The sequence below is a fragment of the Perna viridis genome, chromosome 14, assembly GCF_037379345.1.
Source record: "Perna viridis isolate PV_CMFRI_1.1 ecotype Kerala chromosome 14, ASM3737934v1, whole genome shotgun sequence".
Classification (NCBI taxonomy): Eukaryota; Metazoa; Mollusca; class Bivalvia; order Mytilida; family Mytilidae; genus Perna; species Perna viridis.
In genome coordinates this window covers 26,402,367-26,474,455 of record NC_142458.1, presented here as the reverse complement: position 1 = coordinate 26,474,455, position 72,089 = coordinate 26,402,367, and the positions used below count along the sequence as shown (strand labels likewise).

Sequence of the window (72,089 nt, the reverse complement as noted above, 5' to 3'; positions counted from 1 at the left end):
CTTTATACATAAGACACGAGGGGATTCATGCATGTCAAAAACCCACCTGATTTTGTTGTATTTCTTTTTTAGAACCGTTAAGGATCATATAACAAGTTTTCCATTTGAGGTTTGTGCTTATGAGATAAAATTCATATAGATTGTACATGCAATTAGCACTTCGCAAGACTTACCGTTCTTGATTTTGTTTGATTTGATTTGGTTGATTTAGTTTGAGGTAGACATATGATTTTCTCAAAAGTGCAGACCTGAATACAGAAATAATCATTGTTATGTGAAAATATAGCATATGTAGACTGAAAAAAGCATCGTTTGTTTGGTGAGTTTTTCTACAGAATGAATCACTTAACCGTTGGCAGTGTCTGAATTTAATGTGGACTGGTTCTAAAATCAATGTATCGTACATGTTTCATGAAGGAAGACGCTATACCAACCATCCGACATTCTTTAATTAAACAGCTGTGATTATTGGTGCGTATTTGCCTCGGGTTTACCTTAATTGTGAAATGTTCGTATTTAACATAAACATTATCGTTTGGGAGACATTCGGTATTCTCAGATGTTTTCACATCTCCAATTGTAACGGATGTCGTAAATATGACATTCGGTAAACTCGGTGTGTTATCATCTCAGTCAAACATAAACATAGCAATAGACATTTGTTTCGAAAGAATTTCGACAACGTGCACTTTTTATCAGGGAATTTAAAACTTGGGTACTATTTTCCTATAAATGGGACATACATGTACATGTATAAATTATTTACATTATTTTGTCTGAATTTGCAGAATAATGAAATACGTATCCGCGAAAACAAATGCCTTTTCAAAATTGTTGTTTTTAATCGCCTGTTATGGGGTTTAACTGTACCCATGTTTACCGGAAATACAGAAAATATCGTCTCTTTGTTTTATTTCATAGACCCACCAATTGACTTCAAATACTCAATGAAATGTATTTTTCTGGTAACCAAGAAAATTAAAACCCACGAAATGAAATTAAACCACAGCAGTTAATTTGCCATTTGAATTTGATTCGGACTAAATACCGCGTTACAAGTTCATGTAAACCAAAACACAACAAATTATATATAGCAACTTAAGTTGCAGTAGAGGAAATATCGCCTGTACGGTTGTAACGTTTTGTTACATTTTCTTGTACTTTTTTCTCATAATGCTTTGTTGTAATGCTAGGCCATCATTATTCCGATTTTATCGTATTTTTCCGGTTCATGTCATTTTTTTTCTTTTAGATGAAAGTCTAAATGCATTTCCAATGATGTTACTATGTAACATGTAAAATCACAATGGTATCTTATATCAGATAAATACAAAAAGTAATCCTAGTAACCAAGATTCTTGCAGAAATCAATAGCACGCCATCCAGGGACAGAGACCAGGCAAGGGAATATAGATACACATCATCAAAGAACATAAAAAACGGAAATAATGCATACATGTACAGGTGCACTGGTAGGGTAAGCGCCCTCTACTTTTCTAGAAACACACGCCGAGTTGCTCAAATGAAGTCCGGGACAGACGAACGGGGAAAAGAAAACTGTTACACGTTGAACAAATCGGTTATTTTGGCGCAAATGGGTACACCGTAACAATCTATGAGTTCATGATGATAGCCGCAAAACTTCCATAATGATGACGTCAATATTGCAGCAAATACCAATCATATTTATCACAAATTTAGATATGTTGAACTGGTGTTTCACGGAGTAAACTCTTAGAAGCAGCATTATAACTAAATATATATTAGGGACTAATATTAATTGTATTAAGGAGGTATTCAGAACCGAAACTGTCATGCGATAGTCCCATACATTTTCGTTGTGAGACTGTTATTATAAATATATTTCAATATGTCTCGAGCTTAATCACATCAGAGAGATATTACACGATAGTTATGAATCTATTTATCAAAGACTCTGACACTAAAAAATGTACATTGTAAGACATTATATACTTCGTTGTCATTATTGTACTCATTATATACCAATATTTAAAAAAGAAGATAGCTGTTTTGTATATTCAACAAACGGTTATTTCTTGTGAGAAGCATGAAAATATAGATATGAAAAAATGTAAATAATAAAACAAGAAGTAATATGGTGAAAACGTTAAAGAGAAGACAACTTCACAGGGATAAAATAATGACAGCTCAAGCACACCAATAAGTAATGAATAATTTAGAAAACAGGCGAGCACCATAATGCACTTTTAAACGTAGCGTATATTTAGATTTCTCATCTATCAAATCATGATTTGCATGCATTATGAAAAATATGAAATAAATACTTGTATGGCAAATATAACATGAATTGGGCCTTGCGGCATCCTCACCTGCAAGTGTTATATTTCAATTTTAGCGAGCTCAGCTGAAGTGATCTGTCGCGGAGAGACCTCCACATTAAACATACCTGCCTTTTTTGTGTCTCTATACATTGAAAAGACAGACCCATTTATAAATCGACTGTACTTTATACCAAAGCTCTACATATCTGAAGTAAGCGCGGATAATAGAACGTCTTTGTTCTTTCTTCAAATTTTGTTTGGGTTAGTTTTACAATGAAAAAAAAGGATTTTACTTCAACCCATTTTCGGAAAATCTGCTTTGTTTGTTTGTTTGTTTGTGTTTATTTATTGAAACCTGACCTCATCAATGTAGTAGTTCAGCAATATGAAGAGAATTTTCTTTCCTTTTAAAAAAATTATCTAATTAAAATACAAAGAACATACTTCTGGCAATTCTAAAGTAAACGAGGAAGAAAATATGGTAAAACATTATCAAAACGCAGGCAAGAAATTGCTTTTATTTTAAATAGAAAAGTGGTAAATAACCAATATGTAGCAGGGAATAGCGTATAAGCTATGGGAAATGTAGCGTGCGATGATAAAAATGTGCCATACATGTATTATATGTAGATATAGATATATATATATATATATATATATATATATATATATACACAACGTCTCAGAATGTGACGACTCTATTCATTACACTGCTATAGGAGGAATCACCCGGCCAGCGAAAGCTATATTTTTAACTTCCCTGTATCAATTTGATCCGATGGAGCAGTGTAGTGAATAGAGTCGTCACATTATGAGACGTTGTATAATATTGATCTGTTGTGACATGCATCATTAATTTGATCCTCTATCCTACATAATAACACCTAGATGAACTGTCCCGTACTACCATACATCGTGTACTAATTTACAGCCCTAGATTAATCCTACGAGGAGGAATCACCCGGCCAGTGAAAGCTATATTTTTATATAGCCTAGCTGGCCGAGTGGTCTAGGGCGCTGGACTTAGCGCAGGCGGTGTTGCCAAAGATGTCACAGCGGTACGAGTTCGAGTCCCGCGAAGGGAACGACAAAAATTTCCTTCGCAAATTTGACAGTTCTAACATCGAATTTTTCAGCCCCTTCTATATATATATATATATATTCATGACAAAATTGTATAGAAACAAAACAACAGAAATTTTGTTTGTATAAATTGGTCAATATATATATTCATGACAAAATTGTTTAGAAACAAAACAACAGAAATTTTGTTTGTATAAATGGGTCAATCATTTTGTCAAAGAGTAATCAATGGAACCAAGGTTATAGCGGTAATCAAAAGAATGCAATCCAGAGACAAAGACCAGACATGGAAAACATACACAACAAAGAAAATAAAGTAACTTAAATCATACATACAAAGTATCAAAATCAAATGAGCAACTCGGACTCCACTAAAAACTGGGAGCATGGACCAGGTGCACCGGTAGGGTAAGCGTCCTCTGCTTTTCTTGAAACACCCGCCGAGTTGCACCCATACATATGTATATGAAGTTTGCATTTTAATGTATAGGTATCTGATTTTTCTATTTGTAGGTTCGTTGTATTAAGTGTTAGTTAAGACTACTGCATTATCATCGTTATGACAGACTCTGAACTGAATGTCATATGTTCATGATGAATCGATGCAAGATAGATTGATATATATATTATTATTATTAACTTATTAATAATCACATAATGAAAAAAACAGTTGATATTCGAGTAAACAATGGGTTGGTGATACAAAGACATTGTGTTTTTGTTGTATTTTCTTATACAAGTCACTCTGTCGAATGAAGTGAAATGAAGTCTAAAGAAGTCAGTAATTCCTCTTAAATGATTAGTTCGTTAGTAGAACTATTCCCGCATGTTTGTATTTTTTATTTTTTTTCTAAAAGCTATTGGTGTGCTTTTCCTTGTAATTAGATATTGTTAATTAAGTGAGCTATTGTTGAAAAGTTTCTATTCTGATGCACATCCGTTACAATTAGAACAGCAAGTAGTTAGTTATGTCACAGTGAGATTTAGATTTTATTTGCATTCTTAATAACAGCAAATTTTAGAAAATCTCTTCATCACAACGGTTTTCACTCTGAAACATATTGTTTCCATCAAATTACAGTATATGATCTGCATGACATCATTTGATTAAGTATCTCTAAAATTGAAGAGTATTCAAAATTTTAAAATAGTAACGCGATTATCATGCTTATGAGCTTTAGTCCATGAGCCAAATTTCTTCATTGCAAAGTGAAAAATAAATGTGTTTGATCATACTTATGGAGAGCAAGAAAGTAGTTTCATGAACCTTTCTAGGACAACATATTTTCTAGTCTGTTTTCTTTGAAAATATATTACTTGCTTGAACCAAAATAAAAAAAAGAAAAAAGTTGTTACTTTTAGTAACAAATTGCACAACAAAAACAAAAAGGGAAAGGAAAAATACATGTATTTTTTTTAAGGATATTTATACAAAAATAACACACACAACCTCTTGTGAATATACCTGACGAAAGCGTAATATACAAAACAAACAACTCATATGTTCTTCGTTGTTGTCAGTCATCCTTGAGAAATAGGATTACTTACACAAAAAATATAAACGGAAGACGTTATTCTAACGTTTTGGTGGAAATATCTATTCCTTTTGCTGTATTATCTTTTATTGGTCCAGTGTCGTACTTTTTCTGCCTTGCTTAAAATTATCTTTGGCTCTAATGTTAAATTTCTACGAGAGTAGAAACGTCACCTTGTCTAAGGAATTACAAGGAAAAAACTGAAATAGATAATTCTGCATCAAAAGAATAAATGCAAATCCTTAATTTAGAGAACTAATTTTTATACATTGCTTATATTTATGTTTTCAAAATTATTAGTCAAAGGAAATCTGTTTAGTTTTACGAAGTTATGTAAATTGTGACATGTTTTATTTTTCGATTGCAATTTATTGGAAACTATTTGTGATTTCAGCATTTTCTGTTGTTTTATTATTGAGGTTTCAAGTACTCTTACTCAGAAATGAAGTGGTAAAGTACAAATGTTGCAAATATAATCCGTCCAAAATATGTTACAATATAAAATCTCATTACTATCCACATACATATATTCCCTGAGCTTTTCAAACAACTTGATAGAGCTCTTTCAGTAGTTATTAATGTATAATGTACAATGCTAATGCATTTAAAAAGACGTTCAGAATAATTAAACTAATTCTCTCTCATTGAAGTGTTTTTTTCTTTCAAATCAATTAAAGGAAACATTTAGAAATATGTTAAGGAGATTATAAAAGCTGATGTATATGACAAAAATAAAGACTAAAATAAAGCAATGAGATAATGGTTAGTACATTATAAAATCTAATGTGTGTACATGACTTGTATTATGTGTTCCTCAGAACTCAATTTTGTCAAAGACCCTATGTTTTGTAATTTATTGAAGAGTATTCAAGGGAACCAAGTTTATAGTAAATGAGCAACTCGGACTCCACTAAAAACTGTGAGCATGGATCAGGTGCACCGGTAGGGTAAGCGTCCTCTGCTTTTCTAGAAACACCAGCCGAGTTGACATGTTGAAGCATGTTTTACATGCATTTTTCCCGTTACAGTAGAACAGATGCAATATAGAATATATATAAAGAAATGATCGAAACATGAAACAATTTAAAGCATTATATGTATTTACATGGCGAGCCGACGCCTAACTTTCCATTTTTTCAGATTTTATGTACCAAACTTGAAACATACCAATCATATAGATATGGAAAATTTCAATATGCTGTAAATATGTTTCAAGGAGTATAACATGAGAATAATAAACCGGTTTATTTTCAATTTGGCGCCGAGTGTAACTGTAAAAATAAATGAATTAGTCAAGACGAATTCCGCCATCCATGTGTCAAAGAAATATTTAACTTACGCAGCTAGAAGTTCAATATTCGAATATGCCCATGAGCAAAACACATCACTACACTGTGTACGCACATATCTCCCCTTGTTCCATAATTAAGATTTTCTTTTTCGATGTATCACTATTAAAGACTTTAATACTTTTACTAAAAGCCCACCTATAGTATTCACATACTATGGTGTCTGTTGTGTGTTTTCTTTTTTTTTCTTTTTTTTTTCTGTTTGTTTTTTTTTTGTTTATTATGTTTGTTTATTTTTTGTTTATTTGTTTTATTTGTTTTTGTTTTTGTTTGTTTTTTTTTTATCAGTGAGTGTACATGCCCTGGTGTCTGCAAACTAAACCTCAGCTATGGTTAAATAGCCCCACTGCTTTATGGGCGGCTTAGAAAAGCCTAAGGCTATGGGAGACAACCCAGACGGAAACCCTGATAGATGCAATCCGTTAGCATGGTAATGAAATCATCTACCGGAAGGAATACCCAGAGAGAAAACCCGACCCGCCAGATCTGTAAAAAAGAACTTGTTTCAGAAACCAGAAACGCTGCAGAAACCCAACATAGGCGTACTGCTGAGGAATCAAATATGACACATTGGGGAAAGCAGAAAGGAAGCCCAAAAGCCGATAGGTTCCATAGTAGCGCCAAAACGGAATATGTACATAGGATGCTGGAACTTTAGAACAATGGCAGACATAGCAAAAGCAACACAAGTAGCAAAAAAAGAAAAAAACTATGGTATTTACATACTAGGTATAAGTGAGAGTAGATGGAAGGGGTCAGGTGAAAACAAACTTCAAAGCGGAGACACAGTGATACGTGTAGAAGATCTTCAAGTCAGTGAAGTAGCAATAATGATGAGTGAAAGAGCCAAGAAATCACTGATTGAATAAGAGAATAATAAAAGCAAGATTCTATTCAAAGTATAAGAAGTTTACAGTTATACAAGCTTAGGCACCAACAAATGATGCTAGAAATGAAGAGAAACTACAAGATGATGTATCATGTTCCAATAAACATGGCACATGTTTATTGTTATGGGTGACATAAACGCACAAATAGGCAACGACAACAGTCACATGCAAGAGGTGTCAGGAAAACATGGATGTGGGACGATAAACGAAAATGGCGAATCATTACGCAATGTCTGCCAAATGAAAGGCCTCATCATAACGGGCTCTATATTTCCACACAGAGAAATACACAAGATAACTTGGAAAACCTGATGGAAAAACTGCAAACCAGATCGATCATGTGATGGTAAGAGGGGATATGAGGACATCAATACTAGACACAACAGTAATGAGAGGAGCAGATCTTTACAGTGATCATTACTTAGTAAAAACAAAGATCAAAATCAAACTGTTAAGAAACAAAGGTGACAAGAACAAAAACAAAAGCGAAAGAAATGATCTTAACAAGCTCAAAAGTATGAATGTAAGGAAAAAGTACAACATCGGAGTAAGAAACAGATTCCAAATACTGGAAGAGAGTGACATAGAAGACCCATTATTGAAATATGAAAGTACAGTCAAGATATACAATGAGGCAGCTAAGCAAGTATTGGGCAGAAGTGAAAAAGATCAGCAAACCATGGATCACAAATGAAACATGGAAAAGGGTTGAATAAAGAAAAGAAATCAAAAGCAAAATAGAAGGTGCAAGATCTGAGAGAATAAAAGTAATACTAAATGAATAATACAACCAGAAAAATAAAGATGTTAAGGAACATGCTCGAGAGGATAAAAGGAGCTGGTACGATAGGATGGCTGAAAATGCAGAAAAAAGCAGCTGAAAATGGATATAGATGATATAGATTTAGGGGAGTGGACATTAGCATAGGTTAAAAGAGCTTTGAAGAAGACACAAACTGACCAGTCAGGGGGAATAGATAGCATAACACCAGAACTAATAAAGGCTGACATAGACCTAATAGCAGGGAAAATGACGATATATTTAATAACTGATGGAAAGAAGAAAAGTGGTCATCATATTTAAAAAATAAATGATTTGCAAGATTTTTAAGAAGGGTGATATGACATATTGTAACAACTGGAGGGGAATAACTCTTTTACCTGTGTTTACCTTAGTAAAATTGATTGATTGTTGAGGTTTAACGCCCGAGCAGCAATATTTCAGCTATATTCAGACGATGAACATGAAAGGGAAGATTAAATGATAATAAGGTCGACATATTTTAATTGCTACAAGATAAAAGGGAGGGATGGGTAGGGTCTTGCAATTTAACCTCCTGTGGCGGAGCACCAAGGTTCTTACTCCTATTGAACACCACAGCAGGGTTTTTTTTAACGCGCGAGGAACGTGGCATCTTTCCCAACACGGTGCTCCACTACGGTTCGCGGTCAGGTTTTCCGTATTATAGCCTGACAATCCAAGCATGTAATACGCCAGGGGTACCCCATTCCACCACCTGGGGCACACATCCCAGTTGCTCTGTGGACAGAGCGCCTAGCATCCGGCTAGGTTTCTGAGCACTATTTAGTCGCCTTTTATGACAAGGCTAGCGCTGTTGCAAGCCTATTCTTTTGACACCCGGACCTGTAAGAGGAGCTTAGTAAAGTATTCTGTAGAATGGGTCAAGAAAGGAATCGACAAAAGATTAAGGAATGAGCAGACAGGTTTTGGACCAAAGAGAGGAACAACTGAACAGATATTTATCAGTAGAAACAAATGAATGGAGGTCACCACTTTGCATACGTTTTATAGACTTTGAAAAGGCATTTAACTCAGTCCACCGCGAAAGTCTATGGAAGATCATGAAGAGCTACGGAATACCATGCAAGAACCATAAAAGAAATATATACAGAATTTAAATGTACTATCACTGATAAAGGAGAAACATCAGAGTGGTTTGAGATCAAAATAGATGTGCAGCAAGGGTGTGTAATGACAGATTTTCTTTTCCTTCTAGTCATAGACTGGATCATGCGAAGAACAACTGCAGACAAGGCTAGAGGGTTAAGATGGAATTTTAACACAAGATCTCGACTTTGCGGATAACATTACACTTCTTTCCTCTGCATTTAGTGACTTCGACGAGAAAACGCAGATATTAACAAGAGAAACTGCAAGAATTTGATTAAAGCTCAACCCTAAAAATGTGAAACCCTGGGATCACAGCATACAAAGAACAAAGAGCTGATAAATAAAAACAATGAGAAAGTAGACGATGTGGACAAGTTCACTTACCTGGAAGCAGTCATGGAAGAAGGTGGAGGAGGAGGTAGCGACATGAAAAATAGAATACAGAAAGCAAGAGGGACATTCCACCGCCCACGAAACATCTGGTATGCAAGAAGAAAATGACAAAGAACACAAATTCAATTGTATAAATCATTGGTAAGACCTGTACTACTGTATGTGAAACGTTGAAACCCACAAACCACAAACATCAGTTGTGAAATAAGAAGGGGGAGATGGGCATGGATAGGATACATTTTAAGACGTGAAAGGGATAACGACAGTAATGTAGCACTACAATGAGCTCCAGAAGGGAAAAAAGCTAGAGGCAGGCCAACAACAACATGGAGAAGAACAACAGAGAAAGAAAGAAACCAACAAGGATGGAAATTTTGGAACATGGTAAGAACAGCAGCACAGAATAGGAAAGAATGGGCAGTCAGCGTGGAGACCTTATGCTACTTTTGGCGCTGAGAGATTTAAGGTTAAGTTTAATTAAGGTTAAGATTAAAGTGAGGAATGATTGTACAGAAAATAACCCTCTACCACATATTAAAGCAGCTGATAGTTGGGCTCAAACTTACGAAATTAATTTAAAAAAAGCCAATCTTAGGACATCATTCCATCAATTTTGGATTTATAACAACTACACAAAATTTAATTGGTAAGTACAGTTTGCTTGCAAAAGATGATATGATTGGTTAACAATGAATATTACTCAGTTTCTGATTCACACACAGGGGTCCAATTCCATTTACTATATAGGTCACATACATTATTTGGGCCCCAATATCTATATATATATAACCATTGGCATATTGCTTAAGCTGGTTCCTGGTAGCCAGTTCTTTTGATTGAATACATTCGGAACATCAAAGTTACGAAAGAGTAATCGTATCAATCTTAGAGCATATCACATTCGTCCCATTTAGAAAATTTGACGATTACCGATTTAGAAGACATCGGTTTTTGATTTTTTGTCTGTGCGTTTTGTGTGTTTGTGTTTGTGTGTGTGTTGTTGTTGTTGTTTTTTTCTTTTGCTTTTGTTTTGTTTTGATTTATTTTTCTTCTCATTCATGTTCAAAAATACCAAGAGGAGTCATTTTGCATTAGATGTACAAATGTACCAACTAAAAACATTTGACTGTTCGAAAAGTATTAGACAAATATCACAAGCGTTTTGGAATCAATAATAAAAGTGTGTGAAAATGATTACGTAGAAAATGGAAAAGTGACATGCAAAAGAAAATGGCTACTAAATTTTCAAAAAGTATGATTGTAATCAAATTTGTAATCAAATGAGTATGCATGTAGCTGCTTAACCTTGAAAAGACTAAGGTCATTACTCACACGGATATCTATATACTAAAATAGAAAAAAAAAAAAAACAATTGTGTAAAACAATACGTTCATTGGAAATGGTATTACTACAAAATGATAATCCGAAATGTAAACTCTACCGATAATCGATAGTAATCGAATATTACTTTTCTCTTAAGTATCTTCAAGATGTCACAAAGGAATAATTTACTAATCTTTCTTACTGCTTAACTACCATATCATGCCATTAATAGTTGATATACAACATCAAACATCACATATATCAATTGATAAGTATCTTGTTCGTAGTTTATCACTGGTCTGGTCTGGAGAATCAGTTTCAGTCAAGGCACGACTAAGGTGTGAAGGGGTACCTCTTTTTAAATACAAAAATTACCAGTTGTATGTATTGCATATTTCGATATGCTGTATACGTGTTTCAAGGAGTGACCTCTGAACAGCAGCATTATCATCAAACATAAAGTTAATTGTATGCTCTTATAATTTTCGTCAATATCTGCTTTCATATCAATATAAATTCAGCAAACTTCTAATACACTTATGGGTAGGCATAGCTAATATTTTGAATGATTACGTGTTACATTGAAGTGAATAATTGATAATGGTGGGCTTAGATTTTTCTTCTCATAGTTAGTTAGAAAACTCGTACTCAGAGGGTAATGATGTGGGTACGTGTAGTACCAGCAGGAGAGAAAACCAGTAACAAAAACCTACAAAAATACACAGAGAGTTGAACATGATAGTATGCAATTTAAACAAGCGGTGAGGGGACCAGCACATTCTCAGGGAGTATTACATTGTATAAACCAGGTATAAACAGCAGTAAGGGAACCAGCAGTAAAACAAATAATACTCGTAGAGCAGTCCATGTAATGGTGCATGTCAGCAGTGAAATAAACAGTAGTGAAACAAAACATACAAAGAGAGAGAATTATACAAATGTAATGTGTAATCAGAAATATCAAGAAATGAGAGAACCAGTGGTGAGGCAATGAATACTTAAAAAGTATTATTATTAAGATAGCCGATGCAGTAAAATTTGATCTTGTTCCTTATAAATTTCTACATTTTACATTTGTATTTTACACGCATTTTCAATTTCCGATACAGTTTTTTCGAACGCCACTAAGTAATCAGCATTTGGCCAATCGGGAAAAAAGAATTTCGATCAAGTGATTTACGCTTCCATTGAAGAGCGTCTTTAAGTTCAAAAAATAAAAAGCGGAACTATACGACTGCGATGGAAAAAAAGTATTGTATTGTATTGTGCAGTTTAAACCAGCCGTTTAGAGTATTGAAACATAGGAAGTTAGAAAGTATCAATGATCCAACTATCTAAGTTAGAACATGAGCTGAGATACATGTATATGTCACATGATTAGGTTTTGTTTTTGTGGAATGGAGGAATGTGTACATAAAGCATGTTTTTCAAGGGTGCATCGACAAATTCGTTTTGTGAGTCTGATGAATTCTCGTTACAACCGCTCGACGTCTGCGTTATTTGATTAAGAAATCACTTCCAAATGACGCACGTCATTTCTGACAGAACGATATTTAAGCTATTCATGTTTAAATACATGATGGAAGAAAACAAAACTTATGGCAAACAATACAGAAACGAGTCAAAGAAACTAGTGTTTACATATGTTCTCTGAATTCAAAGGAACATGAGCAGCTTTTGCAAGACATAACGGTCGCACCGGCATTTTCAAGCAGTTGTATTTTCACTGCAGCAATAATACCAGCTATAAAATGATTTTTTTGAATATAAACTAAAGCGTAATTTTTTATCTACACATAAGTAGATTGATCAAAAACGAAACTGCAAAACAATATGAAATAAAATAATAGACGATGCAAACAATTTCTCAGATTACAGTAGTTGTAATTCGAAAGTAATTATCTTAAAAAGATATACTTTCTTTACATATTTGGAAATTTCATGTTGAAATACATGACTTACATATTGTAGCCTCATATTTTTTAAACATTGCCAATTAACACTGCCTTCTCTTCCATGGTACATTGATTATTTCTACAGAGTTATTAACGTATATAGGTGGAGATAAGATACAATACGAAAACTACAAGACAAAATTCTGCACTACGATGAGTGTCTCATAGTGAAGTGGACTAAAACACGTACTAGACCCCTATCTTGGTAAGATGAACACAAACCTGTATTTGAGTTATAGTTTAGTTTTATTAGTTGGGCTGATTTACTTTGCTTTGTGTGTGGATCTGTTGCCCATCCATACATTTTGATATCTTTTCCCATATTGCTTGAGAAATGTATGTATTTCTCCAGAGCCATAATTAACTTATGAAGTAAGCTCGGTGTGCCTATTTTCACAGTCAAATAAAACTAACATATCTCCATTAAAAGTTTGATTTGTAAACAAAACATAATACAACACACTAATACTTTTGTAAGAAATATGAAAGGTGGCACGGAACAAAGTGGACTTAAATCCAACATTCCCCTTCCTACGTTAACATCTGTTGAAACACATGCCTGCTAGGTTGATTTGCCATCGTGAAAACTCAATAGAATGTAATATCTCTTTCTGCACTATTAATCATAACATAAATAGAAGAAAAATAGTAATAAACAAATCGAAAGTTTTAACAATATCCTGCAAGAAAATCCAATAGTTAGATTCGCATCCAATTTTATTGCATGCAGATTACAAATTTGACCTAAGGGTTATAAAGCACTTTTCAAATTGCTTAATAGTCTTATATTAACCGTTTTATACTATTTCTGGAACATAAACAGGATTAATGTGTTGATGTTTCCGTCAGCGAATGCTCTTTCAACATATCTTTTAATTTGCAGTGTTACTTGAATAGTAACAGATTGATACAAACTTTTGCACGTTGTTGAATTGTTTATACTTGTTGCTCTGCCAATATAATTTTATAATACATATTGGGTCTTTCATATTTTGCTTTTCCAAATCATTTGCAGAAGTCAAACTCGAGTGAAAAACCAACGCCATAAACTGCCGTTTGTATAAGATATAGTACATGTTTCATATACATGCAGCTAGTTTCATATTGCGTAATTGCTGTTACAACAATGAAAACGGTTGGATTCGTATTTACAGGTTATTACATGGCATTTTCCATAGCGTTCTGGTACCAGCACGAGACTCCGATATCAAGCCCGAGACGCTGTCGAGGGCTGATATGGGTCGAGTGCTCATACCAGGGCGATATGGCAAATGACATGTCATAACCTATTTATCACATATTTCTGGCTTTAAATAGAAATGGAATATGATAAATTAATAAATACAAAGATAACACTTCTGATTTGTTATTTAGTTACTTATCAGAGCTGTAAATTATACTTGTGACATTTCGAAATGAAATATTTGATAAAATAGTGAATTTGGACTCCAGACCCTTAGTGGATATTACATTTTTGTCATTAGTATTGTGATTTTTTTTTTCAGTTTCATAAAAAGAGCCCCTTACTACACCAAGAACAATGCCATATAAGGCAAAATCGCCTCGTCAGGTGCAAACTCAATGTATGTAAAAACTATGTACATAAACGACATTATCTGTAATATTTGGAACGGTTGAGGATTTTGAACATTTGTTGGAGCATATTAACTTGGTACAATATTCCAATTCATATTCCTTGTTTTTTTTTGTTTTTTGTTTTTTGTTTTGTTTTATTTTGTTTTGATTTTGTTTTTTTTGTTTTGTTTTTGTTATTGTTTTGTTTTGTTTTTTTTTTTGTTTTTTTTGGGGGGAGAGGGGCGTACTCTATAAAAAAGACTTGGCTAAAATGTGGTAAAGTTCTTTGAGTCGGTATGTCCTCGACTGCGCGGAATTCCTGTTGTTTTTCTAACCAGTCTGTCAAAATCTTCCTGTCGATCATAGTTTTCCTTCTAGTGTTGTTATTTTTCATTTCATTCACAAACGCTTCATCTGTAAGGGAAAGGAAACAATCCTATCCACCCAGTTCTTCCGTTGTTGTTCATCTATCGTCTGCTGTTTATATCGGATATGCGCATGTCAGATCAAAAACCGGAACTATAAAACGGTTATCAGCCCCGGAGTAGATAACCGAAAAACGAGTTGTTTCCCTGGTCTAATAATTTTCCTTAACATCCGGCTATTATCAAATGGGCAAAAACACACGTATTAAGTATACTAATGTGATAAATATTGTTTATTGTATTTTGTTTTATTTACTTATTTTGTCTTCCATTCTGATTTCTAATTACTTGCGGGGTACATATGTACAACTGTCCAGGTATCATAACAGAAAATAAAGCATCCACCCACAATTAAGATAAAATATTCAGAAATACAGAGTCATTTAATGCTTCAAAACTTTTAATATCCATAACTTGAAAGATTTGCAATATATGATGTTGCAATAAAATGGAAACTGCCAGTAAAAATCAGTAGAGATATGCAAATGTATGTATCAGTATTTCTTTAACATTCATTTTTTTAAGGCTTATGATGTACTGTGGTGTCACACATGAGAAAAAAAATTCTGAATTTGTTGATTACCACCTCCTATCCCTTGTTCAAAAGCTCCCGTCGTATTAAATAGACACCACGGACTATCTGAGGAAAATGGAATCAATGAATCCTTTACCTAAACATTTCTGGTCTCCCGTGATGTCACTTCACTCTATACTAATATCCCACAGGATGACGGTATAGAATCCTGCAGGGAAGCTTGGGAATCACGAGATATTTTGAACCTCCTACTGACTGCCTAGTAAATTTACTCACTTTAGTTTTGAAGTGTAACTACTTCACTTTCAACGACGAACACTACCTCCAAATCAATGGTACAGCTATGGGAACGAAAATGGCTCCTTCGTATGCGAACATCTTCATGAGTAAATTAGAAAATAAAATAATTTCAACATCTTTATCGAAACTCCTCTCTTGGTTTCGATTCATCGATGATGTTGACATGAAATGGACTGAGTTGAAACAAAATTTAGACAATTTTATCACACATGCCAACAACGTTCATCCATCAATCAAATTCACCCATGAAATTTGTGACACTAAAATCACATTTCTGGATACAACAACGTTTGTAAAAGACGGGGAAATGTCCATGGATCTTCACAGCAAACTAACTGATAGTCACCAATACTTATCTCCCAATAGTTGTCATCCAAAATATTGTACTAAAAGCATACCATACAGCCAGGCACTCCGAACTCTGCGCATTTACTCATCTGACGATACCACCAACAAACGTCTAGATGAACTCTGTGGTCATTTGTTATCGCGTGGCTATAAATCAATAGATATAGATCGGGGAATTGAACGTACTAACAACATCAAGCGTAAAGATCTCCTCGAGTACAACCCCAAGAAAAAGAACAAAAGAGTTCCTTTTGTGATTACATACCATCCAGCCTTTGGGAAACTCTCGCAGCTATTGTATTCAAATTGGGAAGACATTCAAAAACATCCTAAGCTCTCCAAGCTCTTTCCGGGGGCCCCGGTCCTGGCATTCTGTAGACCTAGGAGCCTAAGAGATGCTCTAGTAAGAGCAGATATTTCATCTCAGCCTAAACATAATACAACGGGCCAGTGTCGACCATGTGGAAATAAAAGACGTAAGACCTGTACCCAGATACTGCACACCAAAACCTTTAAAAGCTACTGCACTAGAAAGGAATTTGCCATTTTTTGCGACGTGACTTGCAAAACCCAAAATAACATATACCTTCTCCAGTGCCGATATGGTATGCAGTACGTTGGCGAAACAGAACAACCCTTCAACAGGCTATGAATGGTCATCGCAGTGACTACAAATGCAAACCAGGCCTCCCTCAAATAAAAATTCCCAACGATGTTAGAACTGTCAAATTTGCGGTGCAAATTTTTTGTCGTTCCCTCCGCGGGACTCGAACTCGTACTGTACCACTGTTACATCTATGGCAACACCGTCTGCACAGATCCAACGCCCTAGACCACTTGGACAGCTGGGCTATATAAAATACAGCTAACGCTGGCCGTTTTATCACTTGTCGTACGATAAATCTATTGCTAAAACTTAGTACACGATGTATGGTAGTAAGGTACTTTTTTGTATGCGTGTGTGTTTAGTTTTTATAATTCCACTTACATCTTACATGTTATATCGGAACTATGTAAGTAGAATGTTCAAGTGTGTACTGTTTGAGTATAAATTTTGAAAATTTACTTGTGGAGTAGTTAGGTTTAGAAAACAAATCAAGTAAACGCATGATTCATGCTTCATTCTGTGACATTTTAATTAATATTTCTATGACTGGAATATTTTAATGGAATATATTATTAGATAGTTTAACTGTGATCTGCCTTTCCTCTCTGAAAAAAAAAAAAAAAACAAAAAAACTGGAAAGCACAGGCGAATATCTTCTAGCAAATAATTTTTCAAGCAAGTCAAAGCCAATGCATTTTACTTTCCAAATACGTCAGAACCATTATAAGTCTTCTATGTAATAAAATGGAGTTCAAGAGTGATCATTAAGTTAAGGCAATGCCGGATTTACAGTATGCAATCAAAACGTATTGCTGCTATATAACAGTTTGTAATATCTAATTGGACAATTCGTGGTAACAAAATAAAATGAAAAACAGCTCTACAAAAATTAATTCTGAAACAAATATAATACATATTACACAGATCTTTAATTTATTCATTGGTAAATTATAGGGTGGTATTTACATCAATGTCAAAATCAATAACATGTTGGTGAATATTACAATGTATATGAGCAATGGGTTACATGTAAGTGGATGTTAAGTGCAGAACATTTTCAGTTTTTATTCAGCCTTTTCCAAAAAACTGCAAAAAATTGTATTATAATTCATATTGTCGAAAGTATCATTGGATGCTGTTTTCTATACATGTAAAAGCATGCTTGTACCAATTAAATTCGTTATTAATACTAAAATGTAAGTCGCTTTAAGAAAAAAAAAATAGTGGGTAAAACATGGTAGGAAATTAACCCACCATTTTGAGCAAATTTCACTACTTTTGGAATAAAGACGAGATTTTCAATAGGACTTTGGGATTTGGTATAGCGAATGAACGTATCAGAAGTGCCAAAACCATTAATTTTCTAAAGTTTTTATATTTGCGCTTTAAGATATTCAATAAATCAGACAAAACATTTAGATGTTAAAGTCATGAGTCATTTGACAATTACCATTTCTCAAGCAACAAAAAAAAAACATTTTTATAATATAATTAATAGATCTTTGTACTGGTTTTACTACTCCACACCACCCACAGAATAGGGTCAAAATATAAACAACGTTGTCAAATCACATTAATCTGAAACTTAATTCAATGATGTCATGAAATGACATACCTATAAAAAAAAACTTATGTAAACTTCTTTTTCTATTTCAAGACTTGATGTTTGGCTTAAAACTGGTTTGAATTTTGATGTAAATGTTTGGCTGAGGTGTCCCTTGGATTTCAGTAGTTAGTTTTGTTTAAGTTGTTTCATGCATTATTTGGATGTTTACTTTCGTGCAATATCTAGAAGAAAAATGCAGCAAATGTTCTGTAATAAAATGTCAAAAGTTAAGGAATTTTACTATCCTCATTCAGATATTTGTAGACTGTTGTTTGTGTTTTGTTATTTACTGTCACTTATGTAATGAACAACAATACAACATGAATTCATTTATTGGTCAGTTATTTTCAATCATGAACACAATTATATGATATATGTCATTCGTAATGCATAAATTTGTCACATGAAATGAGACAAGACAAAATCAAGTGTATCAATTTTACCTAATCTCACTATCTCTTGACTGTTTTTGATTGTCAGTTCATATTCTAAATAACTACCGTTGCATGGCACGTACAATATCCGTTTTTCCAAATTGTCAGATTTATATTTGAAAGTAAAACATTGCTTTCATGAAATAATTAAATATAAGTATTGGAAAATGTCAAGAAAAATAGGATATGCCTTTTAATAGAGCAAAAATAATAGAGCAAAATACTTATGAACTACTGGATGGTGGCTTTAACATGAAAGCCATCAACTTTGTTCATGTGATATCATAAAAAAGACATCAGCGTAATACAGCCAGGCACATTACTCTTTAGGTAAAACCCCTCCATATAAAAGATAGAAAAAAAGATATAAGATACAAGTTTTGATTTTCAAATTTGATTTAAAAGATAGTTTTCATTGTCATAAATTCTATAATAAGTACAAAATAAAACAAATCCATTATAAATCAAATACTGAAACTGAAAATAGAAAATTAATAAAAGTATACATCGATTTCAATTCAAAATAATTTCATAAATCCTCCTTTGTTAATATATAATACCATTTTCTTAATGTATATCCATGAACTAAATCTTAATTGCTGTCATTATATTATTTTTTCCGTGTTAAACATATAGATAACGTTGTAACGTGTAATTCATAAAATCATTTGCCAATAAATTATTAATGTTACACGACAGACCAGTTATGATAAATTTAAGGCACATTATAATTAGGTATTCAATTAAAAATTACCGATACGAATAAATTATGACAATGGGTTTCTTACAATGAAATTTTCCCTCCACATTGAAGATCTAATACATCTACATTGTACATGAAAACTCACTTAAGCAAAGCTGTAGTACTGATTGAATGAAATTGTATTATTCCCTTTTTTTACACAAGAAAACTGTGTTTGCCATAGCATACAAAGTTGTGCAGAAAGATTTTTCAACACTAACAGACAGAAAAAAAATTAACAATGTATGACAGATAAAGTATAAAATCATTCGATCGTTTTCAAAACGTTAAAATTCTCGACATTTTGGCAGGGCTGTCTGCATGCTTCAAAAAGAGCTATACAAGTCGAATATCATTTAGAACTTTCAGAGTTTTGCATTTAAAGATATATTATTGAACTTTTCACTACATGTAGCACTATTCTGATTTTAAAACAATAATAAAATTACAATTAACGTGTTGTATACGTGAATCAAACACATTTGTTTATAAAAAAAGGAAACAGAAAATTCAAAACGAAAACAAAAAATAGAGGATAGTTAAAACACTTTCTACTAAAGATAGACATTATAAATCTAAAAATACCATATATTAACACAAATCGATCCTTATCTTCGAAAAATAGATTCACACATACGATAGAAATAATAATTGCTTTTCTCCAGTAGTTGCATAATATTTCACAACCATAACAATGAACCGTTCACCGGGGGTGGGGGTATCATAAACCGTAGTGAAAAATTATATTCCTGTAACAAACAATCACATTTGTGGCAAAGTAAAGAAGTACATAATGACCCATTCTTGCCAAAAAATTTATTACCAACGTAAAATATTTTATTGATACTATCACTTGATTGATTTAAGAGAAACAACTCTTGAAATTAGCAATATGTTTTCATCAATTTCACCAGAACATTCATTTGAAACAGGATACAATCAATCTAGGTTACTTTGATACATGAGAATTTTGTAAAATGGTTTACACTTGCCAATAATTTGCAAAGAGTTATGCTCCTTTCACGAAGTTCTAGCACCTTAAAATATAAACAAATAAAAGAATTTTTCACTACTAATTTACCTAAAAATCTTAGTAAACCATATATATTCCGGCCAAAAAAAATCAAATACAACTACTTTCAAATCGTATATTATTATGTTTAAAGGTTTTAGATAAATAAAAAAAGAATAAACAACAACAACAAATGTTTTTTTTTTGCCTCAATCAATACAAAAAAACATAGTCTATTCTACTGATTGCATGTAGAAGCTGCTACCAAAGGATCAATTATCTTTTGATAAAATGTGATACGAAAAACCATTGATTTTTTTTCATAAATTACCTCAAAATAAAACATAGGTCTAGATGATTAAAGAGTAAAAACAAAATTGATACTTGGAATTGAAAACTGGTATAGCTTACTATTCCAATAAAAGAATTATTTGAATGAGAAAATAACCCACAACTAATCGATTAGAGTCACTTCTGCTAATCAAACAAAAAAGAAATTTTCAAGGTCTAAAAACAAACCTTTGATTTTGTGTAAATTAATAATACAAGCCAATATATGTGCTACTGGTATGAACAAACCGTAACCATCGTAATAAAACATAACAATGAAACAATGCTGACAAATATACCAATCAAATGTATTTTGTACATGACATAGTCACTGAAGGCACGTATATTTCAACATAATGCCTAACAATCTACGAAGCAAATACTTATAATTCATCAGCAGTATACAGAGCAACAACAGAGACACAACCACATTTTATCATGATGATTCTACATTTCTAGTACTATATGCATATACCATCAATTGCATACATTTATGTTAGGTGGATTTAACTTTTGAACGAATTTGTACAATACATACAAATATATTACATTTCAATGGATTGTACAAACATTTCTAGTACTAAATTGTTAAATCAGTAATTTAAAGCCACTTTATTAACATCGCAAAATTGGATCATCATTTTCTTTTGTAGTTTAATGGCTTGCAAAAGCCAACTGTCAAAATGATGGGGATATTTTGCATTTCAAGTATATGCTTGGGCTAACTGAATTTAAGGAAAATCAGAAATTCAAAATTTAAATAACCATGTTGACTGCTTTGAGTTTTGATACATTTTCTATCTTACTAAATCTATAAATGAGCAAAGCAAAGATAGTAATGCTTACATTTTATAATCATGGATAAAAGAACTATAGTTGAACTAAACAAGCATGATCACATAGAATAATATTACTTGGTCACTTTGTATTTGATTGGAGCACAACTGTCTCCTCAAATTCAGCAACAGAAAACAAATCGACTTTCTGAATCAATTGGTCATCATCATGAACACCATGAATAATACAAAACATAGTTAGTTTGGTCCCAGAAACAAGACACGCTACCGTCGACCAAATTTTAAATTCTCCATTCTTCACAGAGGAATCACTTACGTCCTCTACTGTGACTCCACCAAAGTATAAAAACTAGGATAAGATTTCTCTGTGTCATTTCTTTTCGGTATTTTTTTCTGTCTTTAACTGAGAAAGTTATTAAATTACTAGAACCATTAAACATACCTTGGTATAAAGAAAGAAGTAACAAATTACAAAAAAATATTTTGGATTGGCGACTCCCCTATGTAGAGTAGAGATACTGTACCTCCACTTATAATACCTTAACTGTGATGGGTGGAGAAATTAAAATTTGTGTTGACAGTAATGTAGTTAATAAAATAAGGGAAATAATAAAAAAAGTTATTGGTGTGTATGAAATGATATTGATTATTAGTTGTGAGCATCTTAAAGTTCAAAGCACACCATGTGGTAAAATACTTATAAAAACTAAAAACAAAACAAAAACAAAAGAACAGCAACTATAGCAAATAACTTTCAGATATTTACAAGTAATAAAGTTTTGATTTTTAGCCTATCAGTGATATATGAATTCAAACGAGACAGAAGCTTATTAATATTATTATTAAACTATGTCAGGAAGAGTAAAAATGACATGACTTTAAATGACATTTGTGTTGATGGATAACTAATGCTGACCTGAAGGTGATCTTTCTCTCACAATAAGTCTTTTATAATGTACATGTATATGATTAAAACGTGTTATTTCCCTTCTATCCAATAAAGTTAACAGTTTATCCAATAAAGTTATCAATAGTGACTACTGTACTATTGGAAGTTTGTCAAATAATTGAACCTTATATATAGAAAAAAAAACAAGTAATCACATTAATATCATACGTTTCCGTGTCAATCAAAAATGCATTCTCATAAAGAAAAGTTCATGACAGTGTTGACTTTATATTCATTTCATTTGTATTTTTTTAATAAAAATCTTCAAAAATCCCATAAATGCCATATTGACTTTCATTGAAATTTCATTTCAAACCACCTTTAGCATAAATGTTATTTTCTCTGAAAACTTTCTTTCTCTGTACTAGACAATGTTAAACAAACAGAGAAAACCATAAGTCATTTTCGTATAGTCATAAACGTAAAAGAAAAATCCTTTATGACGTCAAAACTTACGATTGCTTCTACACTTAACGTTTTTTTAATCAACTGAGTACTAAAATACGTAAAACTTCATATTTATTTCAATACTGCCAAATGCATACTTAAAAAAATGGAAAAAATCAATAGACTGAAAATCAAGTCTAAATACACTTAAACAATTAATTAAGCCACTGAATCGAAAGGTAGACATATCTTTTAACTGTAATGATTGTCAGTAACATAAAAACACTTTGTATCATATCAGATGGGAATAGAAAAGGAGTGCTCAATAACCATTTCAAATTAAGATATGGTTTCAAAGCTAATACAGTTGAAGTTATTTTTTTGTCTATTAAATACCAGTTGCAAAACAAAACATAGAACTGTCATTAGATCATTGATAAATGTTCTGTATCACAGATAATTAAACACAAATATATTTCAAGATAACTGAAATAGTGTAAAGTGTTCTTATTAATTAAAGAACCTGCAAAAGAAAGTTAATCATCACTGCAGATAACCTTAAGAATAAATTTCTATATTGGCAAAACCACAATTTGAGCACTTAAAACAGAGAGCATGAATAAAAAAGACATAAGAATAAATCAATAATGATAATGAACGAAGCAATAATACAGAGTTTAGATTGTTATATTTTTGCTTAAATTATGTACAATCATTCAGTGCATAGACTGGTCTTTATTAAGACATTCATAAAAGTAATGGTAATTGTTTAACAAAATCATAGTCATAAAGTTTTCCAACACCTAACATAATTTTAGCAAATTATCCCTACATCCTTGAAAGATTCAACGAATTCTGCACTTGTAGTGATCAAATTCTGGACATTATTTCTATCAAAGATTTAACTGAAAGTAATTTTTCCAATGTTTCAATGTTTAAAAAATCTAGGAAGAACAAAGGAGACCAAAAAATTAGTTAATAAACTCTATCATGGAAAAATTGCTATCGATATTTTGAGTACTATACTCACTTTCTAAAGGCTAGTTACTTAATTTATTTGCATTAACAAACAGTTTAACTTCGCTGATTTTCAAGGATATTAGGAATATTTACTACTTAGAAACAAATTTAAGATATGGTCAAGGATGGTTCTGAACACTCAACAGAATTACACAATTTCTCTAATGCTCCGTCGTAACAATGAATAAAATTGATTAAGTACCATAAAGTACAGGGATTTAGATAGTCTCCTGCAGTCTATCAGAACATGCTTTGTAGAAAAAAAGCAATGATTGACTGCAATTATCCTTTGTCATGACCAACTGCCATACACTGGAGAAGAAATTCTTATCCTGTGTTACGAATGATGGCCATACACTGGAGGGTATGAATCCAGCCATATCCTGCCGGCATGTCATGCCATACAAAGTTTTCTACAGTTCTGTTTAGTAGAACTCTATTTTCTTTGTGGTAATCACACGATGCATCTGTAACCTACAAAAGCAAATAATAATATCATTTGACCTTCAAAATCTATCTGACATATCCACAAGCTAATAAAGTGGCCTTGACAAATGATCCACCCATTCACTGCATGTACTATCTACAAATACTCCATTCTTGATGATCTTTTCAGAATCCTTGGGTTTACTTCCTTTAAATGGTGCTTTTACAAATATCAAAGATGAATTCTGATAACCGTATATTAAAGGGAACAATACATGCAAGTCAGTATAATTTCAATAATTGTAATTTAAAAGCAAAATATTATTTTCGTGATAAGCATTGTAATAGAGTTGAGGTACATAAACCTCAACACAATTTTAACTATTGCTGCATGTACAATTCAATTACAAACAAGAATTATAGTAATTAAATCTTACAAAAAACATTTTGTAACACAATAAAGCCAAATACAGATAAAAAACTGTGCTAACATGTAGACAGACCAGCCAATGTCTAGTTACAATAAAGAAACAATTCCAAGATGGTGACAAAGCTTTTACTTAATTTGTTAGCACCGAAACGCTTTCAGGGTTGCTACATACAATAAAAAATAATCATTCATCTAAAAAGGTGTCATTCTATTTAGAAATGAATGGTCACTCATGGTTAACCCAGCTTCTTTAAACAATTCTTTGGTTTCTAGGGATTCTTTAAATAAACCAGACACTTGTCTGAATGAATAGAAATTTCATTTGTCAATTCATTAATGGAAGTGTCTTGTGATAAGGTAGCACTAATACTCATAGATTCAACTCAAGCTGTCATTCATGTCAATGAACAGATAAAATATTAGCTATGTCTTTCATCTAATTCAATATATAGATGCATTTATAGAAAAGATTGAAGTATTTCACTCTATAACTGCTATCAGCATCACATAATCTCAAACAGGATCTAACCTAATGGGCATTAATAGATTGGAATAATCAATTACGTAATTTCCAGGGTGTTCAGTGAGTCATTCAATATTGTTTCAAAGGGTTTTTCATATTTGTTATCATATATTTTCTAAAATATGACTCAAACAGATCTCCTGCAGAGGTCTGATAATGTTTTCAGAAAACTACATTGTAATTACAGAATGACATAATGGAAATGTCAATAGATGACAGTGGATAATAGTCAACTATTAGCGTTTTCCATTGATGCCTATAAAGCCACTTTAATGGAGAGTAACACCATAAAGATTGCAAATATGACAAAGAAAAAAAAATATTTGCATTCATGTAATAATCAGTTAATGTAAACTTGTTCACCCCAACTTGTCTGTTCAAAATGAAAACATGCCATTATACTTCAATAACATAAAATAATTTGGCAACTCAAAATGTGTCTATCAGTGGTTAGAGATTATCCATCTGTTTAATCTGACAACTTTCTTAGGTAGATGTCCTTATAAATGAAAGACACTGGGTAATACATGCATCTCAAAACCCACTTTATTACCTTTCATTTAACATTTACATAATATGACGAGTCCTAGTTTGTCAGTCACTTGTTTCAATTACGGGGTAATTTTTTACTATATTGTATATGAAACTGGCAATTTACAACTTTGGTTGTTGTAAGAGGGAGACAAACAACATTATATTTTTTTCAATATATGTCAGATCAGTATACAGAAACTACACTACTGTCAACCAAAATTTTAATTTCTCCACTCTTCACAGTGGAGTCACTCATGCCCTCCACTCAGACTCTGTCAAAGTAAAAACAAGGTATAATTGCTCCATTTCGTCACTTTTCAACATTTTTTTCTGTCCATAACCGAGAAATGTTCTTAATCTGGGCAAACCATTAACTATACCTTGGTATAAAGATAGGAGTAGTAAACTACTGATAATTTTTGAAATGGTGACTCCACTATGGAGAGAGGTGACCTTTCGACTCCATTCATAATATCTGCACTTTGTAAAGTGGATAAATTAATACTAGTGTTAACAGTAGTATAGTTAGCTACGAATATGGCATATGTAGACTAAACAGGCATGATTTGTTTGGTGGGATTACTGAACTTAGTATCACCTCTATCATTGGCAGTGTCTGAATTTTATACAGAGATTACTTTGAAAGTACTTTTATTTGTGGATACCAATTTTCGAGGTTCATGGATACCAATTTTCGAGGTTCAGGGAAAAAAATACAAATTCTCAGATTCTTTAATTCATTGATTCGACAACTCTACCATACAATTGGTACCATACAAAATTTCCATTTCGTTGAGATTTAATTTTTGTGGTTTGCCAAACCAACAAAATCAATAAAAAATGATTTCCCCAGAACATTAAACCTCCACAGTTGTTTTTTTTATCTGTTTTTATTCCTTTATGTAATGGTGGTTGTTTTGTACATGTACCTACCATAGCTGCCCATAAAGGTTTATTGACCTCAATTGACTTCATCATCATTCTACAAAGTTCAGCTAATTCATCAAATCCTTTGGTCTCTGAGCACTTAGCATCCATTCCATCATAGAGGCCATATGCCATCCGTAAATTGTTGACTCTGTAATAGACAGTTAAATCGTGTACTCATGTACCACTTTTGTTTTGATGGTAAATCTATCAATGACCTCAATTTCGATGCTCTCTTCTAAACCTGTTTTCAATATGCAGGTAACACCCACTTTTTGGAACCTTTGCTGTATGTACTATGCTGCATTATATGTATTCATGCAAGATACATTGAAATCCTCATCTACATTTTGAATATCCTTATTTTAGTGACTTATACAATAGACTTTGGTAGAATTTAGGGTCCTGTTTAAGAAATAATCTTAACATATTATATGCCGGAAACACACACTATGAAAAAGAGGAAATATCAAAAGCATACATACATTGGAGGAACTGTTGATAAATCAAATACAGGACTTCAAAGAGTCAACACAAAAAACTAAAAATCATATTTATCAAAATCAACACCCTCTGAACACCACCTAATTTATCCATTACTCCTTAAAACTTATTATCATGTATCAGGTGTACTTGACCAAAGGACATATTGCACATGACCAACACTTTATACCAAATTGAAACCAAGTAGAACACACCAGTATTTTTGACAAAAAAATAGCCTTGGGCAATTTTGTAGTATAACCATGTCACATGACTAAGTTTATGACCCAGGTGTTTATTGTATAATTCATTGAAAACCACAAGCAACATTACTTCTCAAATCCTCTTTGGAGGATGCTAAATACTGGAACATATAATTTCTCATATAATTATATACTAATTAACAATAACTGTCTCAGTGGTGTAATATTTACATTCCTTTCTTGTTCCCAAGGAATGTTTTAAACATGGCCTACTTTTGAAATGATATCCATATCCAACTGAGAACTAACAAAAAATCATATTTTCAAAATATCAAAAAATCTGTACTGTTTTGACTACACATGTTAACACTTCCTGGTGGAGACTTTATGTTTTGCAATAAACCAGAAACAATTAACAGCAATTGAATTGGGATTGAAGGTCTACCTAATAATGCTATAAAACCTGGATTCCCCAATGCTTTCCATCAGAAATTTTTGCACGAAGCCAGGACCATTGTGGTTGTTTCTGACTTTCTGGTTTTTGCCCTGATATCGTCAATTGTTATATGGACTTTCTTTTATTACTTTTGCCATTTACTTTTGCCTAGGCTTTATCTTAATATTAACCTTCACACCAAAGTTGAAATCAATATAGTATGAAAAGGTAGTGAGTACCGGTAAGTGACACACTCTTGACAGCATTTAAATATGTACACTTATTCATCTTTCTTAAATTAAAATAAAATAGCTTTAAAAAGTTTCAAAAGAAAAAAAAACAGGAAGGAAAAAAACATTTCTTTTTACACAAACTAGTCACCAAATAAAACTTTAAACACTTGTAAATGTTTGTATAGAATGCTACAAGGCAATAAAAAACATTTATAAAGATAATCAAAACTCATTACCACCAATAAAATAAAATAAAACTTTAACGATGCATAAGTTTGACCAAACAATTAATGATGTATGAAACATTCCTAAGACGTTAGAAAAATGCAGTAAATCATTTTTAATATCAGTAAAAAAATCCAAATAATTAGATTTACAGTACTTTATACAGATCTTTAGCTAAAACTGATTGCATTTTCTCTCATTTATAATGCACATTTGTCATAACTTGGTTAAACTATTAAATTATCATCAAAGCAGGAGCACTATTAAGAGACTAGTGAGTGCATCATACTAGACAATAAAGTCATATGATTTCATATCATTATTTGGTTCATTTCAGTGGATATTCCCCACCCTTGCATCATAAGAAGAATGTAAATGTTCTAGGCCAGTAGGTACAAAATAATATATAAATGGCTTGTTATGGAATATGTAGATTTAATTTAAAAAAAAAAACATTTAGGTAAACAACTCTAGAACAGTCATTTAAGAAAACTGCTTTATATAATAGCAATCAAGTAATGATTAATAAAGGAACATATAATTTATCATGTAATTATTCAGTAATTAACAAAAACAGTCTATGTGGTGAAATAGCAATACCCTATTTACATTCTTGTCTTGTTCCAAAGGAATGTTTCAAACATGGCCTACTTTTGAAATGATACCCATATCCAATTGACAACTTTTTTAAAAAACAATAGATTTTCAAACTGTCATAAATAATTTGTCTGTACTGTTTTGACCACACATGTTAACACTTCACAGTGGAAACTTTATGTTTTGCAATAAACCAGAAACAATTCATGGAAATGGAATTGATATTCAAGGTTTGGGTAATATGGTAATATAATGCTATGAAACCAGAAATGTCTGTACCATGCCAGAACTATTGTGGTTAATTCCGACTTGAACGTTTTTGCCCTGATATTGTCAATTGTTATATGGACTTTCTTTTATTACTTTTGCCATTTACTTTTGCCTAGACTTTATTTTGTTATTAACCTTCACCTCAAAGTTGAAATCAATATAGTATGATAAAGGTAGTGAGTGAGTGACACATTCTTGGCAGCATTTCAATGTGTACTCATTTTACACAAAATAGTCACCAAATAAAACTTTAAACACTTGTAAACTTGTATAAAAGGTTCAATGCAAAAAAAAAATTTTTAAAAAATCTAGAAATATAATCTCCATTCATTGCTACCAATAAACTAAAATAAAACTTTAATGATGCATAACTATGATCATATGATTAATGATGCATAAAACATTTCTAACAAGGTAGAAAAAAAAATGCAGTAAATCATTTTTTATATCAGCAAAAAATCAAATTAATTTAATTTACAGTATTCTTGTTATTCACTGTCTTATCTCAAAGAACATTATATAATGCCCATTTGTCACAACTGGGTTAAACTATTAAACAAACATCAAAGCAGGAACACTATTCAGAGACTAGTGAGTGCAACATATAATACAATAGTCGAAGGAGTTCATCATAAGATGAATATAAATGTTCTAGGCCAATGGGTACACAGTAATACATAAATGGCTCGGTATGTAGATTTAAACCATAAAAAAACATTTTGTCAAACAACTCATAAACTGTCATTCAACAGAAATCCTGTAACTGTTTTCTGTAAGAGTAATCAATGGGAACATGATTTAGCAGATATCTAAAGAATGCAATTCAAGGTCAAAAACCAGACATGGAGAACAGACACACACAACAAAGAACATAAAACAACCAAAACACTACATACAAAGCACCACAAAGTATAAGAGCAACTCAGACTCCACTGAAATCTGGGAGAATTGACCAGGTACACCAGTAGGGTAAGTGTCCTCTGCTTTTCTAGAAACAATCAACAAGTTGTTCATATAAAGTCAAGACCAGAAAAGACAAAAGAGGAAAGGAAAACTATGGCAAGTTGAATAAATCAGTTCTCATGGTGCAGATGGATACACTGTAACAATACACGAGTTCATGATGACGACCATAAAATCAAATTTGTAGCAAAATAACTTTGTTCCAGAAGCTTTATTGAAAGATGTCTTATGTGGTACAAAAAGCCTGTGTACATGTAGTTACAGCAAGCACTAGCATAAAGTACAAAATAAAAAAGTTTAAATGCAAAAATTTCTTTCTTTGTCAAATAAAAGATTGTCTCACTTTTAAATAAAACTTCAAAATGTATTTTGATAACTGTTTGCATCATACTTCGTATTAAGCAATGCATTATTTGTTTTAAACTTTTTTCTAGTGAATCATATTTAAGCCATCATTATAATGTCTAATTTACATAATACACATACTTCAATGTATCTGTTATATAACTTTCTTATTGTTAATACTTATTATTACTGTGCCAAAATTGGCTGAAAAAAATATATAAAATTGCATTTTCAGCTTTAATAATAAAAAGGCAATAACAAATGCATTTTTAATTTTGAATTCACCACATGAAATCCAACAATTCATTCTTTCATGTTGGAGTAATGAAACATAATATGCTTAAATAAGTTGACAGTTTCACCATAAAAGTATGATTCTCAACTTGAAAAAAAAACAAGATCTATTATTTCTAAAGTTGATATTTCCTTGAAACCTTAAGTAAAACTTTTATAAGGATTGGCTAGATGTATCTGTTTCATGCCGTCATGACTGATGTCCATTTTGATTAATTGACTCTACTTATTTTACATTAGAGAGTTTGAGGTTTACAGAAACAAAGGGTTCTGAAAGGGATTAGGATACATGATAGATGGATTTTATAGTCCATCTTTAAACTCATCTACTGTTACAATAAGTCTGACTCAAGCTAGACACTAAGTACTAACAACATGATCAAATAACAGAATAACTATTGCCAATAGTCAGATGTAGGCAATACTCAAGAGAAAATTCCAAAAGAAGGAAATCTCACATAATAAATGGCAAAGGCAATATCAAGGCAAAACAGAAGGTTGGTGGAAACAACAATAATGGACATGACATGGTACAGATATTTCTGATTGAAATGGTGGTTAAACAGCATACATACCGGTACATTAACATTTGTTTGAACCAAAAATCTCTGACAAAATAAAGACATGTCTTCCTTAATCCTAATACCGTAAACATGCTCATTTCTGTGAGAAAAAATCTTTCCACAATTTTTGTAGGCAATAAAAATCTTAAGAATAAATTGCAGCAAAAAATGCACCAATACATTATGAAACACAGGTTAATTATAGTGTCAGTCTGGAAAATAAATAGTCAAGATAGTAGAGATATTGAATTGATAAACCAAATGAGGGAAAATGATGGTTTACTGTCAACTGATGAATCAGTTTCATAAAGTACTATAGGAGTTACATATAAATTGTCTCAAATTCATCTTAATCAGTGATTTTTCAGCTTTCAACTTGGACCTCGGCTTAGCCTCCCTTTCTTCACCTCTTTGAAATTCTACAGGTCTACCTAGACTGTGATGTCAATAGATCAGGCTACTATTAATAAAACTGAATTTATAGACTTTCATTTAAAAACCCTTAAAACATATGACTAATTACATTATACTTAAATAAATAAAGACATTAAATCGTCATAACAATCATAAACATGTTATACAAAACTGAAGGACCATGACATAATTCCTTGTTAGGCATTAATTCTAAAACTTTTAAATGACAAATTATGTCAAACTTATAGATAAAATCAAATTGCATGTTCAATACATACATATAGTACACATGATAGTAACATGTTCAGTGGTGTAGTTTGTCAGGAATTAAGTTTTTGTGGGGATGATGACGTAGTCATTGAAGAGTAGTTTAGCACTTTGGGACAAATATCAAATATCAGGACATTCAAATTTATCAATCTCTAAAGAAATGTATATTGCCTGAATGTGAAACAGGAAACAAAGATGAAGACGATTTGCATTCCTCGTAAAGTGAATGAATTAAAATAGATTACAATTCCAAAAACTCAGGAAGTACAGGAAAATCAAGACCTAACACTAAATAACTCTGCAGTTTCAAACACGTTCATTGATACGTTCTCATGTAATCAACTAGGAATATGATCAGGAGACAGACAGAAGAACAGAAGTACAACTTTTCAGAGGGCATCACTGGTGGGGTATAAAATGATTGAAATTCACAAACAAATCTAAACACAATTCGCAAAATTGGACATTAGCCTGTAATTTATAATATAAGCATTAAAATTTTCTCTGAGTGAAATTTCTATGTAATAATAGGTATTGAAAGAAGTGGCAAAGATTAGGTAAACAAAACTGTTAATTGACTTTTGAAATAATGCCATACAAATACTGTCAGGAAGTAATCTACTGCAGTAGAAAAATTGCAGTTCAATAAAGCAGGCAGATTCCATTATTTATCTTAGCTCATGTTTCCTAGGAAAAATAATTGATTTGCATGCATAAAACATGGTTGAAATAAAAACAGTTTGAGTCCAATGCATTGACAGGTAGGTACATCTTCTGCTGCCATTTCATTCACTTCGTTTCTATTTTTCTCTTCAATTTTTTAATCATAATGAAAATGCCAACATTTATTTTTTCCTTAGACACAACTACTTAAAATTGCAATTACTACCTCCCACTAATCTTTCGTGTCTTTTATGTACTTCAATCTGTCCAGATTTAGGGTAGATTTTCAATATGTATGCATTCGTCATGTATATATATGATAAAGCACTGTGCAGTGGTTGTTATAATCATAACATTACGGCCTGTCCTCATTTTAAAATGACTGCCATGTACTAGTACTACATTTTTTTATATGTGACCGGAGACAAATCCAATACTTCACATTTTAAGGAGGGGGATAATTAAAGCTGGGGCCCACTTGAATCAGTGCCACAAGAAGCAATAATGTGACACAAAAAAATATACACTCACTACAATTTAGTCTTTCTGGAGTATATTATAATTAATTATTCTCTATCACTCGTTTTACACATACATTGTGTGGATTGTAAGGAGTTAGCATTGTAGATTTATACATTTCAATTATTCATAGTAATTCATACAAAGCGACTTGAATTACCAAAAGTGCATGGTAGATTTGGCAAGGTTGTAGTAATACAGATTAGAAGCACCTGATGTTCTCAACTATGATAATGTATTATTCATTATTCAAGTCAATACAAGTTGACTTCTTTTTAGGTTTGTACCAATTAGTCTTGTTAACACAATGTCCTTGTTTAGGGAAACAGAATAGGTATGATTTTTATTACTTGTATTCTGATGCGATGAGAGCAAGATTTCATAACTTGGTTTGATAAACATTTACATGAGGCCAAGAAAAAAAATATGGTTCTGTCTTAAAACTACATTGTATAAGATAAATGTTTGTATCAAGTAACAACAATGATTCTTACAACAACAGTTGTAGCAAGTCACCATACCAAAATTTTAGAATAAGTTTAAAAAGCAAGGTTTTACATAGCAAGTGCATGCTGATCACATTCCACCTTTACAGCAAAGTACAAATGCAAATTTTGGTGCAACAACTCTTTGATTTAATAAATACATATTTTTTTTTCAGATAAGAACTATTCAAGCTTTTTTTGTACAAATAATGTAATAATTAGTCATTGAAACCTCCTACCAATCTTTAAAAAAGGTGATCAGTTACAGAAGGTGGCTGTTTTATATTAGGATACCACTTATTGATTCATATTTATACTTTCATACATGTACATGTATACTATACAATTGTTAAGTTTAAATTTATCTATTTTACACAAATTAATATATATGATTGGATATATATCTTATCTAATTTTCTTTTTTTTCAAAATTATTTTTAAATGAGATTCAAAACATGATTGTATGTAAAATTTCTAAATGTAAATGTAAAATATGCATTATATGTATATCTGATTTTGTTCTTATCAGAATTCTTAAGTTTACATAAATGGATCACCTTTTATTTTACATAACAAAACTATAATCTTACTGGTTACTAGTCACTGATAATCAATCAATCAGCAACCATTGATTGGTCAAGTTGTAGAACAGATCAGTTTCGGGAGGGTTGAATCTTTCAAAATATCTTTCAAACATATTTTTGTTATCAAAAATACAAATTAAGGAGTTCTAGGTAGACAACATGTTTATAATGATAATGCTATCATATAATTAGAATAATCGCCACATACTAAAACCAAAAACTGTCAACTAACTCAAGCTATGAGAAAGGGAATATCATCAATCATAGCAAAATATTTTCAACAAAATATCAATTAGTATAGTACAATCTAACACTACAGTGAGAATACACTTATATTTATATACATGTATATGTTGTTATTTAAAGGTCAAAGTTTGGGCCTGTTTACAATGGTCTCTGGTCAAAACAAATCTTTTTATCATATTACATGTACTTGTAAAAAAGTACAGAAACAGTTGTTATAATTATAATCCTTCTTTACAATACTGAATGATATACTGGTATAATAGTATTACACTTTCAGAAACATCCATGAATATTTCGATTTCAAGACAAGTTTTGAAAGCAACAAATAAACTATGCCCCTAGCTAAAGATGGAAAATAAATGTGAGGACAGAATTACTGAAGGTAAAGCCATAAAAATAAAATGTCTGTTTCCTGCTACCCTATCTATGATATTTTTTTGTGCTTACCCTAAACCTTAAAGCCATTTTGCCTTAAGCACTGTTGAATTCTAGACTGTTACCCAGTTAACTTAATGTAAAACATTTAAAACAAAAAAATAATTTCCCTACCAACCTACCCTATTTATTCTTGTTGGTAGCAGGAAACAAGGTTTTTTTTTGTTTTGGCCTAAAAGGAAACAAATTAAATCTATGATTCTAGTCTCCCTCATAGAATTTAATGGTAGATCCCTTAAAGCAAGGATCTCCCATAAATGCATAACAACATCTAGTGACATAAAATGAATACAACATGCTGTTTATGGTAGTCAAAGTAATAAAATTGATGTAAACAACCATAAAACCATACAAGATCTAAATGAACCATGATTGACAAATCCTTCAATTATATTTGCTACCATAAACATAATCTCAAATAACATCCATGCAATCACATATTGATCCTGTGTCATTAAATGAAAACTACAAACATGAAGTGAGTTGATGAAGGAATATTTGATACACCAAATAGTTTGTAGAATCTGCTAATGTCTAATGGTCACCTAGAGATGTGAAGTTCTTAGGACAATAATCCTGAAAACATGTCTGAAATCTGTATTGTTCACTCAATCAATGAGTTATACCAAGGGAACCAATATTCTGGTGGAAATCATTGAGTGTAATCCAGGGACAAAAAGCAGACAGGGAAAACATGACACACACAACAACGAAAAAACATAAACTAACCAAAATAATTTATACAAATGAACAAAAGTAAATGAACAACTAAAAACTGGGGGGCATGGACCATGTGCATTGGTAGGGTAAGCATCCTCTGTGTTTTCTAGAAACACCTGCCCAGTTGCTCATAGAAAGTCAAGTCCATGGTAAACAAAAGAGGAAAGGAAAATTATACACCAAGACTCAAAGCCTATATTGTTGGTTTATTTGTCTAAACAATAGAGACAATTGACAACTTTCATTTTTGTGCACCCATATTAAAAAAAAACAACACAAATACCTCAGAAATGATTGTGTAAGAGTGAAAAATCTCCCCATCTACTGTACAACACTTCATGATGTTCAAATCATTTCTCTTTCTGTATACTGTTGTCATACAATGTATTTCAGGTTCTAACAGAATAAATCATGTTTTTTTTTAATTGGGTGCACAAAAATCAAATCTGTCAGTTTCAGAAAGATTCAATATACAAAACTTAACTTGCATATGCTTGTATGCAGACCTCTAATCATCAAAATTTTATAAAATCTAAGTTCAGAGGAGATAGCACCTCCAAAAAATATGCATCTAGTTTTTCAAGCAGGGGGTTAAACCAAGAACAATTAAACAAAGTGCTAACAGCCACATTGCTTTCTACATGTACATGCAATAACTATTTTCATGATCAACCATGTTTTCAGTATGGTTGATATATAAAAAAAATATTGACATACATGTGTAAATATCACCTTAAACAAACAAAAACCACTTATCAATTCCCCTACCAGTGAATCTATTAAGCCATACAATACACACACATTGTTAAAAATGGATTAAAACATGTAGTTTTATTATGTTTGATGAGCCTTCCATTAGCAGAATATGTTAAATATACACATTAACAGACCTGCACCTCATAAAAAGGTTTTAAAGTTATCACCACTACACAGATAAAATTACTTATGGCATTATACATACTAGAATTGAAAGAAGGTCAATAAACAAACAAAATACCAACATCTATAAATAGAAAGCTGATATGTGTCATTGTCAAGAGAATTTTAACATTTCTATTTACAAAAATCTAGTGTTGTGACTACAATGGTGTCAATTTCCCTTTAGTTCATTGTGGGGCTTGAGTACATAAAACATTATATTATATGCTCTGGTGGTTGACCTATTTTTCCACTGAAGGCCAAATAATACAGACAGCATTAGTACAAATTTGAAAATGTAGAATTATTGCCATGCCTTTGAAGTAATCTTAAACTCTATTTGTAACCTATTCATTTTACAACAAGTTCTAAGTTCAAGTTGTCAATTACATATATATAGCATTATGCTTTTTGTTCATGTATTTACCGTGAGGGTAAAGTTGTTTCAATATGGGCATTTTCCCAACTTTCCTTTTACAACTACATGTACAAGTATGTAATTTATGAACTTGTAATTTGGATTACATATGCTCCATTTCTACACTTGTGGACATTTAATACAGGGGCTGTCTGAAGTTAAACATTAGTCTTGTCAACAAAAAGAAGGAAGAACAACAAGTAGGGCCTAAGTAGCAACAGAAACAGTTTGAGGGAAAAAAGAAATATTTGTGAGGTACAAGTTTAAACTTCAATTAAAATAAAACTTGGAGTCATTCTTCAAAGATATTTTCAAACCTAATTTCTGTGAGATCAAATGCTCTGAATTCCAAGTTTAATAACATCACAAATAAGCAGGATAAGAAATTGAGTTAAGTTTACATGATTATTATAAGGTACAATGTAGGGGTTTATAATTAAATTAATAGAAATCTTGTTGTGATATTTTAAAAAAATATATACATACATTGTATGTGTGTTTCAATTCAATTAACACAACCAATTCAATTTGGCATCACATAAAACTTGTAGTACAAATAGGTTTACAATTCATAGTACAGAAAGTTGGCCTAAGCCAACACCCCTCAGGTAATGACAACTGACACTTTTATCTTGTATTGTACATTCCTATGACTACATCTATTGTATAATTTACAAAACACCAGGCAGAGATTGGTAAAAAATATAACACATTTATAAAAACTGTCCACATATTGCATTCAGCACAAGTTAATGCATACTCATGGCAACACAGCAGGTGGTTTAAGTCCATAGTTTTTGCCAACTGTCTTAATGTAATAGCATACTTCAGTATATGCCAATTTAGTTATGTAAGGGCCATAAAAAGTAACAGAAACAAACAGATAGGGAATTTTTTATTTCAAAGAATTGAATTGAATTTTTTAGCCAATTTCATAACTTTTTTTAAGATACAACAATTATTCCTCTTGAAAGATTTTCGAATGTCCAGAAAATACTGTTTTAACAAAAAATTAAAGAAATTTTTTAACTCTTGGGATAAAGGAACCTAAACATAAAAGAAATGCATAACTATAATCAATTTACAACCTAAAAATTGAGAAAAGGATATGAAATACTCGATCAAGTATATGAGAGTGATATTGAGGAATGACAGATATATATTAGTGGCATTTAAGTTATATAGAAAAAAAAAGTGAGGAAAACATCTGTTCTATTTTCATAATCATTCTGCTCATTTTTTTGTGGTGTTTCTATACTACCAGACAGTGCCTGCCTGTAAAGTTAAAAAAGCTGCATTTTCCCTTATGGTTGAAATATTACAAAAAAGTGTACATTTTATGTTCAAATACAAATTTTTCAGGCTCACATAATAAAGACAGATGGTTTCATGTCATTGGTCAGAATGATATGAACTCCTTCTTAAACAAAATAAGTTATCAATCTTTTGAAACACGGAAAGAAAACAACATGAAAAGTGTCTGTAACTACTATCACATGTAAATGTATAAGATCACCTGTGTTACTTAATTAAGTGTAACTTTCTATTCTCCTTATCATAATACATGTACCTAGTCATTCTGTTATGTTTCATTATATAATCAAGATATACATGTAGAGTCATTGTAGAATGGCAATCTATATTATGTAATTTGTAATACAAATCTTAGGTTAAATTTCAAATATTTCAAAGAAGGTTAACAATTTAAAAATCAAACACTTTGTATTGGTGCAAGTGTTGTTTTAGAAGGGTTCTTGGAAAAAAAATCAAAATTTCAACACGCAGTCTCATAAACATACAATATAGGTAGTATGGTACTTAGATACATGCATATACCTTTTTTTATGAACTAAATACACATGGCCATGCACATGTACTAAAGCTTCATAGAGACAAAACATATATCTATTGATAAATCATAGATAATGATTGAAAAATATCAATAAAATTTCTATTTCAATGTTAACAATACATAATTATTTGAGTAAATGTACACTGTACATGGTCACTGTAAGTATTTGTCACACTTGCATTTGTGAAGTCCATTCAGTTCTAAGGAAGTTCTAACTTCCTTCCTTTTGGTTTGTTGCCAAGAGATAATTGTGGAACTAAAATTAAGTTTGCCACCAAAGATCAATTGATCAATATCAAGGATATGGTTTGAAAAGTTTTGACGTCACTAATGTGACAAAATCGTCTGACATTTGGTTAATCAAATATATAACTTTTATGTCTCCAAATGTTTATAATTATTCTACATGCATCTTTAAGTAAGAGAATAAATCAAATATTTCTGTACAAAGTTCATTTTGAGAATATATATATATTGTATAATTGCAAATGTTAATTAAATAAGTCATTAAAATGCTAAATAATATTAATTAGGTAATCTAGATGCCCAAAACATACAATGATGTATCAGTGACTTGCCTGTAATAACATAAATACATATTATACATACATGCATTTTACGTTTTTGCCCTTGTGGTTCTATCATCAAAGGCTTTTACAAAGAGAGCGGTTGATTTATATGATATAATTTCATACATGATGTCTTAGGGAAAAAGAAACCTTCAAATTGTTGATTATAATTATCATGAAGTTGCACACAAAGATGTGCTAGGTATACCCCTACTTGTACAGGAAGTTGATATTGGAAAGCAACTAAAATTGCTTTAAACATATGCACTAGCTATATAAAGGAACACACCAAGTTTGTAACCAAATCATCCACTGGGAGCCAAGATTTTTTTTGTGTGACAATGACAATGAAAAATGACAAAGTCCCACAAAACAGATAGTTGATATAGGGCAGCACCCTCATACAATGAATGCCTAATCTATGTTAAGCCACACACCAAATTTGAAATTTATCAATCAAATGGGAGCCAGAATAATTGGGACTAAATTTTGAGAAATGGATAAAATGATGGATAAACTATCAAACAAGTTTAAACCACTTAAAATGCATGTCATGTATACATTAACACAAAACACAACATTTGAAACCAATCATATTCTGTTGTGAGCCAAGATGCAACTAAATTCAGACAGACGGAATGACGGACAGACAGACATTAGGCGATTCCAAGATATATTGTACACTAACCATACAATGAGAGGAAGTATATATATTTGTATAATTCTGCATTGTGTTGACCACATATAAGGAAAATGCATCCACCAATGGTAAGAACAGTTGCAGAATGATGTCTCTGTCAATAAAACTACACATGCTAAGTGTGCACTTTTAAACAATTTGACCCAGACAGTTCACTGATCACGCTACCTACCAATGTTTACAATTGACCTGAATGCCAAGATAAAACTAGATTTTATCTAGTAACCACAGAATGATTTCCAAAAAAACTTCAAAGAAAATTTATTTCCCCTAATGTAGATAAGCAAAATTGTACAAAAAAGTTATAAGCTCCTGTAACCGTCAATGTTTATTTAGATAGTCAAAAGTGTTGGAGGGATTCAGCTAATACCTCACAAAATCTACTGACTGTCTAAATAACCACAGAGGGTCACCTTGGAGGTAATAACTTATAATATGTACAATGTTTACATTTCTTTATCTTTATCAGACAGATATAATCATCTGTGGTTGATTTCACAAAAAAATTGTAAGTGTAAAGTTAGTGGTAAGTTCACTATTTTGATCTATTATTAAGTCGTAACTTATGACTAAATTCACACTTACGATTTTTTTTTTTTTGGAAATGTACAATAGTCCACAAAAGGTATTGAACAAAGGACTTAAGCTGATGGTCTATGGTTTATAGACTACATGTACAGTATTTCAACTAGATGGACGAAGGGTAATCAAGGGCACCAAGATTCTAGCTGAAACAAAAGAATGTAATCCAAGGACAAAGACCAGACATGGAAAAAAAATACAATAAAGAACATAAAGTAACTAAAATAATACATACAAAGTAATGAAATTAAATGAAAAACTCAGGCCCTACTAAAAACTGGGAGCAACGGTAGGGTAAGTCTCATTTTAGTAACTATCATCCTCATGTAAGCTTACCTTTGACGAACAATTAAATATTGGAAGTTCATGTAAATGTATCTACATTTGTATGTGATGTACATTTTTCACTGAATAACAGCCCATGAAGAGCATCTAATGTTCCCTCCCCTTTCCCCCACAGGCACAGCTGGTGTACAGCTGCATTAGACAGGAATAAATGATGTTCATTTAAGATAGCACACCTATGATGTCTATTAAACAGAGATTCTGAGTAGTTAATACAAATTGGGCTAATATTATTCATCAAATTTGACTAATTATGAATTGAATTGGGCTAATTATTCATCAGATTACACAAGAAATATAAATTTTAGAGCATCTTTGTTATAACAAAATATGTATCAGACAATTCATGCTGTGCTTCTAGATCTATTACAGTTTTCTAAACCAGAAACATGTTTACATTAATGCACATATCATTGCGCCAGTTGGCCTACAAAGTTATATGTTTAAAGTTTTATGGTTGTACAAATTTTATAAAAATTGAATTTCTTTACCATTTTTTTTTTATTTGTACATTGTAATTTGATAAGTAAATTAAGTTTCAATAATCTACTGACTTTTTTGTCATCAACAGAGCATCTCAAAAAATGGCTACCACTGGACTGGTGTGCACACCTCCCTAAAATTTAGAATTTTCATTTTTGCATGACACCATGATCATTCACAAATCCCCCCTTGCTTCATTGAGCCTTTAATTCTATGCATACCCCCCAACACACTCATCTCCTGGATTCACCCCTGCATGCATTGATGCATTCACAGAAGAATGTATATAACTAAAAAAGTACAATGTACATGTACATTGTAACAGCTTCTGGGAAAACTACTACATTGCAGTTAGATATGAACCAATTTTGTAGGATGGTGAAATGTACTAGTATAGAAGATTATAAAATATTCATACACACGCACAATTCTTGATTGTTCAGCCATAAAATTGTATCTACATATATGTCCATAAAAGCAACACTACAGTTTACTGCTTTGATAATAAGAGGCATAACAAAAAAAAAATCTTTTAGCAGAAATTCAGCCAGCATTTAAACAAATTGTTCATGTTAAATCATATTTATTTGATGAACAAGAATTCAGAATTTAAGAATTTTTTTTTCTGTACACAACATACAGTTTAATCCTTTAGTGCATGACAAAAAAAGTAGTTAAATTTTATCATCTGCTAAACAAACAGACTAAAATACAATAAAACATAAATTGATATTGCATAAAAATAATTTATCTCTCTTTATACAATTCATTTTCAATCTGAAGTCATAACAATGCATGGTGTGACTAAGAAGATGTAGGCAGAAATCTTCCCACTGAGTATCATATTATCTTCTCAGCTCATCACCAAAAAAGTTTACATTTCCATTATTACTAAATTAAATCACAATAGCTACATGAAATTGTATGATGTTCATAACACTTGTATGATGTTCATAACACTTGTATGACGTTCATAACACTGGCAATGTCTTATATCATCATTAACCACCATTTATTGAGACAATAAACTCACAAATAAATATAGAAACAGGAAAAACACCTAATTTTGACAAGTATAGTTACCATAAAGGGACAGTAGATGGTAGATTCCCACCTGCCACTCTATAATATTGCATTACAACACCATTAAAATTTAGCAGTTTGTTCAATGTATCATGTCTTCTTGAAAATAAATTTTGAAAGCTTTTTTAATCTTTAAAACTGCTACAGGCCAGCCCCCATTAAACATGGAAATAGAAAGTAAGATTAGGTAATAGAGCCTTAATTTGCACAGTTGATATATAATACAGTACCAGTACAGCACCAGGTCCAGAAGCTAATAAACAAGGGGGGATACATTTGTAACTCACGATTAAATATCTGGTCCAAAATTTAGTCAGACATTGGGGATTTTTTCACACTTCCATATTCCATATACTTCCAACTAAACCATCACACAATATCTACTGCCAACTAACAGTTCATCTATAAATACATTTCTTTTAATCATTTCTGTCTTGGAAAATGCTTTGTAATGATGATGAACTCAGAATTAGTATCTGAACCATCTGTTCTGGAAAATCTTCAATTTCAAAGCAAAGAATTTATAAAATCTTGGCAACAAATACAAGTTTCTATGACTGAACCATAAATACATTACCAGTAATTACTTCATCTAAAACATATAAATTGTTTAGTTGTATGGTATTACTGGAATATCTGGTTTCAGTCTACAGTAACATGTGGTAGTCTTTAGTGATTAACTTGATATCAAATTACATTGACTATATTGTATAAATAAATAACAAATTAGTAAAACAAATGTTCCTCTGACCAGTCTTCCACCGGAATAAAAAAATTCTGTGTTACTGGTAACATCTTCGAATTAGGGTTAGCAGTTATGATTTTTTTTTAATTTATACATTTGCAGGACATCGAAACCAGAGTACCAGTTTTGCTGCCTCTATTAAGACACCACTATAATGTGCATTTTCATGTACAACTTGCAAGTACTTTCTACATCAGATTAATTAAAATGCTACAGCATTACCAGAAACACAGAATTTTTTTTATGCCTTATACATGTATATGAATATGCCTGAAAAGATGGTGATTGGTTTCATCTTATTAGAACTGTGATATTCCATTAATAAGCCCGAAAAAAAGTAACAATAGAAAAAAAAATATGGGAAAGTACTTTTAATTCGTGGGTACCATTTTTCATGGTTTAAGGAATAATTATCAGTATGTAGATTTTTGAATGTTCGGATTTGACAACTTTTTTATCGTATAAATGAATTGGAAATATTTTTTTGTTGGAAATCAAATTTCGTGGTTAACCGAACCAACAAAACAACGAATATTGGTACCCCATGAACCATAATACTTCCACACTAGAAAAAAGACTTTCATTTATACTTGATACAGCCACTATTGGGAGTGCTAGAAATTTAAGTTATTCAATGTAACAATAATTTGAAAGGTAAAAAATTATGCAGATTTGTCAGATCCTTGCTCTGGTATATTAAACAGAACTGTTCACTGCATGTTAATACTATGTGACAATCCAAACTTTTGGCTGAACTTGTTCCAATTAACTCTAGAATTTTGTCATTTTAAACATATATACTATGTAAAATTTTATAATATAATGACTATTGTTGTATGTAGAGTTTAATTTATGGTTGAAATTTGTATAAACTACATTGTATGCAGACTGATTTGTAGAAGTGATCATTTTTGGTATACAACCATTTATATCATACTGTCCTTGTCATCTTAACAAACCACGAGGTCCCCAAGTACAAGTACTTAACAGAAAAATGTACAGGGAAAACCCCTACAACAAAACAGATACTGTTTTAATAATGATCAAAATCAAGACGATACTACCACATACATTGTAGCCTGCATTAAGGTAATTATAGGACTTCTAACACATGCTGTAAATGACTTTATACCATCAGATCTATCAGCCCTAATATTAAATTTAACAAAAACCCTGTCATAAAATAATGTCATTAGGAAATACACGTACATGTAAGGCAATTAAAATTCAAGTTTTAGGTTCCTCCTCTAATGGATATGTTGTGTCCATGAAAAGAAAAAAAAGTTGTGGTTAACTGAATATAAAACAAGATGCATGTATCATAGAAAGCAACAAACTATTAGATTTGTTTACTAGTTTGATAAGTGCTCTAACAATTTAGATTTTAGTTTGTTTTATTAGGACCTGCCAATAAAAATGATTAGTCTGTCTGTCTGTCTGTTACATCAAACTTGTGTCTGGGCTATAACTTTATATGTCTTTTGATGCAGACTTTTGCTATTTTGCATGTGCGAATAATTTAGATCACCTAAAGACAATGTGGTCATGTATCATTCAGTCACCTATGACCTAAAATCCCTGTTTTCAGTGACAAACTCATGTCTGGGCTCATGTTTTTTTGTCTCTTGATGTAGGCTTTTGATATTTGGCATATGGGTAGATCACCAAACAATGATGTGTCACAAACCATGGATAGTAACCTACAATGTACAACCTTGAATTTTGACCTCTAGGTCAAATTCCTGTTTTATTGGTGATAAACTTGAGTCTTGGCTGTAACTTCTTTTGTCTGTCTGGGATTTGATATTTGACATGTGGGTAGATCACCCAAAGACAATGAAATGCATACAATAGATAGCGGCCTATATGTCCTTGAACTTAGACCTCAATGTTAAATACATGTACCTTGTTTCTTCTAAAATAAAAGGCTTAATTGCCACAACGGGGACCCCAGATATGGATTCCATCTCAATGATTTCCAGTTTGGTTTTTTTTCTTTCTTGTTTTTGGAGCGGGGTATTAATCTGTCCTGATTTTTTTATGTTTTACTTTTCCAAGATCTTCTCACCAAGAGTCTTGTGGTGTCCAAATTATATTTCTTACCTAATTCCTTTACATATGTCTTGATCCACAACAAAATCATAAAATCAACCTTCATGGACTGCTTCAGTGCTTGCCTTATAATCAAACCTAACTATCTAAACAACCACATGTATTCAACTTCGGATAGGGTTGAACCGTATATATACAAATATCAAGGTATATACATGTACATTATTTAAAAGGCTGTTTTCAACAACAAAAAAGTATATAGCCCAAGATAAAATTAGCTGTAGAACTTGTGGTTTTTCATAAGATAAAATACAGACATATACTTGTATCAAACAGGGCAAACCATTAAATCTTCGTCATGCTTATGTAACGTTTGTAATTTTTACAAAGATATGCCCTTAACCATCAGAATATTCTTTATTAGGCATGATTTAACCTTATTTTCAAGTAAAAGTCAGACATTGCCATAGGGCCGGCATTAACAACTGTCAAATTGTCCATGAAAGATTTTTTCATACATGTATCTTGAAGTCTTTATTCTATTATTTTTCATGTTTTGTATTCAAACAAAATGAAATTTACTTAAATAAGGGTTATATTTACTCACATTTGAATGTATACTTTATTCTTATGTCAAGGACATATGAATAATGCAGTTATTGGGATTAAAATTTTGCCAATGGGACTACGGCCCCCTTACCCTTCAATTCAATAGGAAATTTTCAATTTCAATGGGCCAATCTAAAAAAAATATGGGACAAAATTTGGAATAACAGCTAAGGCCAGCTAGACATAGATATTGAAGACCAAATGTACATTTGTAGCATAAACAAACTTTGATTTACACTACAGATCAAATGTTTATTAAGAGTTAACAATTAACATGTCAATTAATTGTCACATCAAATCATTTCTCTTTTCTGTTGTTTGAGTTTTATACTAATATATTGTCTAGTCCTTTATCATAGTCCACAGATTTCCCATCAGTTAGACCCTAACTTGGCTATTAAAGTAGTTCATCACAAATGATAGGAAAGAGTTTATTTCTTTTGTTTGGCTGAAATCAGATATGGATTCTTTTAGGGTGCTTCAGGACCAGATAATATGTCTCCACCATTATCAATATTTTCAATAGGGGGTTCGTAATCGTGTCCAGCTACCAAGTTAGTTTCTACAACACCTGCAGTTTGATTCTGGTAATTACCATCATTAATATTTATTTAGGCATTGAAAAAGATAATTTCTTCTGTTTTGGGTCTAGCTTAAAAATGTCTTAGGTGGCATTTTCAATTTCAAATGGGACCGCCAGTCCACGCTTTTCTGATATTTATTATCAAGAATATGTACCGGTAATCTTAAAAATCGAGAAAGTATCGTTTCATTCCCCGGTCTTCAAATCCCCTCAAAAACGTGGTGATCAAAACAATCGCCTCAGCTAATAAAAACATTGTTAAAAGACATGCTCATGCCCTTTTTACTGTCACAAGCAGTGGACACATTAGTTACTCAATGAGCCATTCTAAGAGGAAATGTGACTATGGCATCTGATGGTCTTTTTTACTGTCACAAGCAGTGGACAACAATCCACCATCACTGATGGAAACTTAATGCGTGCACATGACCAACATTAGTTACTCAATGTGCCATTCTAAGAGGAAATGTGACTATGGCGCACGGTAATCCCAATCACTGATAATGTAAGATTACTCCTTTAAATGTAAATAATGTACATTGTATATCTTGGAAGTTTTCACTTTAATTCTTTATGTAACTTGGCCTGTATATATTTTAAAACAATAATTTTCACATGAATTTCAACAAACTATGCTCGAACTGAGAAAAGAGTAAGCATCCCCTCCTGAAAAAAAAAAAACAAACAAAAAAACGTGTTTCCTTAATGTATTACACCTTTGAAAAAAAATATAAGGTGGGTGGTAGTGATTTTTTTCCTGTTTACTAATGTTTTACATTGAGTCTATATATATCGGAGATTAATAGTGCTTATTGTAAAACGAAAATCTAAGTGCTGATAGCATTGGCAGTTTTTCATTCTTGTGAAAATTGTAGCATGAATAAAATTTCAAAGATTGTATCATGTTAAATGAAATTGTGATCACAAAATGCATTTTAAATACTATAAAGAACTGTCATTTTTTTTATCTATAAACTGAAAGGCATTCTATACTACTGATCCAACTTCACACACATTTACATATTTTGTTCCATTTCACCTCTTTCCCCAATTTTAAATCTATCAAAAAGTTAATGTGCATTTGCGTTCAAAACCTTTATTAACAGAGTATTTATCCTACATAACAACTTTACTTATATAAAACCAATATCAGCTTAAGAAAATAATTTCCATAACACAGGATTTTCAAAATCTAGACATTTTACAATTTGAATTTTCCCACCAAATTTACTTGTTTATAAATGGTACAATATTAATGACAGGATGGCTAATTTGACTTATAAATGTGTTAAAATGAAAAATATTGAACACAATTTATCCTTGCAGACATATTACTGCAAGAAATAAATTCCCTAACTGTGAAATTTATTACTAAATACCTTTAAAGGCCAAAAAGGACTTCCTCAGATTTTGAGTTGATATGAAGACTAGATATTAATTTTATTTGCATACATAATATAATATTATTGAGCTGATAAACTGCAAGAAACATATTTACTTGTTATAATATGAGGTATTAAATGATTTGAAAGGAACTACATTTGAACTATATTTTTGTGTAGTGTTCAGAAATAGTAGGGAATTTCCAGTGATGGACCGGTGACATAAGTTACAGTATTTTGATCCTGAAGGATCAAAAACTCCCAAAAAAGAAGAAACAACCTAAGGGTACACTATGTGTTTAATTGAAGAAATAGGATACAGAAGGTAAGGTAATAACTATAGGAAACATACAGTTGTTTTAATTTGGCCTAAAGACTAAAAAAATTAACTAGTCATAGTATCTATAAATAAAATTAATGGAATTAATGATTCTGCCTAGTGCATACAAAGTTTTTTTCTTTTTTTTTTAAAAAAGAGTAAAGGCTGCAACTTAATAGCTCCAATTATGGCTGAATACTAAATGACTTCTACTTAAAAGCTCTTTCTGAAGATCACTGTTTTTCTTGAATGTATTACATTTTGTAAAATCTTGCAATTTTTACCTGATATCAGCACAGGTCCATGTCTGGCTAGGAAAACTCCCTCGCAAACTTTTACCACATGTTACATTCCTATCATAAATTAAGTTATGGCTTGGAAATGGTTTGTCTGAAACAAGACGATAATTACTTTAATACAATGTAGAAGAACATGTTGAGATACAAGATACAATACAGACATCCATTGTGGAATAATTGTGTCTCCTTTCAGTTTCACCATGTTTCAATTAAAATATCCCAGACACATCAAGGATCTCAATCTGACCTACACAAAATGTGAGTCCTTCCATATGTAGAAAGGGACACATAAGTGTAAAGTGTACATGTACATATACATGCAGTATGCTTGGACATAGGAGTAAAAGAACTACACATACATTTGTATATTACATGTAATTGTAACCTAACATGCTTGGATGTAGGGGTAAAAAAATTACATATAGTAATTGTAACCTAAATCAACTGCAGTCTTTACATACACATTGTATATGCGCATGCAGGTACGTGTACATGTAGTACTCCTGATTTTCTGGGCTTCCTTGAAAGTACCCTGGGTACTAAAATAAATACATAAAAATACCAAGTACAAAAAAAGGATATGTGTGTGCAAAAATAAAGGGATTTAGCAGGTGATATTGTTCTAATCGGTGAAGCATATTAAATTTTCTCAGAATAGACCAGAAACAAAGTCAGGAAAAATGCATGTTTGTGAACCATCCTCCCTGAAAAGGTATATTTACAAGTATCAGTGTCAAGAAACATCATAATTATTTTTATAGTCTCAAGGCTTGCAAGGTTTCTTTGAATTCAAAGTTTAAATTTCTGCTTTATTAAATGTGTAAGACGGATTATGTACCCCTAATTGAACTGTGCAATGGGAACCCTACCATTAACTTAATCTTTTAAGAAACAAAGTTCAAAGAGGACTTTCACCATGCTGTGAACTCCTGATAAGATTAACTCTATAACTCAGCATTGTTATTCCCTTTCTTACTACACAAATAGGCAATGCAGTACATTAACCTTGAGTGATTATTGACATAAGAAGCTTGAGCTTACTGGTCATTACTTACGTGACCATAATGATCACCAAGCATTGAATAACACCAAGATTTACTAGCAGCATGAACTTGTTCCATGCACAAATTAAATTCCATGAACTATTTAATTGTACATCTACAAATGTACATGTCATGTACAAAAAAATGTACATATCCAAACTTTCTGTCATAAGTAACTATATTTTATTGACTGCCGATTTACTAATCATGATGCAATAGCATGCAAATGCTGTTTAATCACTACTGCAATGAAAGAATCATTTGAAATACCTGTACTAAGTCGGGACCATTGTGGTACTACCTGCTTTTGGTGGTGTAATACATGTATCTATTTTGCCAGATTTATTTTGACTTTGATTATGGATTGGATTAGTGTTCAGTAATGTTTTTGTTACCCTTATTTTATAGTTCTTAACCATAACCAATTGATTATCTCAGTTATATAAATGTACATGTATTTTTCTCTACAATTCATTGTTATTTTCATACATGTACGTGATAAGCAGGTCCCTAATTCGGTGACATCTACAAAAATCAAATCAATCTGATTGACTGATTTTATCTTTTTAAAGATAATACTGGTCATAATGGTAGTTAAAAACTGTGTCCTTTTAGAAAGGTCAGACTGATTAAATGTATGTTCTAGTTAAAACTAAGGGTTATTGACATGAAAAAGGTCAATGTACTTTACTTTTTATTAATATATTGGTTGAAATGAGAAGACAGAGGTTTCAGACTGAAAAGTTAATGTATTGGGAGACCCTGTGCTTCAGGTGGGAGGGGCAGTTAGAGAGCTGATCAAGGAAAATATCTGTCATTTATGTGGAAACTGACAGGTGCATGAACTGAATTTTTTTTCAGCAAAATTCAACAGTACAATTCTCACTTTGAAATTGGAACACTGTGGGGCAATAAATTTATATTTACAAATTGCATCACAATGTACTTATGAAAGGGTTTCAACAGGAGGAAGTACCAGGCAAATTTCACCACTTTACATCAATGAAATCTCTGTTAAAATTTGAAATTTGTTATCGAACTTAAACAGAAAAAAAAATATGATTTCAACCTGTTCAAATCTTTATTTCTCCTGTTGAAATAAAAGTTATTGAAATCCCCGTCTGTAACTTATATACTGGCATTCACGGGCCACACATGGACAACAAGGATTTAAAGAATAAAAAAATATTTAAGGTTCATGTAATTCTATACAATTAAGTCCAACATACAATGTATCTGTGTTGGTCCACAAATGTAGCTCAAGTACATGTACACATGTATAAGACATTATTACAGTTACCTTATAATAAAGTCACATACTAGATGATTAAACTATTACTACATGTAAATGTACAAAACACAGTCAGATGCATGGATTCAGAGGGGGAAAGCCACAACTCCCACATCAATTTTGTCAGAGAAGTTTGTTCATTTTGTGCAAAATGTGGAAACAAATGTGAAAATATTACTGTCAGCTTGGACTTGTGTTGTGTTGTCCAAATACAAGTACCATATGAGCATGTCCATGTACTCATACTGTCCATATGCATCTTCAAATTCAAATTGTAGTGGTACACAAGCAGATGTACAAAGGTATTATGTATTACATGTAACATTTGAGCAATTTGCATGACTGTAAGTTTTTTTTTAAATAAATCTATTCTACCTCAATATGGGGATAAAACATCCATATCATTTGTAAAATCAAATTACAAGTAATTTATTCAGTCATCTACATGTACCTGTACATGTACATGTACATGCTGATACAAGTGTTATTTCAGTATTCAAGGTTACATTAATCAATATGATGTTCATCATTGATATGTAATTACACACAAGAAAACATTGACTGTTTTATTACACAACCTACTGTGCCCTTAGTGATAAATCAAGTGCTACAAAAGAGCAAAGTACACAGTGGGAAGTTTTATGTGAATTCTTACAAATGATGCATTACAGATTTAATGAAGATGTATTGGCTAAGCTGTCCAATCTTGTAGCTGTAAACAGCACCATCACAGACTCAGGCTGTCTGATCTGGTATTAACTACATGTACATGTAATCATGACCACTGATCAACATGATCAAGATGTCTTGTCTTGTATCTATAAATACATGTAATGTACACTGTACACATGTACATGATTATTGTCATTATAACTACATGCTGCCCACATAGTCAATATGCACTGTCATTATAACTACAGGCTGCCTACACGGTCCATATGCACTGTCATTATAACTACAGGCTGCCCACACGGTCCATATGCAATTAGGTATCCATTACATTAGACATGCCAAATGAACATTCCAATTTTGTTTCATTTTTTATCAGGTTAAAGTTCAAGGGTCATGTTCAATAGCCACAAATCATTCAAATGGAACAAACTGAAGTCCATCTACATGTACATACCAGTAGCCATATGTACAAAAATGTACAGTAAAATTTGTACTAGCAACCCCCTCCCTAAAACGACCTCCTGCCTTATGCATTTTACATGTACATGTACCTCTATATAATGGCAACTTTTAAAAGGCAACTAACAACCACCGAAAACTGATCCCCCAATGCAAATCTCTGTGTACATGTAGGTAGACTTTCTCATTGCTAGGACAAAACTTGAAGTTGACATTTTCCAATCTCTTTCAAAATGATTTATGACAGTCCATGAAATAATCCTAAAATTCTTCAAGAACGAGATTCAGATTAACCAATTGGAAAACTAAGTTAAAAATAATCTTCATTCATGAGGTGAATGCTGTTTGTTAAGGAAAATCTCCTTAGAAAAATGGCTTCTCCAAAGAGAAAAACATTGGACCTTTAAAACAAAAAGTGGAAGATATTATTTGATTTTAGATAACGGCAAGCCTGCATAGAAACCTAAAGAATTATTTGGTATTGGGAAACCACAGATTCAGAATTTACGAAAAGGAAAACTTAAGGTGTTAAACGACCCTAAAAACAATTCCTCTGGATAAATTGTTTTAAAACAAAAATACTTTTTAACAGTTAAAGCATTTCAACAGAATCAATAGACATTTTTATGACAAAGAGATAATTTAATATGTGGTTGTTGTTGGTAACCTTTTTATCAATGGCCCTTGAAAGGTCACTATAGACAGGTTTAACTGTACATTCCAAATAATCAAATTAACTTGTTTGAATCAACATCCTTCACAGTTTACAGGGTTTTCAATAACAGGAGGCACCTAGTGAATTTCAACGCTTCACTTCAATTAAAATCAACTATCAAAATATAAATTTTGTAATAGCACTCCAACAGAAAAAAAATCTGAATCTTACGTTATTCTGTTGAAATAAAAGTTTTTGAAATCCCTGATAAAAATATACAAGTTCAAGGGCCACAACTCAGCCAAAAAAAAAAAGATTGACTTGAACACATTTTCCTTTAAGCACCCTAGCATGCTTTAACTTTGTAGATACAAATTCAAGTAATTTCATTACATAATGTCACTGTAAAGGTTTCCTCTGGGTATTACAGTTGAAATATATACACATTGCACCTGGTGTATGACACATGTAGTGAAGATGAAAAATAGTTTACTTTCATGTTCATTTCCCTCCAAGAAACTTATCAGACCTGGCAATCTAACATTTTTCTAATTTAAGGTTGGTCTTGGTGAAACAGAGGTCGTTCACTTCTTTGGCAAATGACCATTAATTGTACAATGTACAATTACTAATGGGAAGAATTGTTACAATGTACACTATAAACTAATATGTTCAATGGTGAGATGTTGATAAACTTTGTGACAATGAACCTAATATATTTCACTTAAGGGAGCAGATACTGTAGAAAATGTACATGTATTTGACTTGAGGGAGCAGATACTGTAGAAAATGTACATGTATTTGACTTGAGGGAGCAGATACTGTAGAAAATGTATGCTATTTCTGCATATAAACCTCTAAATATTTCAGCATTTAGAAGTCAAAAATAATTATGTTATGATGGTTGTATGGAATTTCACCTGAACTTCAGTTATTGTACCATTTATGAATCAAATTACATCACTTATTTTTTTCTGTTTGAGACCGGTTATAAATTGTAGTTTTTCTGCTTAGGTTGGTGAATATAATAAGCGCACATGATTGTTTCTTTATTAACACTACACAGACCCTTAACATATGTGTAACAAATACTCTGACATGTGAATTTGATCACCTGGAAATGTTGAGAAGTTCGGATAGATACATGTACTCCCTGATGCTTTGAAACTTAAAAACAGACATTTCAGCACAATGAATTTTATATTGCATAAATTCAATAGAAATAGCAATGAATTTTCATTCAATATGCTTGATATGTACAAAATGTACATGTACATGTACAATATGTATGTATGTTTAGTCAGTATCAAAATGTCTTTGACACTGAAAATTGTCTTTCAATTTGTTATATAAGCACTACATGTACATGTATACAAAGACATTTTTGTTAATGTTCTGTATTTCTTAATTAGATTTTTTGGGGATTGAGATGATGATAAAGGAAATTTAAATATAGGTAAGTAACTTTGATTTAAGTACTAATTAAATATATACATGTATATTTAATTCATCCTCCTGGAAAAAACGAAAAGTGCATTGGTCAGAATGGTCCAATGATTTTATGACACCATTATCCATGTACATTTGTAAGTTTGCTGGCAAACAGAGGGGGAAAGTTCAGAGCATTAAGATGTGCGCTTTTTGGGAGTCACAAAGTTACAAAAAAGAAAGGGATTTCATGGAAGTAAATTGTGGTAAAAACACTTGTGGAGAATAAAGTTACATGTAGGGCCTAAAAAAAATTATGTGTTTCCGGTAACCTGACTTTTTCAGCATTTCGTCATTTACTAGAATTGCCTTGCTCTCCCATGTGGAGGTTCAAAATTCATAAAAAAAAATTATGAAACAACATGGCCGTGGCTACAAGAAGTTCAGTATACAGCGGTACAGCGGTTTAAAAACCTATCTTAAAATATAGGATATAATAATCTGAAAGGGCTGGTGCCTCTGACAACCTCTGACAGATTTATTTTTGATTTGACTTGATTATGAAACGGATTAGTGTTTACAAATCAATGCAAATTAGCAGAAGTACATTTTTGTAATTCAGTACATGCTGTACACGCATGTTTTTTTTTTTCATGATTGATTTCACATGCTAATCAAAAACACATACAAAGACCATAATATGGTTCACATTAAGGGATAATAAGAGTGAAACACAAATGTACATGTAGTTCTTCGATAATTACAGTTTACCATGTTAACCAACAGATAAACATATAGAAGTCACCCAGTCATTTTTAGAAGATTTTCAGTTCTACCAAATGTACATTTTGCTGCTGCAAATTAAACACATTTTACTGAATTTTATCATGTATCATGTTTAGAGGATATTTTAATTCAATGAACAGGTCAATTGCAGTATCCATTTCATTGATTTTCCTACAGAATAAAAAGAGACATGATAATGCTATTTTTACATTGTAGGTTGAAAAATTTTCATTTTTTTTATACAAATTGTACATCATAAAAAAAATACAATCAACAGAAAGAACATGCCGAAAAGCTGGTCAATAAAAGTAATTTGGTTCATGACATTTTTATGATTACTGACATAAAATGTGATTAAATAGGTTGATCTAATGATGAAAGCAATCTATTGTGTACATAATGTGTTAATACTCGCAGAGCAATGCCTTAATACATGTATATATATGATATTAATATAGGTTTAAATAAGAGGTTGTCAGACGCCCAACCCATCCACATTATATCCTATACATAAGGTAATTAAAAATTAAACATGGACACATGACTATGCAATATGCATGTACATGTACATTTGTACACCCAAGTGCATGTATGAAAGTAACACCCTTAAGATTATTGTCAGTGATGAAATGCAAATGTGTACATTGTCATTATACATACAAAATACATGTATGATGGATCTACACTATGTACATGCATGAAAATGCACATATAGTTTTAATTTGCCTGATTTTAATCTGATATAAATATTTATACATATTTTTTTAATTGTACTCATCATTTAGTAATTGAAGTACATGTGTATTTTGAAAATATCTTTTCACAAAAAATATTATATAAATAATGTACAAATCCATTTTCACATATTGAAAAAAAGTTGTCATTTCTAGTCAATTTAATGTACAAAAATATGTACATAACACAGTGATTACCAATTAACAAATTAAAACAAAACAATCATTAAACTCAAATTCCTCTCTACTTTAATATGGTTGATATTATTTTTCTGTGTATTGCCGAAAAAATGTTAATAATCCATAGATCATTATTGTGTATTTCATTTTTTAAATACACAATTATGAGACAGTGTTGTCAGGTGTAATAAAACGATTAATAATGATTTTCTCACCTGGAAACCTTTGCTCCGTAATCGCTTCCGAAAGTTTGCACAAAAAAATAAATATCACCGATAAATAAAACACCAAAAACTTATTCATCCAATTCATCTTAAAAACAACTTCCACATTTTTCATTTTGTAATTCCCATAAAATTCTAACCCGGGTCGGTGGTATACAAAGACATCGAAAATACTTCCATTCACAAAAGAATTACTCAACTTATAGTGTTATCAAAATCGGTTTGTGTACTGCCTCGACGATCAACCTTGAACTTCAATACAAACGGGATTAACCAATCACCGAAAAACAAAACAGATCGACGAAGGACGTACTATAGTCTGTTTCGACAATAAAAGCATTCGTAATTTACGTGACTGTTACGAAATTCAGCGCATAATTGGTTTTCCATTTTAAACAAATATTATTTCAAAATAGCTTTGTAAGTTATACGTTTCTATGTTTCCCTTTAATGATCAGCGTCTTGTGATCAATACTAAATATTTGTAAAATGTCCCCAGTTCAAGTAACGGCAATTCTGAGTAAACGAAATTGATTTTCCGATTGAGGATTATGATTAGCGAGATGAGCGTGACTAACATCGTATGCTCATTTTACTTAAATTATCTGACAAAAAGGCAGAGGTATGGCACTGCATGGAAATGGGTTAAAATAACAGCCTAAAACACGTGTTTACAACTCAGGCAATGCAAGGAGTTAAGCTATATACATGTATATTCCTTGGACAATGTGATATCTCAAAACATTTAACAATGGCGGATCTGCGATGGCTGTTTGAAACAATGTTAATCTCCATGTGGCGGGTCCAGGTGCAGCCATATTGGGCGTACGCCCTCTTTTTCAAAGAAAAAAAAACCGTAATCTAATGTAAATGCGTAAGAGCATATTTAGGAAATTTAAAAAAAAGAAAAAGAGAAGTACACGTATACACAACCGGGATACATACACACGACATAACAATATCCCACTCCTAATAATTGATTAATTATAAGAAAAAAATAGAGATTATCGACATACAAAAGAAACATTTAGCGAATAATGCGTTAGGAATAAGCTGTCATTCAATAACCAAGACAACACCATTGTCGTTTGTGAATAAATTGGATAACATTTGTAAAACAATACGCTCTCGAAGAACCCGAATCGCTCACCTGACAAACCATTCCTTATTACATGTAACTAAGTAAGTAAATTATTTTATCAGGCTTTGTTACCAGCAAAAAAAAAGTCCAAGAAAGGGCAATAACTCCAACAAGGGTTAGCATATTTTCACCAAAATTTGACCACAGATAGATCTCATCATGCTGAATACTTTCACTCAATGTCAGAACTTGGTTAAACCTAACGGTTTTGAAGATATGCAAAAATCTGCTGTTTGACCCCTATGTTCTATTTTTAGTAAAGGCAGCCATGTCTTTTCATCGATCAAAAATCCAAACGGTCATTTTTGAGCAGGATATTCAAAGGAACAATCTTCTTCAGTTTCATACAAATTCCATTCAGTAGTTTCAGAGGAGAACATGTTTGATGAAATTATAAACGACGACGACGACTATATACGACAACGACGGACGCCAAGTGATGACAATAGCTCACATGGCCTACGGCCATGCAGGTGAGCTAAGAAGGGTGACTCCAGTCTAATGAATGATCTACAGAGTTACAATAGAGTTTTCAGCCATTTCCTTAAACGCAACATCCGGAAAACAAACACATTTTCATTCCAAATACATGCAGTCAACGTCCTGAAGAGGAAAAGTATTTTTTAACTGTCACAGCTGATACATTAAAATGGAAAAAAATAATATCAGTATTATTTTATTTAATTTTATTATTTTCCTCTGGTTTAAAAAAAAATAAGTTCTTTAATTGTCTGTTTCGTGCAATAGTGTTGTTTTATATAGTAATCCATTATACTTGCTTGATTTGTTCTTTATATTCATTGACATCCTTTCGTTTCTCAGGTGCTAATTTTTGAAGGCTTCTCCCTAAAAACGATATATTTCTTTATAATTACATGATTTTTTTTATTTTTCTCCACAATTCTATAAAATAATTTGCGAATCGCAATTCTCGACCATTATTTTTCATTTATCCCTTACCACAAGTGTTCATTTTCATTGTTTTCATTCAATGCAGTGGATGCATCCGTCCATCGATTCATTCATTCCGCCTATCGTTTCCCCATTCATACTTTCTGGCTAAAGTATATATATGCAGATTAGTAACTTAAAGTCAATGATCTGTTTTCGGCCTCCATACTATTCATACCGAACCAGCTTGATACATATTCAAACCATATATCAAGGACAGTGCACAGTGAAATTGAATGAACCTTATAAATATACTAAGTCTTTCCTGTTATTCGATTTCCTTTTTCAGCCTCGTTCCTCCCATTCATTGCGTGCGTGTATCTAGAAAATCTAATTCAGCTATATTTTGTGACTGTTTACATTTAATCTTTACCTGCATTCAGGATCGATCAAGGTTAAACTGTGTGATTTTGTCTAATGAACGAGTTGGTGTCTTTTTTATAAATAGCTACATCACTAAGCAGCAGAATTGACACTTTTTACTTTTCCCTTCTTACCCAACTATAGTTCTTTATTTTTTTTTCGATCTATCACTGGCGGATCCCGAAGGAGAGTCCCCCCTTACAAAAATTATATGTGCCAAATCACGAAACACACTCACTTCGTGATCCTGTCAAGGCATTTGTTTAATTTTATTTTATTATTATTATTATTATTATTTTATTTTACTTTTTTTTTGTGGGGGGTGGGGGGGGGGCTTACCTAAAACTCTGAATCCGCCACTTCTATCAATATTGATCACTGTACCTTTGGAGGCTTCTGCACCTATGCTCTTAAAAATCCAAACACCATTACGATTACACTTTTGTATATTGTCATTAATATACAAAAGTGTAATTGTAATGGTGTTCTTTCTGCACCATGAGAACCGATTTGTTCACCTTGGCATAGTTTCCTCTATCATCCTCCCCGGACTTGACATTTCATGAGTACAACATGTAACTCAGGGGCTGTTTCTGGAAAAGCGGAGGGTGCGTATACTCCGGTGGGGGATTAGTCCCTAAATAACTGTACTAGAATACGCGGGGGTTTGCATAATCCGAAGCTCCCTTTTTCAATTTAGTTTTGCGTAGATTTTGGGTATTTTTTCTCCCTTGTATAACATATACATGTATTTAATGTTATATGTGTAATTGTACTTTTAAGCATGGATCTTACACAGAGGTCATTTGGTATCATAGCATTATCCTATATATGAATCCACGCCTCATAGATAATGACATTGACTTGCATCATCCCTAGATTTGGGTATGGATATCCAGACTTGGGCTTACATAGATTCGGTTAAAGATTCTTTTAAAAAATGCGCACCTATCATTAAATAATGGAGTAACCCCCATCCCCCGTTTGAATAAGATCCAGTGCAGTTAATATTAGATGTTAGTTTAAGTGCACTTCAGAATACCTGTATATGTGGACTTGGGGGTTTTGAAGTTAACTAAAGATGACCCAGAAAGATCAGCATCCTCGCATTACTCGGCCGTCTGGGGACTATATGTATGTACTGCTATGCAAGTATTCGTTGAATGCGTGTCTGTCTTTTCTTAAGTTTCATTTGTATTTTATTCAGTTTATTTTTATTTATTAAATGTGACTATTGTCACATATTTGTTTTTCATACTAGTTGACTGTGTGTTCCTGTATACAACTTTAACTAAACAAGCGGAATGATTCTGGTAAACAGTGTTCTTATATAATGTTCTAGAGAAAATATATTTCGTGACAGGAATTAAGCAATTTTTTTTTCTCGACATCTACAAGACCGAATTCTGTAATTTTATAAGTCCCGCCCAATACTAGTCCATATAAGTATGAATTCCCTCCTGGTCAACAATTGCTTAGAACTGACATTTTTCTTCACCTCTAGTTTCCTAATCGATTTAATTCGGTTAAGTTATATATAAATGTGTCTACTCAGAACGAGATCATGAATGTCAGATAACATTCATCAACTGCAGTCATTCAGTAAATAAACATTTAATTGAACTGTTCAGTAATAATGGTCCTCGCTTCTGTCTCAATGTCATTGGCATAAAAAGAAACTTTTCACTGATAAATTGAAAGATCAGTCTATAAATCTTACTCATTAAGAACTATATTTATAAGCATATATCGTCTACTTCAACTTAAGCCTCAAAGAGTTTCCGATGGTTTTTGACTAGACATGTGTAACAGACTACGAAACCTCTGGAAGTTGAATTTCAGTAATTCGTATGCAGGGTTAACCTATTTTCTTCAACTTCCGTGGAAATTCGTCACCGAAGGTCCAATAACCCTTGACCTGGTTTGAAGTTATCTCATTTACGTTATGTCGTGCATGTATATTTGGAAATATGTCCATATGTTTTAGTTTTGCTGCGTGTTACTTGTTAACGTAGCTAAGCGAGGGAGTGGTGGTTGATGAAATTGTGTTTAGGTCATATCAAGTTTGGTTAATTCAAACACAATTTCTTAGCAACCCCGCAAAGAAAATTATAGAAAATTCCGAGAAGTGCTCCGATATTTACAGGGGTGTGATAAAGGGCGTCAGACTGACGGCACAGTAGATTCGACAATTCTACTTCATCAACATAACTTCGTTTATTCAAATTTAGAGTTCTTATTTGTTTCTGGTAGATATATACACACACCAAATGAATAATTGATGAAATGAATCTGTAGTATATTTCCTGTATAAAATCTAATACATAGTTCTAGTCACAAAAACAGATATTAAGATTGTGTCACCCGGAATAAAGGGTTAATATTGGCGCTGTAGTTTATATGTGTACTTTTATTTCATGATATTTGGCTAATGAAAGATATGAAAGGTTTTCAGAACGGAAGTAAAACCGTAATTGTTTTGTTTTCAACTTGATTTCACGACCTTTTAATCTCTTCTTAAATCACGTGGTATGCGTGGATGCACTGCTTCTTAAGTCAAAATATATGGTTAAGTGCAACTTTAACTTCATAAGTCTCCTCATTACGGGAAAGGAAAAGTGCTGCGTCATTTGTTTCCAATCCCCAACATGTTTATTATTATGTTAACATATGTTTTCTTTAATAAAATACTGTTTACACTAATTACGCCTTTCGGTATTTAATGCATTTTTAAAATAATATGTAGAATATAATTTCTTTTAAGACACTTCTTGTCCATTCTATACGTACCAGACGCTGTCAAAGGTTCATTCATGTCTTTCATTGTATTTGAACAATTTCTTGGATTAGCATGCAACGACTTGTACAGAGGATCTTATTCTATTGACGTCTTCCATCTCCAGTACTTAAACCTCAAGTAGCACTACAGCTAAGAATCATGCAAAATGTGATACATGGAAAGCTTTGATATTTTAATTTTTGATGTTTTGTTAAAAACACTGTAATAAACAGAAATTTAAACGTGGCTTCTCATATCATCCTTAATCTTAGGCGTCATAACAACTGATGTGTTTACTACAAATGACATAGTAATACCACAGAAACTATTAATTTTTTTTATGTTACCTATCTCTCAAGACCAGACAGATTAGAATAAATAACTATACGTTTCATCATATACACCGATAAAAAACAACTGAATAACAGATTTGTTTATACATGTGCATAACGAGAATATGTATGGTGTATATGCCAAAAAGAGAACAACACCAACGGTATGAAAATGTCGGGCCAAGGCCACGAATTGGTCTTCAATGAACGACAAAGAAATCCTCATACAACAGTGCAGGCTGCAGAGGGCCCCAAACAATACTATACACAGGCAAAGCGGAAGAGTTTCCCCTACATACTCAAATTACATAAAAATAAAATAAAGGTGAAAACGAAACAAGACATACAGAGGCCAGAAATTCCTGACTTGGGACAGGCGCATACAAACGCGTCGGGGTTAACGTACTCTGGCGTGACTACAACCCCCCTTCCCCGTCACTGTATAAAAGAATATTACACAATTGAAAACACCTAAAATCAGTTCAAAAAGATCTAGATCCCTTGTTACAACGGAAATAAAGAAACTAAATATGAATTAAACAAATGTAAAAACTAAGGACTACTAGCAGTTATGTAAGTGACATACCAGCTAAAGACCAGTTTAAACCTACAAAACGTTATATACATCGTGCACATCGTATGTATAATAAATCCCAGTTCTTCCCATGCGGGGTGCATGGAGAATCACGGTACATCATAAGTCATACAATAAGGACACAACCCATACCCTGCCATAACTGCTTTTGAATATAGTGTTTTGATTTATATATAAAGACATATGACCGAATCAATGTAAATAGTTACCAAAATGATACCCTTAACGATTTGACAACAATATCATAACTATATCCCTTACCAATAAGCCTGATCAATTATTAAGATAACTTATTGGGTGTGTATCGAGCTTTTTTGTTTCATGTATTACCGTAAAATAAATGGTGAGAGATAACTGTATCCTTTCGTATTAATCCTTTACAAGTGCATCTGGATTTGAGAGTCAGTTCCTTGTATTGGTTGAATAATTTTGTGAATGTTGGCAGTCTGTGGTCTGGTCCTTTTTGTAACAATAATTCTATTTGGCTATTTGGCCATGTGCTATAACGAGAGCTGTAGGTGCTTCAGGGTACTAAAAGTGAATGGCGAGTGTTTCCAGCAGACATAATTGTTGAACTTTTATTCAAAGATTTTGGCGTTTATGATAATGGCGAGTGTTTCCAGCAGACATAATTGTTGAACTTTTATTCAAAGACTTTGGCGTTTATGATAATGTACGAGTCTCTGGAACTAGGTGCCCAGAAACTAAGCCCATGTACGTGACACATAGGTGTCTCTGCGATTACTTGTAGGACGTAAACTATATAGCTTATCAACTTCGAAATGTAGCTAATTGAGAGGGACTTGTATCTACAGATATACATTATTTCAATGATTGTGACTTAAGTTTGAATGATTTGACAGAGAGCTTCGACCTGGAGATCTTTAAATTGTGTTTTGACTTCAACATTGGGAAAGACCAACTACATGTAGTACTTTGTAGCTTAATGATGCAGAATGTCGGAGAGTTTTATGTTCATTCATCTAGGTATTCCATATAAACCAATATCGAACCTGAATATTACGTAGCTGGCGCACTGCTACGATACATCACAGATTTTGTTTATATCCTTCGTAATCAGAATGGTGAATTGAAAAAAAAAATAAAACAAAGAGTACAACCATTTATAACCATAAATAGACTTTATAACTGATCTGATCAGAAAGGAAGAATATCGTTTGGCTAGATCCTTCAAACTCAGTTTCCGCTATAGATGACGTATTATCTTTAAACAATCCTAATTTCGGGGATTTGATACTTCGCATCTACCAAAAAGAACTTGAGATAAAGGATACTACAGACACTGTGAAGTCAGCCTCTTATCTTGACCTACACTTAGAAATCGATGGTAAAGGAAAACTATTGACCAAACTTTACGAGATGACTTTTCATTCAGAGTTGTCAACTTTCCTTTCATCTGTGGCAACACCCCTTCAGCACCTGCGTATAGAGTGTTCATATCACAACGTACACGTTATGCCAGAGCTTGCCGAAACTACGCAGACTTTTTGTATCGCACTAGAACTCTAACAAATAGGCTTCTGGAACAGGGTCATGTTGCTACAAGGTTGAAGTCATCACTACAGAAGTTCTATCATGAACTCGTGGATCGTTATGGTGTATCTATCTACACCATGAAAACTGATTTGTTCAACGGGTCATAGTGTTTCCTTTCCTCGTTTGTCTACCCCGGACTTGACTTTTTATGAGCAACTCGGCGGGTGTTTCTAGAAAAGCAGAGGACGCTTACCCTACCGGTGCACCTGGTCCATGCTCCCAGTTTTTAGTGGAGTCCGAGTTGCTCATTTGCTTTTGTTACTTTGTATGTATGATTTTAGTTATTGTATGTTCTTTGTTGTGTTTGTCTGTTTTCCATGTCAAGTCTTCGTCCCTGGATTACATTATTTTGATTACCGCTATAACCTTGGCTCCCTTGATTACTCTTTGAATAGATTTAATCGCTTGTAAAGTACTCCTTTTAAACAAACACTATCTAACCAGGGATGGATTTACAATTTTGTCATCTCCCCACTGCACTTTTATGTCGTCCGACCAAGTCTTGAGTAATCGATCACGTGATCCATTTTTATTGCATGTTTTGACATTTTATTGATCTTTTTGTGTATGGGAAGTTTTATTCTGCAAACTTATATACTTAAAATATGAACATCGACGAAATTTCACGTATTAAGATGAGTTTAAAAATAGCTCGTTTTCGTTGATGAAAATATGACATTTTTATGACATTTTACCTTAACACACCCGCGATATTGTAGGCTTAAAAATTCAAACGATCGATATAAATTGATTCAGTACATGAGTACTTTGATTAATACATAAATGCACTATTTTGGAGAATGAGAACAGGTTTCAAATTGTCTGTGATAACATTTGTTCCTTTTTTTAGTTTGTGCATGAATCTTTACTTAGCAAACCAAAGAGCAAACAATAACAAGGACTATTATCTGAGTGCAATAAAGTTTGTCGTTAAGCTTTTACATGCCTGCGTTATCTGTTATCAAATGTTTAATTGAGACTAGTGATTTGCACATGCACGTAAATGTAACCACTGCCATGTTTTGTTGTGGCCACCATTGACATGTCGATCGTTAAGGTGTAGTCATAGTTTTGCGTTTCTCTTATGTCTATCCAGACGTAACATTTTATGAACAACTCGATGTTTCTAGAAAAGCAGAGGATGCTTACCCTACCGATGCACCTGATTCATGGTCCCAGTTTTTTAATGGAGTCTGGATTTCTCTTCTACTTTAGTTTGTTCTTGTTATTTTGGTTATCTCTTGTTCGTTGTTGTGTTGTTCTGTTGTGTTTGTTTTCTCTGTCTAGCTTTTGTCCTTGGAATATATTATTTGGATTTCTGCTCAAATCTGTGTTCCGTTTATTACTCTTGTATAGCAAATATTTGTGTCACTAGTGGGAGGATTAAAATATACATGTATTAAAAGCCTTAAACAGAGCCAAAACGTGAACACATGAAACAGAGACAATCTACATACATGAACCGAATAAATATATTACACATAAAAGTTAAAGATAAGGGAAACAAGAACAGAAGGGGGGTGTCTTGATTTGGTTATTGTAAACATATTGCGGTGGACAGAATAGCAAAAATAGTAGGACCCGCGAAACTGATTTTAACACTATATATCCCACCATATGCATGGAATGTGTTCACTTTTCAAAATCTGTGAAAATTAGAAATACGTTTATATATTTTATTATATGTATACTTTCGTCTCAGATTTGTTACTGTCTCGCATGTTGAAGTTGATTTTATTTTGCTTTAGAGTAGAACATATCCATGTACTTTAGTTTTGTAACCCTTGAATACCTAATGCCATTGTGAATGTTTACTCTATCGTATGATGAAAATTCAATTCAATGCAAATCCCACAAATTCTATAATCCCTCTGTTTAGCCTCACATGATCAAAATTGTATTTAATTCTTTTTGAAAACTAGATGATTATTCAAAATGTGCAGGACATTGTAAATCTGAACTGCAGTTTCAAGTCTCGAATTTGCTTTCAGGATTTATACATTAGCACAATTCATTATCGCACAACTAGGCAAGACATCCTCAATGGTGCAATTTTTACAGTAACAATACATACTCGCAGCAAAGATCACGAGTGTTAAACATAAATCAATAAAAAAAACTTCTGACAGTGTTGCATATTTATTACATGTAGATGGTTGATCGTTGTGTAACATTAATTTTCATTCACATGTAAATATTTCGTTTTTTTTTTTTGACGATTGACGCTAAAATATTATATTTCTTAAGTAATTACCGGCCGTCTTGTTCTGAATGCATTCTTTATCACGAAAACAAACCCCTGCACAAAGAGTGAATTTATTATTTCAAAGCTTTACACTGGGCTAAGCCCGGCCCTTCAGGCAAACCGGTATACCGGAAACAGCTTTGTGGTTTAGTAATGAGTAGTGCATTTTTTTTTCACCTCTTGTATGTTCTATACGCTTGCGGAGTGGTGCATAGTAAATCAGAAAGAGGTTATAGGACTGTAGAGGAGACTCATGCAGATAGCCATCACAGGTAATGTCAAGACATAATCAAAAATGACACAAAACTTCCATTCATCAATACTTTTACCAAATAGCACTAGCATATCGGATATTCTAGAGTACCAGTACCACAAATACATGTACATGAATGAAGAGGACTTTAAATAATGTGCATAACATATGTATTATTTAAATTACACGAAGTCCTCAATGGTGGAAGATTAAAACAGCAGTAAAGTAAAATTAACACCTTCAAATGCATATAACTCGAAGACTGTTTATCCTTCAATCTGAGCAGCAGCTGTGCGACAACGTATGGAGCAAGCACCACCCGTCGTCCATTTAAAAGTGACTAAACATTATTCCAAAATATGCATGCAAAGAGAAAACCGTCATTTCAAGAATGAGTCTACAAGACAGAGGTGCTTGATTGGAATTCACTTTATCATGAGAGAACAATTAATTGCTTTTCTCATATGTACCCAACCAGAAACATTCTGATCTGAATAACGGCCATAATTGCTAGCTAACAATGTCATAAACATCGGGATTCTGCATTAGATGCATAGCACGAATACTTCCATTCACCCAATTAGACGGGAATGTTTTCCTCGGCAAATGCATGCAATTAAAAAATACAAAACAAAAAGCTGACATTAAAGTTATCGGCGAAATAATAATTTTAAATATATACTAATGACAAAAAATAAAATGCTTTACATGCAAGTAGTTCATTACCGAAACCTGTACACCTACGAACAAGAAATAATACTGGACTATTGTGATAGTGTCAGCAGACCCAAATATTCGTAAACTGAAGGGGATGGGAGTTCCATTGAGTCTAAATGAAAGGGTAATTCCAGACAATTATTTCCTAATTATTTCCTAGCAGGGAAAGAGTGGGGCATGGAAAAGTTTTAAATTAAATTTTTACTCGGATCTTCATTAATGTTGCGATCTTGAAGGTGTGAAAACAAAGTGTTTTTATTTTTTAAAATAACTCAGATACGAATATTTGTATAATTTGATTCCATTTATATGACAAATATGATATTTTAACCGTTAACATGGTGAAAATGAATATTTTGATCAGAAGAAATCTTCCACTCTATCAATATCATATGGTCAAATGATGTTTACATAACTGCTACTATCTGTCACGTGATATCGATATTTGTAATGGTCTCAAAGCAGTCCAATCGACGGACGAAAAGCCATTAAAATACGTATTGCATCATATTGATATGCGTGTTACGTAAAAAAGACATAAATGCGTTTTCATTTACTTTGAAACCTATTTAACACTTCAATGATCACAAAATTGTTATCTTATCAAATATAATACTTCCTGTGTTTTCTGTGTGTGCAAGACACCGTACGATTAGTTTAAAATGAATTTATCATGATATAAGGTGAGGTATTGCTAAGCCATGTAGAATAATATGATCGATTAACAAATAACAGCAAAGTCTTGAACTGAAAATACGAAAATAGTTTGCCGAAAGTCAGGACTTTAGTTTCCTTGTCATCATAACAGTTGCTATGCATATTTAATGGCTTAAATGAGCTTAACAAATTTATTTTGTTTGTGCAGGAGCAATACAAAGCCAATAAGCATGGGTCCTTGTAAAAAAAAACAAAAAACAAAAAAAAAACAAAAAAAACTACGATATGTCATCTTGGTGTGTTTGACACGTTCTCATTTCTGTTTTATTGCAAATACGTCTCTCATAGGTTATTTGTTTTCTGCAAAGAGGGTATATTCAATATTTCAAAGCTTTTAAACTGCAAACTCATTTTGCAAAATAGTGTAGTTCACCAAATACGTCATTTTCATATGTACAATTTATATAAAAAAAGGAAAATGTCCTATCATCCCCTTTTTTTCTGAGAACATCGGCTGACACCCCTCCTTTTCAAATTGTCTGGATCTGCCCATGTAACCTCTGTATAACAAAGCATAAGTTCTAGCGTTGTGATACGTAGTTAATAAGGAAACCATTATATATAGGTTGGTAGAGAAGATTTATTTAGCCGCCCTCTCTCCATTGTTTCCTTTTCAATATTTTTTACCGGTCTGCAGAAGAATGACCACATATATATGTTTTATCCCAAAATGCATGGGTGTTAGGTTCACGCAAAGGTAATGAAGCTACTGGGTTAAAAACTATTTGCAGGCTTGATTCTGACAAATTTTATTTTTAATATACAATAAAATTGAAATCTATGAAGTTAGTTTTGCAGTGGTGTTACCCTACTGGTAGCGAGAAGCAAACTGTTGTATAACAATTCAAATCAAGGAAATGGTTTGAAGTTATTAAAGGAACCAGCTTTAACCTGTCTTTGATCACGTTGTTTGACCCACTTTGTAATGCATGTATGGAAGTGATTTTTGGGCTTCTTTGATATAAAAAAGTAAACAAACAAAACAAAACAAAACAAAACAAAACAAAAACGTAAAAAAACAAATCTAATTTTTGCAATTGTATTTGATTAGTGTGTTGAAAAGATCTGAATATGTGTTTGAAGTCGGTGAATGTTAAGTCTAATTAAACAGGAAGTTACCCATTTATCTGAATTGAAAGATGGTATGGCCGCTGAAGTTTTTCACTGTACAAAAAGATGATTACAGATGTTCGTATATCAAAAGTCAAATGCACGAAAGTTTTACTGACACCCCCCCCCCAAAAAAAAATAAATAAATAAATAAAAAATTAATAAACAAACAAACAAAACAAAGCAAAACAAAGACAAAAACAAAACAAAAACAGACAATAACAAACAAAAACAAAACACATATAAAAATAAAGGACAAGAATAAAGGGATATTATTACTTGTTTTGAGTATAAAGAATTATTAAAACAAATATAAATGAACACATAATTAATGGTAACGTACATATGAATCATTTAAAAATACCGAAACGACTATCTGAAGTATAAAGAAAGAACACTGGTGACAAAATACAAGACAAACACCGTGTTAAGTGATATTGTAAAACACATAGAAGACGAAATTCATTTCATGTTTAAATGTAATTTAGAACACACTAGAAATTGTAAATGCTATAAATAAAATAAAATGAGCTTTCTTTCATTAAGAAATGCATCTATATTCGTATGTATAATGCATGCCGACGACAATGCCCTTTAACATCATTATATCAATTGTTTGAAAAATTGGTCTTCTTGAAGAAGCAGTTTTAATTCTGCAACGAAAGTAGTCTCGATTATTACAAATAACAATAACATCGTATTTATAGGTTATTGTGTCTGTTGAATAACTAAATCCAATACATTTAGTGTTTTGAGATTATCTGATTATCCCCATCTGTCTGGCATGATTAGGCTTAGATAATAAAAATCAATGGTTATCGGTTTAATTATTCATTTTGAATAAAAACCTTTATCTAAGTTGACAAGAAAAAAACTATCAACCAATCGTCTCGTATTACTCAATCTCCATAATTGACTATCAAAATACAGTGTTAAAACAAATGGCGCTGCATGTACAAAACGATTGAGCGTTAGTTGATAATAAAATAAGTGAATATAAAACATCCGCATGGATAAGAAGAAGAAATCGAGTGAAACAGTGTTTGAACGGTAATGAAAAAAGAACAAGAACATGAAATGACCAAAATAACACGAAATAAACAACCCAGACTTCAATAACTGAAAACGGTAAATATGAGCCAGGTACACGGGTATTACTTTACAACCCAGACTTCAATCACTGAAAACGGTAAATATGAGCCAGGTACACGGGTACTACTTTACAACCCAGACTTCAATCACTGAAAACAGTAAATATGAGCCAGGTACACCGGTATTACTTTACATAGTAATTTCGTAATGAATAGACTATGATGTGAAAGACTACGAACATTAGTTCAGAATACAAACAACAGATATAAGCAGTATATTGTAATAGGTCAATAACTTTTCCGTTCATATAAAAAACAGTTCGAAGAGGATTTGTTTTTTTTTCCAGCAAGATAAAGCAGGAAATTCTTTATGTTCAATTTTGTGCTAAAACGGAAACATCCAGATTTATTCAACGGCCTTAATTACTGTCTACGTCAACGTCAACTATTATCTTTGAAAGTACTTCCGGTTAAGGCAGTATCATGGATTATTTCATGTACTTAATTAAGGTTAGGGAAATAAAATTATATAAAAAAGCAACAATGGGCATTAATAACAATGGAATCGACAAGCTTACTATCATAAAGCAGGTATTTTAATGACTGTGAAAGTACTTGAATTCGTGGATACCAATTTTCGAGGTTAAGGGAAGAAACACTAGATCGTGGAGTTTTTAATTCGTGGTTTTGAGGTTTTCAGTATACACATCAATGGGATTTCTCCATTTCGTTGGGAACCGAATTTCTTGGTTTGGCCTACCTACGAAAACCAGGAAAATTGTTCTCCCACGAACAATAATACTTTCACAGTATTTAAGGAGGTAGACCTAGGGTAAGGGAAACAACTCTTGAAATCAGTGATATGATTGTATCATATTCAATTTCACCAATGCCTATCAAACTTTTATTTGAAACACAATGAAATCAATCCAAGTTACTTTGATGCTTACATGAGATTGATGTAAAATGCTGAATACAAACTTTCCAATGATTTTTAAGAGTTGTGTCCCTTACCCTAGGTCTACCTCCTTAAGATTTCCATGTTTACATCTTACATGTAGTGCCTCACCTATACACACGTTTGCATGTATATTATATTTGATCCCAATACACAGGGAATGACAAGACACAAAATTCTTCAAAGCATAAAACATAATGAAAAGTTAAAAGTACAGATAAAGCGTACTCTACAAATGCGTGATTCGGACGTGGCTTTCTTTTTGGAAAGACACTCCACGAGAAACAAGATTTGCTTCTTTGTACACAGAAAATGTATTTAAATGCTTTTGTTAAATATATATAAATATTTCATTTACATTTTAAACATATTTTATTAGATAGATTTTATTAACGAATTAGAATTGTGCTCTCCTATCATAGTTCAAAAAAAGAAAAAAAAACGAAGCAAACGAAACAAACATTATAATACAAACATACAAACACAAAAAGAAAAAAAAAACATAACATAACTTAAATAGTGTGCATCACGTAGTACGTTAAATCTGCGTTAGTTTTTTTTCGAATTATAATTATATCGAAATCATGCAAACAATGGAAATTCATGCACTTTTACACAAACGCTTTCACTAATGGTTGAATGACACAACACGACATATCGTTGTCAATTTTGTGATTGAGTTTCCATGTATTAAAACAGAGCTATTCATACTACCCCTAACCTTCTACACAAACGTATATGCACTTTAAGGCGCATCGTATGAATATGATAAACTCTTTATTTATAGTTCTAGACACGTCGTAGGTTTATGATAAATTATGTTTTGATATTTTGAAGGTTACAATCATAGAAGACATATTTTTCATTACAGTATACGCTTTTGTGATCAGATGTCGTACTAGATAATGAATAATATATATATATCATCAAGTAGCGGACAATCTTGACTATATCGAGTGATCAGTTGTTCTCATGAACAAATGCTATTGGATTATGTCTGTAATCGCATAGTTTATTTTTCCCGCTATTGAATCTACACAATACTCTTAACAAAAACCTGAAGCAACACATTCTTTGGTGCACCTGTAATACAATAGAAACGTCTGTGGCATTGCATTACATCACAATAAACTGTTTGCAAGCATATGATCAAATATTAAGATAAAAAAAGAATAAAAAATACTGTTTATTTCACACAAACTGACAAATGTGTTTATGAATGTCTTAAAATCATTAAAATTTTCATTTGACACTATTTATTCATTGAATA

The 72,089-nt window shown here is 32.2% G+C and overlaps 1 protein-coding gene across 1 annotated transcript; it reads right to left on the bottom strand.

The window, feature by feature from the left end:
• Nucleotides 1–18,456: 18,456 nt before the first annotated feature.
• Nucleotides 18,457–56,261, bottom strand: LOC148598804 (uncharacterized). The gene is made up of 4 exons (XM_088562570.1): nt 56,002–56,261; nt 48,524–48,629; nt 26,658–26,802; nt 18,457–24,285 (listed from the first exon to the last, which is right to left on the bottom strand). The coding sequence occupies exons 1-4, from the start codon at nt 56,123–56,125 to the stop codon at nt 24,139–24,141; spliced, it is 522 nt and encodes a 173-aa protein (XP_088418696.1). The 5' UTR covers nt 56,126–56,261; the 3' UTR covers nt 18,457–24,138.
• Nucleotides 56,262–72,089: the final 15,828 nt, after the last annotated feature.

Excerpts from the sequence above, each read along its gene's own strand:
- LOC148598804 (XM_088562570.1), bottom strand. The coding sequence starts at position 56,125 with ATGAAAAATGTGGAAGTTGTTTTTAAGATGAATTGGATGAATAAGTTT. Across the intron at positions 48,630-56,001 it reads TACGGAGCAAAGGTTTCCAG|ACAAACCATTTCCAAGCCAT; the intron begins GTGAGAAAATCA and ends GTCTTGTTTCAG. Across the intron at positions 26,803-48,523 it reads TGGACCTGTGCTGATATCAG|AGTCAACAATTTACGGATGG; the intron begins GTAAAAATTGCA and ends TGTCTATTACAG.